The sequence below is a fragment of the Camellia sinensis genome, chromosome 9 (assembly GCF_055761805.1).
Source record: "Camellia sinensis isolate YWXY chromosome 9, ASM5576180v1, whole genome shotgun sequence".
In the NCBI taxonomy this organism is placed as follows: Eukaryota; Viridiplantae; Streptophyta; class Magnoliopsida; order Ericales; family Theaceae; genus Camellia; species Camellia sinensis.
The window spans coordinates 41,746,663-41,818,751 of NC_138969.1; the positions used below are offsets into that span (position 1 = coordinate 41,746,663).

At 36.0% G+C, this 72,089-nt stretch overlaps 4 protein-coding genes across 15 annotated transcripts in view; 3 read left to right on the forward strand and 1 right to left on the reverse strand.

Moving 5' to 3' along the window:
* Positions 1-4,203: 4,203 nt before the first annotated feature.
* Positions 4,204-4,926, reverse strand: LOC114313952 (pathogenesis-related genes transcriptional activator PTI5). Its single transcript, XM_028260380.2, has one exon. It carries the CDS (start codon positions 4,778-4,780, stop codon positions 4,301-4,303), a length of 480 nt encoding a protein of 159 aa, XP_028116181.2. The 5' UTR covers positions 4,781-4,926; the 3' UTR covers positions 4,204-4,300.
* A 12,850-nt stretch (positions 4,927-17,776) lies between these two features.
* On the forward strand, positions 17,777-19,486 carry LOC114313953 (xyloglucan endotransglucosylase protein 7-like). Its single transcript, XM_028260381.2, has one exon. It carries the CDS (start codon positions 18,092-18,094, stop codon positions 19,085-19,087), a length of 996 nt encoding a protein of 331 aa, XP_028116182.2. The 5' UTR covers positions 17,777-18,091; the 3' UTR covers positions 19,088-19,486.
* Positions 19,487-29,974: 10,488 nt separating this feature from the next.
* Positions 29,975-40,953, forward strand: LOC114261166 (ATP-dependent 6-phosphofructokinase 7-like). 12 transcript variants are annotated; one of them, XR_014339592.1, is made up of 14 exons: positions 29,975-30,366; positions 30,554-30,757; positions 31,349-31,484; positions 31,658-31,887; positions 33,965-34,052; positions 34,221-34,299; positions 35,505-36,120; positions 36,235-36,418; positions 36,490-36,545; positions 37,322-37,370; positions 37,500-37,654; positions 38,126-40,036; positions 40,434-40,514; positions 40,607-40,953. XR_014339592.1 is itself a non-coding variant. In XM_082886691.1 (12 exons), exons 8-12 carry the CDS (start codon positions 36,531-36,533, stop codon positions 40,616-40,618), a joined length of 312 nt encoding a protein of 103 aa, XP_082742817.1. In that variant the 5' UTR covers positions 29,988-30,366; positions 30,554-30,757; positions 31,349-31,484; positions 31,658-31,887; positions 33,965-34,052; positions 34,221-34,299; positions 35,505-36,120; positions 36,235-36,530; the 3' UTR covers positions 40,619-40,953. The 12 variants fall into 12 exon arrangements, 4 of the variants coding, with proteins under 4 accessions (XP_082742815.1, XP_082742814.1, XP_082742816.1 ...); XR_014339594.1 differs by having other exon boundaries at positions 36,235-36,545; positions 37,448-37,654; XR_014339596.1 differs by having other exon boundaries at positions 36,235-36,545; positions 37,448-37,654; positions 39,757-40,036.
* Positions 40,954-69,631: 28,678 nt separating this feature from the next.
* LOC145799373 (uncharacterized) overlaps positions 69,632-72,089 on the forward strand; it is a 4,006-nt gene continuing 1,548 nt past the window's right edge. The window contains exon 1 of the mRNA XM_082888935.1: positions 69,632-70,182. Coding sequence (XP_082745061.1) covers positions 69,632-70,182 — 551 coding nt within the window. The remainder of the gene's footprint in view (positions 70,183-72,089) is intronic.

Sequence of the window (72,089 nt, forward strand, 5' to 3'; positions counted from 1 at the left end):
GCTATGGCGGCGTTTTTAAAACGTCACTATATCTCAACCTAACGGCTAAATTTTTAAAATGTATAAATGTCTATGACGGCGTTTCAAAACGTCGCTAATTATCATAGTGTGACGTCAGAGACTGTTAGGGTAAGACATTTAGCGGCGTTTTTAAAACGCCTCCTATACTTATATCACGACGTTTTTAAAACGTCATAAAGCTATAGCGACGGCTGCGTCCTCGGCGTTTGGTGTTAAACGTCACAAAAAGAATTGGCGGCGTTTTTGACACTTATAGCGGCGTTTTTTAAACGCCGCTAAAAATAGATTTTCCAACAGTGCATCTATCGACGAATTCTCAGCATGTTCAAATTATTGTGTCTTGTCCGAGGTACCATGGTCCATGTAATCCATTATGTCATTGCATGTCTATTCTAATGTCAATAAATAAATAAAATAATTGGTACAAATTTTCCATTTGATGTAACTTTTCTTGGATATATAATAACTCAGGTCAAATTTGCCACTAAATCCAATTCTTACCAAATGCAATCCTTAGAGTTAACATTATTATATGTTGACACTTATTCATCGGATTTAAAAAAATGTAATTGTCTTGTCTCCTAATCTTTCTCAATCCCTTATTTGGTTGATCAAAATGAGGAGAATTAGTAGTCTAATCGAACTTGTTATCTCTCTAATCCCACTTTTGCTTTCCCTCCATTTAATTGTCGTACTTATCATCAAAACTTATTTTATTCTTTATTTTAACTTCATCGAACATAAAAAAATATTGTCATAACATATTAAAATGTACTTTGATATTTTCGAACTTGTGACATGTAATATTAATTCTATGTATATATAGTTGGGCCAACGGTATATGTATCTCCTTTTATAAGTCATCTATATATAATAAAAATTACTACAACCACGAACACATCCTAATTTTGGTATGAAAATACTATGTTGTTGTGTGTGCATATGATTTATAATTCTTATTCGGATAAATTACACTTTACCCCGTAGAGTTTTACCCATTTCTCACTTTGGCCCTTTATGTTTGTAATCTTTCTTATTTTTGCCTTTTATATTTGCAATCCTTCTCATTTTACTCCTAAACTAACTTCCATAAAAAAAAAAAGTAACATAATTTGTCACATCACTAACATATCAGCTCTATATGTGATGTAAAAATTTCACTAAAGATGCAAAAAATAAAAAATAAAAAAAAATTGGAATTTTTTTAGCCTTTAGTGAAAAAAATTTTCAAATTTATTTATAAACATTATTACATTATAGATACATCTAAATTAGATGCAGCTAAAAAAATAAAAACAAATTTAACTAAAAAAAAAAAAGATAGTAATGTTTTCATTTCAGAATTGACAATATAGGTGTTTGAGTCAGTATATTTTTATTTTTTTTGTTTTTAGTAAATTTTTTTCTTTTTTTAGTTAAATTTGTTTTTATTTTTTAGGTGTATCTAATCTAGATGCATCTATAATGTAATAATGTTTTGTGAATAAATTCGAGAAAAAAAAAGTTCACTAAAGACCAAAAAAAATTATATTTTTTTTGTTTTCTATTTCTTATTTTTTTCATCTTTAGTGAATTTTTTACATTACATATGGAGCTGATGTGTTAGTGATGTGGCAGATTCTGTTAGTTTTTGGGATGAAAGTTAGTCTAGGAATAAAGTGAGAATGATTGCAAATATGAAGGGCCAAAGTGAGATGGATTGCAAACATGAAGCACCAAAGTGAAAAAAATTAAACTTAAAGGACCAAAGTGTAAAGGATTGCAAACATAAAGGGCCAAAGTGAAAAAAATTAAACTTAAAAGGTCAAAATGGAAAATGAGTGAAACTTTAAAGGGCAAAGTATAATTTACCCTTCTTATTCATTGTTGTTTTTAATTTTCAAAATCTTACCGATTCTGATTTATAATTCTTATTTATTGTTGTTTTTAATTTTCAACAATCTCACTGATTCTGATTTATAATTCTTATTTATTCTTGTTTTTAATTTTCAAGAATCTCACCGATTCTAATTTATAATTCTTAAAGTTATTTTGGTAACATATTTTTTTAATTAAAAAATTAAAAAATTATAATAAAAAAATTAATTTTATCCTTTATTTTATTACACGTCCTTTTATAAAAATTAAATAAAATAATCCATCCTCAAAAACAACCCTTATTTATTGTTATATTTTAGATGGTTGGTTGAGTTGGGTCTTCTTCTAGAAGGATGATTAAAATTACTGTCCAAATTATCTCTCTGCGATTAGCTAAAATTGACTTGACCCAAGCTTTAGAGTCTACCATGACAATTTCCAAAGTTTAAAAAAATAATAGAAATAAAAAATAAAATATCATTTGTAAGCCGAAAAAAATAGACCAGATTTTGAGGCCAACTAACCTGGGTGATTTGACTTGTCAGCCAACTTAGGCCTATTTGGATAATTAAGAAAAAAATTAATTATTTAATTTTTTTTTGTTGACTTCTTTTAAAAAAATGTGTAAAAAAAATAAAAAATATAATATAGTTAAAATAAATTCATAAACCAATAAATTAATCTTTTTTTTTTTTTTTTCAGTTGCCAAAATAGGCCTTAATCAGCTTAAATAGCAAGTGTTTAAAATTTGATTAAAAAATTTTTGATTCCTAAGCCTCCGTTTGGGAAGTGGGTTGGCTTTTTGGCTTTTTGGCTTTTTTGGCTATTTTAGCCTGGGCTAAAAAGCTTGGTTTGGAAAGGGCTTTTTGGCTTTTTGACTTTTTGGCTTTTTTTTGTGAGAGAAGAGTGTAATGATTATGGATTGGATGTGATGTTTTGTTTGTTGTGGCTAAAATAGCCTGTTTTGTCTTTTGTGGCTATTTTAGCCCCAACCCACTTGCCAAACACCACCTAAATCTAAATCTTCTTTTCTAGTGTGTTAAATCATCTGCAATAATTAAACATATCTTGAGATTTTAATATTTTTAAATTTTTGCATAATATAAAGACTAAATAATTTGAGATTGGGGACAAATAGATTTAAGGGTGATTTGGAGTTTGCTTATTTTTCTTTTGGTAACAAGTTTAGAAGCCAATTTATTAGTTTATTTGAGTCACATCACCTCCATACTTTTTACACGTTTTTTTATACTAAGTCAAAAAGTCAACTTATAAGTAACTTTTCAAAACAATCTTAGTAACATTTTGATTTTTTACAAAAAAAATTGGTAAAAAAGTAGAGAAGTGAAGTGAAAACTTTATAGTAAAATAAGCAAAGAAGTATACTTATGGAGACAAATAATCCTTAATTTTAAAATATTTAGAGTTTATAGTTCAAAATCTATTAAAATTTAAGAGTTATGATGGAGACCCCCTCAAAACTCTCACCCCCACCACCCCCACACACACGTGGGGGTTGGGGATTGGGAGAGAAGAAAAAAAAAAGAAAATAAAAAGAAAAATGGATCAATCAAAAGTAAAAGGAGTGGGAGAAAGGAGGTCTTAAACATTTTTAAAAATTTAATGAAGCAAAAATTAAAATAGCCAAACAAAAATGACTAACAAATATTTTCCACCCGCTCGCCATGGTTGGGCTGCTACTAAACAATGGTTGGGCCGCTACTAAACAATGAAATGTTATTTTTTTCAAGTACATTTATGCAACTAATAATTGAGCTAATTCAATTAATTGCTCTCACATAATTCTATTCGAGAGGTCAGGGATTAATTTTTTTCAAAGATAAATATTAATTACTTCTTCTCTATTATAAGAATTGTATTAAATTGTTTATTTCCTTTCATTATGGGCTTTCTTATGGTGGTTGGTGAGCTTCTAACTATGTGTTATTGAACCATAATTATCTAATTTAACAAATAATCTTCTATCAATTGATCCCAAAATATATATATATATATATATATATATATATTCCATTTATGCGTCGACTGGATTGCCGTTTGCCAAGTACAACAAGTCATTTGAAAAGTTATGGATATCAAAAAATAAAAATCAAGAAAATGAATTGCATTATATAAAATTAAATTTAGTGTAAATGTGAATTACATTAAAAATAAATATAATTCACAAATTTCTTTAATAGATAATTTTCAAAGTAATTTTTTTTCTATCTAGAATTGCCTTTCTAACTCAACCTTTTATATGCACATCATAATTAAGACCAACTCACAAATGAAATAAAACAAGGTAAAAATAATATATATATATAAACAAAAAAAGGCTTACTTAAACCATACATTCATCCTATTGTAGCATGTCACAAGGTTAAAATGTCCCAACAAGTGCATGATGGACATGTAGAACTCAAAATTCTGGTTTTGACATCCCACTTGAAGCCTCACTAGAACTTCCACTACTTGAATTACAACCATGCTTATCCAATCTCTTTGAGCTCAAATTCTGATCAAACTTTTGCCCCACCATCGCACCAGGGAAATTAAGGAGAGCCCTAGCACCGCGCATCTTAAAAGCCGCCCTATCATAGGCCATGGCAGCCTCTTCAGCGGTCTCAAAGGTGCCAAGCCACACGCGTGCACCGTGTCGCGCTGAATCACGTATTTCAGCTGCAAATTTTCCCCATGGACGACACCTAACGCCCCGATAGTGCTTCTTTTTCCCTATTGCAGGGTTGGGTTGAAGGGCATTTGTAGCCCTGGTTTGGGTTTTGGGGGGCAAAAATGAGGGGCTAATAAGGGCATTGGCCTCATTTAGGACTTCACATAGGACCATGTCTTGTGAGTCATTCTCATTAAGAGGTAGCTCACTTTGGTGGGATGGAGCCATGGCCTCTTTTTTGCTAGCCTCTCTCTCACTCAGGCTTTTTAGGTGTTATGTGTGAATGAAACTTGAAGACTTAAAAGTCTATGTTATGTGGATGAACAGTTCCATTTAACTTTTGGGGACATAGAACTTTTCTTTGGAGAGGAAGGTGGGAGGAACTAGAACATACATTTATTTTTCCTTTTTTTCTATCTAGAGGTTTGGTTGGTAGCGAAGAAAGTTTGACCCCACGTTTTCCTCATATTACAATTATATTCCTTTTGTTTTTCACGCGGAATAATAAATAAATAAATGGGACACTTTTTCATAAATCTCTTTTTATCTATTTATGTTCTATTTAGTCCATATTATTTTCTTATATTTCAATAAATTCTATAAGTGACATAGTTACTAAAATACTCCTAATAATATTCACATTTACAGTGTGAATGTTCCGTGATATGAATATTCGCACTGTCAATGTGAATATTCACACCATCAATGTGAATATTAACATGTCAATTTAAATATTCACATTATATAATATGAATATTCACATCACCAAATTATTAACCGTTCAAAAAAATATTTATAAGGGTAGAAATGTCCATAAAATACTTTAAATATGAGAATTAGGATTTGATAGATCAAATGTTCAAATACAATAATGATTCATCTCCCATTTTTCCCTCATCCCCTTTGACCCCCTCTCTCTCTCATTGGTTACATTTTCTTTTTCTTTTTCTTTTTTTTCCTGCTCCTCCAATCACCACCCGCCACATGGCAAAGGGGGGTGAGGGGTGACCCCCAAAAGGGGGTCCCAAGCATTATTCGTTCAAATAATAGGACTTATTAAAATACAAAAATATCTTATTAACTAATTACGATATAAATACTTGAAAAAGGATCTTCTAATAAATCTCCCTAAATAAATAATAGTAATAATAAGAAAACTTTGTGGGTTTATTAGGTTATAATAAGTCTACTAAAAAGAATTTATAAATAAATCTCTCTAATAATAATAATAATAATAATACTACTACTACTACTACGGTGATCAAATTTGGGTTTCAAATTTTGAAAGAAAATGTTAATGAACTTTCTATAGGCGATCATTAATCTTGAGAAATGCTATGATACACGTTTTTTAAAAGATGTGTACTATATGTACCTCACATATTTTTGTGGTATATATTATGTATTTTTATTGTAAATATTATGTATTTTTCCTAGTAGAGTTACAATAATTTAAAATAAATAAGTTAAATAAATTAACTTACAACTTCTACCAAATTGGACCTAAGTGTTCTTAAATCACTTTCCTACCAAAAAAAAAAAAAAAAATCTTTTAAATAAATAAACAAATGGCAGATTATTAATGTTTGTTGATTAATGAGGGGCATTTAGGCAATTAGTGTGGATTTACAATGGCAAACTACTTGACACCCACTTTCTGGCAAGTTTGATGTTAATGTTTGTTGAATCCATCGTACACGTTGAAGGGAATTTATAAATTGACAATGATGCCTCTATTTTCTTCAATTAGGTCGGGGGTGACACATGTTTGAACTCTTTGGGACAAGGAAAATTATTCAGTGCGGTTGGAGTATCACGTGATTATGCATACCAATTATCAAATACTGTGTTTCTTGTTGTTTTTTATGGTTAGTGTCATTGGAGTATCATGTGTTTATGTTATCCATCAATCATTAAATTTTATGTTTTCAATTAATTCCCATATTCGGTGTTGTTAGAGTTGTTTCTTATGTTCGGTCTTGTTGGAGCATCATGTGTCTATACTATTCATCAATCATCAAACTTTACGTTCCCAGGCATTTCTCATCTAACTCCGGTTGGTAGCTCGAAATATCAGAGGGTCGAATGACTCGAAATCCCAAAACGACGTCGTTTTAGGCTTTTTTGTATTCTCTTACCGGTAAGAGAATATTTTCGACCTATTCGACCATTCACTTTCGAGCTACCAGCCATTTTCCTTTCTCATGTTTGGTAGTGTTAGAGCATCATATATTTATATCACCTCTCAATTATAAAACATCATGTTCTTAATTATTTTTTCATATTCTGTTTCCTTTATCAATCATAATATTTCTAAAGCACCACATATTTATGTCGCAGAAACACTGAATAATTTATCACGGAACAAATTTGAGAAGTGATGTCATCACCTTCGTAGCATTCTTTGATAGGATTACATTGGTCCAACAAAACATCAAAACTTGTCTTCATGGTAGACCTTCCAACTTATGTTGCTGAAAAAGATTAACGAAAATTCAATACGAAACAGAAATTAGCGGTCCAAATTGAAAGATTCCTTTAAAAGGAAAATATGAAGTTCACGTGGTTTGATTTGACCAAATGGAAAAAGAATGACTAGATAATCACAATATAAGGTTTGGTTTGAAAACAATATTTTTAGTAGTTTTTTTTTTTTAAATGTAAAATAAAATTATTGTTGAAAAAAATATTACATATTACATTTTATAAATGCTTTAAAAAAAGAAAAAAAGGGAGGGGGGGGGGGGGGGGGGGAACACGTTTCTGGGCTCTCTAGGCCCATTTCTCCTAGGAGGCTTGACAGGCCTTTTGCTTGGGTATAAAGGAAGAAAGTCTCGAAGACAATACATGTTAAAACAATTTTCTGTGTATAATAAATAAATTGAAATAAAATCAAAAATAATTAAATAAAATAAATAACTTACAAAATTTATTTTTATCGAACCGAATGGAAAATAAAATATCAAGTCGAGTGTGTGACACTCTGTCTTTATGACAGATTCGCCCCGCTATGTTCCATACGGTTAAGTGGCGTCTATCTCTCAGGATATAATGATCTTCACAAATTTGTAGTAGCACTCCAAAGAAATTTGTCCGGCGAACTAAACCTTGTGTTTTAAACTCTCTGAATTTTTCTCTAAAATAATATGAAGAATAAATGCAAACAGAGATAAAAATCTAGACAGCAAACTGTATTTTTCAGACTGTTTTTCAACCCCCAAAACTGCTGGAATTTATAAGCAAACAACCAGTCTCGAGCAGGTATGAAACACATACTGAACAGATGGTTTTTTGAATAAGCAGGTGCTGTTTCAAATTAGAATAGATAATTGAATCTGTCCAGAAATTGTCTAGACAGTTTTGAGACAGATAACTGCTGAACATATCTTTTGGAACTGCTGGATAGATTTAAATCTGTCTGGGCAATTATATAACTGCTGAATAGATCCGTCTAGGTGCAACAGATATAAGACCTGTTTGGACTGTATGATCTGTCCGAACAGTGCACTGTGCAGTTTCAATCTGTGTAACTGTAGCAGTTATGAGCAGTTAACCTATTGGAATTTTCGGATTGAAGGAGACCAAAATGGACAGAAAATTAATTCAATTTTTGGCACAAAATTTGAATTTAAAAATTCAAATAAATTTTGTCCAAAAAATTAATATAAGAATCGACTCGACCCACAACCTACACCCGCGCCCAGCACGACACAGCTCAGCTCCGCCGGACGGACGGCGGTAGCGATACGCGCACGCATGGTGGTTTGGGCTAAGGTTCACTTTGTCTATAACTCCTCCTTCCTACAAACTTGGGGTGCTCCTTGGGGCCCAACCCAAGGTTGTACACCTAGAACTTATATACACACATAAGTTCTCTTCAAGTTTCAATATGGGACTACCTTTACAAAGAAACCCACATTTAAAACTTTAAATGTCCAATTCCACGAACCCGAAAACGACGTCAACTCCCCATTCACTCATAAATGGTTTTGACGAATTGTCTTCACCGTGTGACTTGCCATGCGACAAGGAACACGTTACCTCTTCGGACCCACCCTAAAAGACATTTGGGGCCCACTCAATTTTGGGCTTAAAGTTGGCCCAAAATAAGCTTTATAAAACCAATTTTTCCAACAATCCCCCACATGAATGGAATTTGATGAAGAGAAAATGCAACAACATGATCTAATTACAGAGAGTACAGAAATTGGAAATATTCTACAAAGGATAGGTAGCTTTTGGCTTTGAACTTTCCCTTGTGAAACACTATCGGATTTACTAGCTAACTAGTGAACATGATGTCTTGAACTATTCAGCTGTTTGTGTAAACCAAGACAATAGAACTTACACAGTATATTACCAGACATAGTTTAGTTCTCACTATTGTGTTCATTTTGGCCCTGAACAACCTGGTATTTCATGAGTGCTCTAAAGAATTGTACCCCTTCACAAATCTCATAGAACTGGCCCAGTTCACACTCACATAGATGATTCTTATAAAGAGTATCCTGTCATACTCTACTAGGTTTACATATATATAAGAATCATTAAAAGTATTACTTAACCTAAACCGTTGCAGACATCACTATTTCATCCTAGAAATGGGTAGGAGTTGGACTCCCCAGTGATCCTTCTGAGTCATTCACAACTCGGTTGTCCTTTTGAACCTAGATCTTGGGATCTCTAATTAACTAGTTTGGGTTGCCGTTATGGTAACTCTTATTTAATAGGCTTAAGTCTCATTCCCCTCAATGAATTCTCAACTAACTCTCTTGCTAACCCATTGGTTAGTAGATCCGCTATGTTGTCTTTAGACTTCACATATTCAATGGAAATAATTTCATTAGAGAGTAGTTGTCTCACGGTGTTATATCGACGACGAATGTGTAGTAACTTACCGTTATACATATGACTCTGTGCTCCACCTATTGCTGATTGACTATCATAATGTATGCATATAGCAGGCACCGGTTTTGGCCACATTGGGATATCTTCAAAGAAGTGGCAAAGCCATTCTGCTTCTTCCCCAACTTTATCTAAAGCTATGAATTCTGATTCCATAGTAGACCTCGCAAATGCAAGTCTGTTTGGAAGATTTCCAAGATACAACCACCCCACCAAGAGTAAAGACATACCCACTGGTGGACTTTGAGTCTCTAGTATCCTATATCCAATTTGCATCACAGTATCCTTCAAGTACTGCTAGATATCTAGTATAATTAAGCCCCATATTACGAGTAAATGAGAGATATCTAAGAACCCTTATAATAGCTTTTCAGTGTTCTACTCATGTATTACTCGTATATCTACTTAATTAACTTACTGCATAAGCTATATCTAGGCGAGTGCAGTTCATCAAGTACATTAAGCTTCCAATAATTTGGGTATACTCTAATTGAGAAATACGTTCCCGTACATTCTTAGAAATAAACAAATTAACATCCACAGGTGTTCTAGCAAGATGATCACCATCTTTGCTAAATTTGTCAAGTATTTTCTCAATGTAATGAGATTGTGATAAAGCATAACCTTTTGATGTTTTGGTAATTTTCATACCAAGAATTACATCAGCAATGCTCATGTCTTTCATGTCAAAATGTTTATTCAACATTTTCTTGGTAGTTTTAATCATGTCATTATTACTACCTATGATGAGTATATCATCTACATGAAGACATACAATGACATAACCTTTGTCTGTATTTTTAATATAAACACATTTGTCACACTCATTAATTTTAAATCCATTTGACATCATTGCCTTGTCAAATTTCTCATGCCATTGCTTTGGCGCTTGTTTTAAACCATATAATGATTTAACCAATTTACACACTTTCTTTTCTTTTCCTGAAATAGAAAAACCTTCTAGTTGTTCCATGTAAATTTCTTCACCTAACTCACCATTTAAGAAAGTGGTTTTCACATCCATTTGATGAATTTCTAGATTGTATAGCAATTAACATTCTAATGGATATTATTCTAGTAACTGGTGAGTATGTGTCAAAGTAATCAAGACATTCTTTTTGTCTATACCCTTTTACCACAAGTCTTGCCTTATATTTGTCAATTGATCCATCCGCTTTCATTTTTCTTTTGACAATCCACTTGTACCCAAGAGGTTTACAACCTGGTGGCAAATCTACCAATTCACAAGTGTGATTTTGCAAGATGGACTCAACTTCACTATTGACAGCTTCTTTCCATAAAGGAGCTTCAGGATTGGACATAGCCTCTTTAAAAGTTAAAGGCTCGTTTTCTAACCAATATATTAGAAAATCTGGACCAAAAGATTTTGAGGTTCTAGCACGTTTACTACGCCTAAATTCCTCTTTCTCATTTTGATCTAACTCTTACTCTTTATCTTGATCATGTTCTTGATCATTACTAGTAATAGCATTAAAAGATCTTTTATTAGTACTAGTCTCTTGTCCAGTCTTATTTGGAAATACATGTTCAAAGAATGATGCATTCCGAGACTCAATAATAGTATTTACATGCATTTCGGTATGTTCTTATTTATAAATCAAAAACCCATATGCACTACTATTCTTGGCATAACCAATGAAAATGCAATCAATGGTCTTGGGGCCTATCTTAGTCTTTTTAGGACTACGAATAGCCACTTTAACCAAACACCCCCACACTTTTAAGTATTTGTAGGATGGTACTCCTCCATACCACAATTCATAAGGTGTTTGATTCACTTTTTTCGGGGCACTTTATTTAAAATATAATTTGCAGAAAGTATTGCTTCCCCCCAAAAGTTCTGAGGTAATCAAGAACTTATTAACATGGCATTCATCATTTCTTTTAAAGTCCTATTTTTCCTTTCAGCAATTCTATTTTGCTGAGGTGAGTAAGAAACGGTGGTTTGATGAATTATTCCATGTTCTTTACAAAACTCACCAAAAGGTGATTCATATTCACCACCTCTATCACTTCTTAGTTTTTTGATTTTCTTACCAAGTTGATTTTCAACTTCATTCTTATATTGAATGAAAGTTTCTAAAACTTCATCATTGGTTCGAATTAAATAAACATAACTACATCTAGTATAGTCATCTATAAAAGTGATAAAATACTTTTTCCCACCTCTTGTTTGAATTGATTTAAAATCACAAATGTCACTATGAATTAATTCAAGTGGTTCCGAACTTCTTTCAATTGAATGAAAAGGAGTTTTGAATAATTTTGCCTCAACGCAAATTTCACATTTATGATTTGAATCAATATCAAATTTAGGTAAACATTCCATATTAATTAATCTACGCAAAGATCCATAATTAACATGTCCAAGTCTACCATGCCATAAATTTGAAAACTCAAGCAAGTAAGAAGAAGATGTATTTTTATTAATAACTGAGGGTACAACGGTCATTACATTCATCTTGAAAAGGCCATCAAACATGTAACATTTTTCTACATACATTCCATTCTTAATAAGTACAAATTTATCACTCTCAAACACTAGCCTAAACCTATTCTTACTCAACAAAGATCCAAAAATAAGATTCTTGCGAATGTCCGGTACATACAGCACATTGTTAAGAGTGAGTTCCTTTCCAGATGTCATCTTCAGAACAATCTTCCCTTGTCCTTCAACTTTGGAAGTTGAGGAGTTGCCCATAAAAAGTTGTTCACCGTTGTCCACTGTAGAATAAGATGTGACATCTTTTTGTCAGCACAAATGTGGCGAGTAGCACTAGTGTCTATCAACCGTTCTTTAGGACTTCTGACAAGATTTGCCTCTGAAACAACTGCAGAAAGATTGATGTCATCTACACCATTAGAAATATTGTCCACATCGGTCATATGGGCTTGAGCAGGCTTCTTGCTTGTTCTTCTTTTGCTTTTGCCTTTGCTACGGTAATCTTTGGCCCGATGTCCCTCTTTGTCACAGATGTAACACTTGCCATTAAACTTGTACTTTTTAACTTTCCCTTTTTTAGAGCCTTGTGATGAACTTTCTCTAGAAAACTTATGTTTCTTTGCTTTTAGAGGATGTTCCACCACATTTGCTTTAAACTCCATAGGATGCTTGCTAGCTCACTTCTCTGAATTGCGGTTGTCCTCCTCAATCCTCAAACGCACAATTAATTCTTCTAAAGACAATTTTTTTGCGCTTCTGTTTGAGGTAGTTCTTGAAATCCTTCAAGCCTTGTGGTAATTTCTCAATTAAGGCTGCAACTTGGAAGGACTCACTAAGAGACATGCCTTCTACGTGAATGTCATGCAGAATGAGTTGGAGATCTTAAACTTGGCTGATCACAATCTTAGAATCAACCATTACAAAGTCCAAGAATTTGCCAACCACAAATTTCTTTGAGTCGGCATCTTCCGTTTTGTACTTTTTCTCCAAAGACTCCCAAAGTTCATTTGCTGTCTTGATAGGACTGTAGACGTTGTATAATGTGTTGTCAAGTCCGTTCAAGATCTAGTTCCGGCAAAGGAAATCAACTTATTTCCAGGCATCGACCACAGTAATTACTTGCCGATCAGTTTCATCATCTTTCAAAACAGGAGCATCCTCACAGAGAAAGCGTGCCATGTTAAGAGTAATAAGATAGAACAACATTTTCCGTTGCCATCTTTTAAAATCAGTTCCAGAGAACTTCTCTGGCTTCTCACCGTGATTTTACCGATACTATCACAACATGAGAGGGGTTGGTGCAATTGCAGCCACCACACTAGTACTTGTTTGGGAATTAGTTTCAGTAGCCATGAATTCTAAATTATAAAACAAAATGATTATTAGAATTTATACTATACAGAAAATTAATCCAAATTCTCAGAATTAAATTCTGTAAAAATAAAAGAAACAAGAATGTAACTTTTATTTTTCAATTAACTTGGAAATAAAATAAAATTTTATTTAACCATATTAATTCTACACAGAAAATTAAATTTCTGTAACACTTCAATAATTTAAAAAAAAAAACTAAAACATAATTTTTTTAATTAATGAACACCTAGAAATAAATTAAGAAAACTAAAATTAATTTCTGACAAATTTCACAAATAAATATTCTGAATTGTTAATAACACCAGTATATTACTACTAGTTGTCAAAAAAAATAGACAGTATATTACTACTATTTGTTTTCCAACCAGAATATTATTTTGTAAAATCACAGAAAATAATTTTTGTAAAAAGAAGAAAGAAAAAAGGAAATAAACGAAAAATTCTGTAAACAGAATAATTCAGATCTGTCTTAAGATTGTTGGAACAATCTTTTGTGTACAATAAATAAATCGAAACAAAATAAAAAAAAATAAATAAATAAATAAAATAAATAACTTACAGAATTTATTTTTATCGAACCGAATGGAGAATAAAATATCAAGTCGAGTGTGTGACACTCTATCCTTAAGATAGATTCGTCCCGCTACGGTGCTTACGGTTAAGTGGCGTCTATCTCTCAAGATACAATGATCTTCATAAATTTGTAGTAGCACTCTAAACAAATTTGTCCGACGAACTAAACCATGTGTTCTAAACCCTCTGAATTTTCCCCTAAAATAATATAAAGAATAAATGCAAACAGAGATAAAAGTCTAGACAGCAAAATTGTATTTTTCAGACTGTTTTTTAACCCCTAAAACTGGTGGAAAATGCTGGAATTTATAGGCAAACAACTAGTCTCGAACAGGTATGAAACACAAATTGAACAGGTGGTTTTTTGAATGAGCAGGTGCTGTTTCAAATTAGAATAGATAATTAAATCTGTCCAAAAACTGTCTGGACAGTTTTGAGACAGATAACTACTGAACATATCTGTTGAAACTGCTGGACAGATTTAAATCTGTCTGGGCAGTTATATAACTACTGAACAGATCTGTCTTGGTGCAACAGATATAAGACCTGTTTGGACTGTATGATCTGTCCGAACAGTGCATTGTGCAGTTTCAATCTGTGTAACTGTAGCAGTTATGAGCAATTAATCTGTTCGAATTTTCGGATTGAAGGAGACCAAAATGGACAGAAAATTAATTCAATTTTTGGCACAAAATTTGAATTTAAAAATTTAAATAAATTTTGTTCAAAAAATTAATATAAGAACCGACCCGACCCATAACTCATACCCGCGCTCGGACGGCAGTGCGCGTGCGTGTATGTGGTGGTATGTGGTGGTTTGGGCTAAGGTTCATTTTGTCCATAACTTCTCCATTTTACAAACTTGGGGTGCCCTTTGGGGCTCAATCCAAGGTTGTACACCTAGAACTTATATACACACATAAGTTCTCTTCAAGTTTCAATGTGGGACTAGCTTTACAAAAAAACCCACATTTAAAACATTAATGTCCAATTCCACAAACTCGAAAACGATGTCAACTTCACATTCACTCATAAATGGTTTTTACGAACCGTCTTTACTGTGTGACGGTAAGGAACATGTCACTTCTTCAGACCCACCTCAAAAGACATTTGGGGCCCACTCAATTTTGGACTTAAAGTTGGCCCAAAATAAGCCTTATAAAACCAATTTTTCCAACAATACACAATATAAGAGACTTAAATTTCTTTTATTCTTCTAGAAAATAATATAGAAATCTTTTTTTTTTTATTTTTTTATTTTTATAGGACTGAGTTTCTTTCCGGTCCATAATCAGACTAGAGAGGTGATGTTCGGCCAAATGGGTTCGTTTTGGACTCCGTTTCGATAATCCAAACTATTCATATTTTAAGGTTCATCGAGTATATCATACTTGCAAAAAAAAAAAGTCGATCAGATAACAGAAACCACATATTCTGATCAATTTTGTGTGGAAGAAAATAAATAATGAAAAATAAATCGTTCATATAAAACTGATTTGAACACATAATTTTTGTTATTTGATCAATTTGATTTTTTGTAGGTATGATGTACTCGACGAACCCTAAATTATAAATGGATCGGATCATCGAAATAAGACCCAAAAATAAGCCCATTGGACCGAACAACATCTCTCCAGTTTGATTATAAACTCGATGTCTAGTCCTTTTGTATACCCACTTTCTAAACCCAGTGATATAAAAAAAGATAATTAATTAATGATTAGAAAAGATATAATAAAGAGGGTTATTTTGGATATTCTAGTAGACTGTCATATAACTAGATTTCAAATCTGAATATGGATATATATAAAATAAAATAAAATGCAAATCGTGTTTTGTAATAATTATACTGACATCCTTGAAACTTAGAAAATTTATAATAATATCACAATTTTGACATAATTATAAGGGTCAAAACTAATATAAATAGTGTAAAAATATAAGAATAAATAAGATAAAATATATATTTCAACATGAAAAATATGACAATTTCATTTATTCATCCATATAACTTGTAAATAATCATTTCAGGTAGTACTAGCAAGGATAAATGTCTCATATAATTTGCAAACTATTCATAGGAGAAAATTTTGGGAATTGTCATCTATTATTAACTACTTTTAGAATATTAAAACAATATCACATAACATTTCAAAATGATTAAAACAATATTACATAATATTTCAAAATGATTAAATAATTACTCATCCTTCAGTGCCTCCACATTCACTTGATTAAGCTGATCTACAACCATTGAAAAAAAAGAGAAAAAGTGAACAGGAGTTATGGCCCGTTTGTTTTCAGAGATAGAAGGGAAGAGATTGATAGAGAGGGAATTAATAGTGAGGAGATTAGTAGTGAGAAATTGTTAAATTATTTTTATATAAAATAATAAAACGAATAAAAAAATATAAAAATTAAACATTAATATTTTAAAAAAAATTCCCAATATATAAAAAATAAAAAATAAATAAAAATTTTCTAATTCCCTCACTATTTTTCTAATACTATCTCTACTTCTTCACTATGAATCCCTCTTCCAAGGGTATTAGTAATACCAAAGTATTAGTAGTCCCAAGGCCATCTCTCAAAACAAACAAAGTATTAGTAATACCAAAGTATTAATAGTCTCAATCCCCTTCCTATAACCCCAAACAAACGGGATGTGTTTCATATTACAGGATTTCAATGTTATAAAAAGTACTTCAAACTAAAAGCATCAGATACTCTCCATACTGTGATAATAAGATAACAAAATTTCTAAAATTATCAATAAATCTATTATAAAATGCACAGAGAGAGCGGTAAAAAAATAAATAAATAAATAAAATACAGAGAGAGAATTATCAAATATCTAAACCATGGCATTTAAATTCGGTGGAAGTTGACAAAGTAAAAAATTTAGGCCTTATTTGATTTGATTTTGGGAGATAAGTTTTCAAAAAATATTTTAGGAAGAGAGTTTAGAAATTTTTGTAATTTGTTTGGTTGTATATTTTGAAAATAATTTTGAAGTTTGAGAGTTTGAGATGATTTGGTATTTTGTTGTAATTGAGTAGATGTATGTGAGTGAAAAAGTTATTGAAAAAGAGAGAGGAGAGAAAAAGTAATTTTGAAAAAAATTTGAGAAAAATTACAAACTAAACAAAATTTTCAAAAATTTTCTCCAAAATCTTTTTTTGCAAAACCAAACCAAACAAGGCCTAATGTCCTAGTGATACCTTGTGTTGTGTCAGTAGGCAAAGTAGTCGAGTTTTGGGTGTTAATGCTTGGCTTTGAGCTCAAGCTTAAACTGAACTCAAGTTGAATTTAAAAATTGAGCTCGCGTTTGGGCACGGTTCGTCCAATATTTAAAAAATCGAGTTGAATTTAAAAATTGAGCTCAAGTTCGGACACGATTCGTTCAATATTTAAAAAATTAATAATACTTGATAGTTTGAATTTTCATGATCCGAATAGTTCGAATGTATCAAATTCGAGCTATCAAATACTTTTCTTAAAAAATTTAAGTTCGGCTCAATTAAATAAATTAACCAATCTTGAGCTTGAAACAAATCAAATTTAAATCAAGATGCATGTTAGGGGGAAAAAAAAATAGAAAAAATTATGAACAAAATCAAAAAGAATACTTATATTATTAATAAAAAAATAATACATTTGCACAAACACCAAACATAAAGATACAAATAAAATAAATTAATAAAAATATATTTGATTTGTAAAAAAGTAAATAAATATTAATTTATATATCTCTGCGTTCCTGAATATATTCGAATTGAGGGTAGTTTGACTCCAATTCAGTTTGTTCTCATAATTTCAAAAATCAGTCTTAAACAAATTAAACTTGAATTGTTCATGAAGACACATATACTATTTACATTTTACATTCAAATTGAGATAATTTATTTATCAAAAATATTTTTATATGTTGTACACATTTTCACACTTTTTGTATAGATGCATAAAAGGAACTCCCAATAGCCACTTAATAGAGAAGAAGATAGACCACAAACATAATTTACAGAAAATCCAAGACGCATGGACAATCATTCGAGCGAGGAAGAGTCGGAATAGGCACAACTCACAGCCCTCCACATGTTTGATGAAATGCCAACACCAACAAAAAGTGAGAGAAAGAGAGACATTTAGACAAAATTAGACTCAATCAAGACTCAAAACATGATAGGCAAGTCAATGTTGCACATCACAAACTCAAGCCTACAATGGGTATGCAATCAAGGAACACAAACCCTTCTAAGTCCTCCTCCTTCCTCCCTCCTCGTTGCATCCCTCTCCTCGTTTTCTTCTCCATCTTTGCCTTCCTCTTCTTCTTCAACCTCGACACCTTCCTATCTCGTACCAAAGCCATTGCACGCCATAGTTTCAATGAACAAACTCGTTTGTTCATGAACGCGGAGGGTGGCAATCTTGAAAGAGAGTTTAACATCACGTGGGGCAATGGGCGTGCTAAGGTACACAACAATGGCGGGCTTTTGACTCTATCGCTAGACAAAAATTCAGGCTCGGGCTTTCAATCCAAAAAAGAGTATCTTTTTGGAAAGATTGAGATGCAAATCAAGCTCATAGCTGGGAACTCAGCTGGCACGGTCACCACCTACTATTTATCATCGGAAGGGCCAACCCATGATGAGATAGATTTTGAGTTTTTAGGAAATTCAAGTGGTGATCCTTATACTCTTCACACTAATGTGTATTGTCAAGGCAAGGGTAATAGAGAACAACAATTCTTTTTGTGGTTTGACCCAACTACGGATTTTCATACCTATTCCATACTTTGGAACCCCCATAGGATTGTTTTCTCTGTGGATGGAACACCCATTAGGGAGTTCAAGAACATGGAATCAAAGGGTATTCCATTCCCAAAGGACCAACCCATGAAGGTATACTCTAGTTTATGGAACGCTGATGATTGGGCTACAAAGGGTGGGCTTGTCAAGACTGACTGGAAAAAAGCTCCTTTCACTGCATCGTATAGAAACTACAAAGCCGATGCTTGCATTTGGTCTGAAGGGGCATCGTCTTGCAACTCGAAGTCCCCAACTTCTAACTCGATTGATTATTTGTGGATGTCGGAAAAGCTGAATTCTACAAGCCTAGAGAGAATGAAATGGGTGCAAAAGAATCATATGGTGTACAATTACTGCATCGACAAGATGCGATTTCCAGAGGGACTTGCTCCAGAATGCAAGTTCTCTTAGAAAAAGTAAAAACAAACCTCCCTCTATTATATCAGGGTTTTTTGTTGTTGCCTTGGCCATTCATGTTGGTCTATTTTTGTCTTTTTGTTTTTGTATGTAAACCTTGCACATTCAGTCTTTAGTCTCTCTCATTGTAGTTCACTAAAATGAATGCAACGGATCATTCTATGCGGAAAGAAAAAAAAAAAAAAATTTCACTAATATTTTCTGGCCAAGTTTATTGAACTTTTAAATAGGCTAACATAGCCTGAGTTATGACTAATAAATCACACATAATAAAACAATGACATTATTAAATTAAGCTATTTGAACATCAAAGAGTTGGCTTGATAGATGAGTTCTTCCCTTACTAGACATGATGAGTCTTATCGTTACGAGTATAGTTTCTCTTTTACTCCATTATTCCCTCCTATCCATTATAAAATAAAATAAAATAAAATAGTGGAGCTATTTGAATCACCATATTGTGTTTCAACGATATCTAGTTTTTTGTTGAATACATTGTTCTTATTATTTAAATTGTATCCTTGTAGTATCCTAATTTTTTTTTTTTTTTTTTTTTAAACTTGATTTGAGAACTATCTTTATTGTTTATTTCACTTCTTATTTGAGCTAACTAGCCCTGATTTTCTAAAACCAAATACATAATCATTTTGAAATCTAAATGAAATCCTGAATCATATGCCAAGAGAGATTTAATGACTTCATGAATTTAAAATCACATCAATTGGAGTCCTTAGATAATTCATAACAAAAGATGATTATGAAATCAGCATAACCAACAAAATAGAAATAAGTCAAGCAATCATTACATGGAATGCTGTTGTTCTTCTCATAACTATAGCTTGTTTGGTAATGTTTACGTTTTCAGTTTATATTTACAAAAATTTTATAAACTGATTTTTGTTTATTTTTTGAAAAACATAAACTACAAACGCGTTTGGTTTAAACAAAATGTTTAAAAAATTTTAAAAATATAAAAAAGAGTGAGAAATGGTAAGTGGTGGCAGGTGGTTGGTGGAGACGAGTGGTGGCGGCGGAAGACGGTGGTGGAAAATGATGGCGGGTGGTGGTGACGGAAGATGATGGTGAAAAATGGTGGCAGGTGGTGGGTGATGGTGGCAGAAGACGGTGGTGGAAAGTGGTGGCAAGTGGCGGGTGGGTGGGTGTTGGTGGCAGAAGACGGTAATGGAAAGTGGCGGGTGGTGGCGGCGGCGGAAGACGGTGGTGGAAAGTGGTGACGGGTGGGTGGAACGTGGTGACGGGTGGGTGGATGGTGGTGACGGGTGGGTGGATGGTGGTGGCAGGTGGGTGGTGGATGGCGGATGGCGGGTGGTGGTGGTGGTGGGTGGGTGACGGTGGCGGGTGATGGGTGGTAACGAGTGAGTGGTGGTGGCAGTGGTGGCGGTTGGTGGGTGGTGGGTGATGATGGTTGTGGTGGGTGGTGGATGGTGGTGGCAGGTGGGTGACAGGTGACAGGTGGCTGGTGGTGACTGGTAATGGCGGGTGGTGGATGGTAGTGGCAGGTAGGTGGTGAGTGGTGGTGGCGGGTGGTGGTGGCGGACAGTGAATGGTTGTGGCAGGTGGTGGGTGGGTGGCAGATGGGTGGTGGGTGGTGGTGGTGGTAGTAGTGGCGAGGGGTGGGTGGTGGTGGCGAGTGGGTGGCAGGTGCGTGATGGATGGCAGGTGGGTGGTGGTAGCGGGTAATGGGTGGTGGCAGGTGGGTGGTGAGTGGTGGTGGCAGGTGGTGGTGGGGGGTGGGTGGTGGTGGTGGTGGCGGAAGACGGTGGTGAAAAATGGTGGTGGGTGGTGGCTAGTGTTGGGTGGTAAAAAAAAAACTCAAAACTCAAACCGTAAACTCATTTTTTGAGTTTACATTTTTTGGCCAAATTTATAAACTGAGACCATTGATTTATAAATCAAAAATTTATCAAATAAGTTTTTATTTGAGTTTTTTTAATTTTTGTAAATATAAACTGAAAACTTAAAACGTAAGTGTTACCAAACGACATTCCTCCAATTTGCAAGGTTTTCTTCTTTCTCTCTTCTCTGTAAAAGAGAAGGGTATTGCTTTTCTCGTCCAACCCTAACTCTCTGTGCTCTTCCTAAAATAGCACCATGATTACTCGGCATAGCACCGCCTCTCGGATAAATGGTGTCAAAACATCTTCCATGCCTTCCATTGCTTTGTCTTTGTTGTTCTTGTAAATTAGGGTTAGAGTTAACACCTTGAACATCTCTTCCTTGAATTACCCTATTTTGTCCTTCTCTCTCATGTCCTTTTATTGTAAGAGACTAGTAAAACTAATTAAAGGCAATGATGATGATTCTAACCCCTATTATCCATTGTCATGGATAAAATTCATAGTTTCTTCTTAAATACACAGCCGTGACCATTGTACTAAAGGTTGCATTGTGTTTGGGTTGTTTCTTTGATCTTCAAACAAATTGAATTGTTCTTCTATCTTTTCGTAGAACCTTAAAGGTCCGCGAACAGGGTCTTTTTTCCACATCATAGCTTCCCATACGAACTACTTGATTGCCTCTTCTCGCTGCGAAAAATCAAGGTCTTTTATCATCTTTGTCACGTTGGTTATGCCGAAAACTCTATGAATTGCTAGGAATTCTTCCATTCAGGTTGCTAGAAAGTGCGGTGCCATGGCGCATTCATTGCACCTTTTTCTTTGATGCTTGCATGAGGCGCATGCTGGTCTATAGCTCGGTTCTTCATCATTGCCGATGGACATTCTTACTCAACCCAAAAAAAGAAGGAGAAAAACAAAATTTTCAAACAAAGCTTTCATTGAAGATGAAGAAAGAGTCGTGTTGTGGTGCTGTGGACATAATGAGAAGAAGCAGGAGGCACAAAAGAATAAGGTTTTTGGCTAGGAGTGGAGTCCTTATAGATTTAGTCTTTTAGATTTAGAAGTTGTATGCAATTTTACTATACATATATCTCACTGGGAGTATATAAGCCAATCCAACAATAAATAAATAAATAAATAAAAATATTTGGCTATTTGAGGACTGAAAGAATTGTTTTCTTGGTAGTGAAGGGTAGGTTTTAAATAAGTTGGGTCGTCTCCTCTCCTACAAATGTTCAATTTTGGGCTTAGAGACCCACTATGAGTCTAGTTTCAATAATTCAAATTAAAAAAAAAATTATGAATCGATGCCATTAACTAAACTTATTTGATTATAAGTCTTGTTCTTTTTTCACTTATCAATATTCTCAAAATATTGAGTCAAAAAATTAATTTAGACTTATTGATAAATTAATATATATATACACAAAACTTATAAATGGTTAAATCCATCATATAGGACTAACCGTAACTTACCCTTCAAAGTATTCATGTATTGATCAAGAGCAGTGCGACTGGTTCAGTGGTGGTAACGATCCAGTGAATAGTGTGCTAGATCTCTTGCTCTTGTTTTCAGATCTAAAGGTTCTCTCATAGATTTGGGGATATTTGATTCACAAGAAGAATGGTGAGAGGTTGTCAACAAGGACATTGCGGATGGCAACCAGTGATCCGTATACATGGAGGCCGGGAGGTGTGGAGCAGAAGGGAGGACGCCTCTATTCACTCTGTCTTTGTGGATAATATACCATAATCCATGGGCGCCAGAGGGTTGCACAAACTATTCTCTAACTATGGAGTAGTGACGGATACGTTTATCCCAAATAAGAGAAGGAAGATGACTCGGTCTCATTTTGGTTTCTTAAGATACAACTGCTTTGTAGCAAAGGATATGGTAGTTCAAAAAGCCAATGGGCTCTGGTGTGAGGACTGTGCTTTGAGAGTTAAAATGGCAGAGTTTGGCAAAGATGGTGATGCAAAACACAAAATGGTCTATGTACCACAGACCAGGAAGAAAATGAAAACAAATGACACATACAATGCTGGATATAGGGGAATCAAGACATTTGCTGAGGTCGTGAGAGGTAGGGGTGTTGAACTATCGGCAAACAAAACCATTAAGGTATATGAGGAAAGTAATGGCTGGCTTTATGAAAGTGCAGTATTGCGACTCAAAGCCTCAGCTTCTGTGGATGATTTTAGGGAGGAACTGGTTAGGCGAGGGTGTGGGGATATAATAGTGCGACTGGGAGGTGGGAGAGATATTGTTCTATCTTTTCAATCAGCAGCAGTTATAAAGGAACAACTTGTGTTAATGAATGAGTGGTTGTATGGCTGGTGCGAATCAGTAATAGAATGAAGACAAGGGTTAGCCATTGAACAGGAAAGATACGTTTAGCTTAGTTGTTATGGAGTCCCATTGAATTTGTGGAGTAACACTACATTCAGTAGCATGGGAAAGGTTTGGGGTGAAGTGGTAGGCATGGATAAAGAGACTAGTAGACAGATTTTTTTCCAGTGTGGGAAAGTGAATGTAGCAACAAGTTGTATGGAGTCCATTAATCAAACCATCCAGCTAGAGTGTAAAGATATAACTTACCCTATTAGGGTATGTGAAGAGCAAATCATCGTATCAAATGCTGTGAAGGAGCAGTGTGACTGCAAATCAAATGACCGAAAGACTAGTGACAATTATCTTTCAGAGAGGGTTGACAAGAATCAGTGTATAGACACAGGCAGTAAATATAGCAAGGAGGGAGAGGATAAGTTGAGGGATGTCTCTGTGGTGGCTGAAACAGATATGATGAAGGTAGTGTCAGAAGTTTAAGTGGCACAATAAAGAATAGGCTTGGGATTCAAATTGAAGTAGATCTTGATAAGGCCCATCTTAATCGTGATGAATCGAATCAAAGAGTAGTAGGGCTAGCCCACGTGGGTAGTTGTAGACGTCCCCGAACGCCCCGAGAGGATGAGTCCCGTTCTGTTCATATTGGGTTCACTACAGTTCAGGACTCTCAAATTGTCACGGTTTTTAATCTGAACCAAAGAGTCCAAATCCGGCAAATCGTTTTGAGAAAAACAGATTTTTAGAAAAGAAGTGCCAAACATGGACTGCTTTGCCAGATACAGAGTCGCCACCTAAATATTTTATTTTGAGAAATTTAGAAAACCCTGACTCGGTGCCAAAGGCCACGTGTCCGTCATCACCAAAGTTGTCTCGGCTCGGGAACTTGGGTACGATTGGGGAAGGTCAGCTATGAGCACCCCCTCTCGCCCGATCAAAGATCGGTCTCTACTAACCGTGATATCTTGTTTTGAAAGCATTATGTGTTCCTATTCCGATTATTAGCCTAGAATTACTATGTTATGCGCACAGCAAACAAGTATAGACCAAATCGCCTAAATTGGAACAAAACATTGCATGTTTGTTTTGAAAATGGTTTGCTACTCGCAAGTAGGCTAAAATGCAAGTTTTGCCACCCTCAAGTGGGCTTTAGAAAAGATGGTTTTGCCACTATCTAGTGGGCTTAAAACTCACAGTTTTAATGCATTATTCCAATTTAGGTAATTCAACCTCCACCCACAGGCATTCAAGCAGTTATATCACATAAGCAAGTAGCCTCATGGTAAGCATGCTGTCATGGCAACACTCACACGCATGCGAGGATGCTAAAACATAAATGCTTACCGAGTACTCCAAACCAAAACAGAAACTAGTTAGTAATCATATGCATGATCCTAGTTCATGTTAAGATGGCTAATGCAACACATGCAAGATGCAGCTACAATAGGCTCAGCTAATCTATGGATGGCATATGATGATGCTACAATTAACACGTATTCAACTTGGAATTGAAATACAATGCAGTTAGTATGATACGCCGAGCCTGGTGCATGCAAGACAAATGTATGGATGCACGCATGCATAGCATAAGGTATACTAATTTAAATATGACCTAATACTAACCATCAAAAGCAGGTAAGTAAAAGGGAGAAAGAAGTGGGGGTTGGAAGACATGTACACACGCACCCACACTTATTACAAATTCGCCCTTGCTCGGGGAACCAAAAGAATAATACAAACCGAATAAGTAATTAACTACTCTAGCTAATTAAATATTACAAACCCTTAATTAATTAAACAAATTAACTAAGCTACTAAAGTAGTAAAACAGCCTCAGGAAGAGGGATGAATGCATGCTCGGATTGGCTTCGCTTGGAAATCCATTGCCATGACACATGTTGCCTCTGTTTTCACCGTTTGGCACCTCTGAAGACTACACAAGTCCCAAGGTATGCTCTCTGCACACTGTGGAGTGCCACCGGCCAAGGTAATGATCACCGACTAAGGGGATGTGGTCATCGGCCACTGGTGTGACTCTCGGCCAGCAATACATGGTCGGTCGACACTGTATGTAGTCGACCGGCCAATTCTTCATGCAGAACCTGTTTTGACAACAGCAGAGGGCAAAACAAGGCATGGCAATACATTTCAAGCAAATGTGTGCACCAGCACACCCCTTATCATGTTTATGACTCAAAGGGGTATGGTACTCGATTCTCGGACCACCAATCGCGCATTTCAATGCGTGATGGCCCAAGAAACCAAGTTGTGCATTTTAATGTCAAATATAATGCACACAAACACACAATGAACTCAATCTCTATCATACTCAATTCAAGAGGCAAAGCATGCATGCCAATGTAATGCAACCTAGGCATGTGAGCTAAGTGTGCAACATGATCATGCAAACAACAAAACCATGTGCAATAGGTACATGAACTAAACAAGTAAGCATGCAAGGCATATAACATCAATGCTAATGACGCACATGCAACAACATGAAAGGCACAACACGTGTAAATATGCAAAGCGACTTAACACAGGAAGCATGCCAAATGCAATGACACTTAAATATGCAACATGTTAATAGGCTAAGTACCTAAAAATACAAACATGTATAGCATGCAACAACATGCCAAAGGGATGGTTTTAAACTAATTTGGACAGCCCTCTACTAGGTCCAAAACAGTGGCCAACATGCTCAAGAATGGAAACCAAAACACATACAAATAGGCATGCATGCAAGGTCCAACACTTGGGCACATAGAGACAACTTTTAAGCACACTTAAAAGAGGAACAACATGGGCATATGGCATGCAATGTAAGCTCTGAAAATCATGTTAATGATGGTGCCAAAACAAGCAAACAGGACAAGCATAGCATACAACAAATGATCTAAAGCCTAAGGCTCACCAAAGAAGCATTGAACTACACTTAGTGCAACCACACATGGCATGAATTAAATGATTGAAAACAGAGATGTGACATGCTAAAATGAGCCTCAAAACCCACCTAAATGGCATCTAAATGGCTTAAGTATGGAAGCATGCACAAGGGCTCAAACAAGGAGCATAAGACAACAACCTTTTAACACATTAAAGGGATATCAAATGCAAGAATATAGGCATGCCACAAGGACTGAAATAACATGACAAGTGGTTCCAAACCACTGAAATGATGCAAGGATGGCATGCTAGAGGGGTCAATGCTCAAGGCATACAAGAGAGTTTGCATGGTAGCTATACAAAGCAAAGCATGGATGACTCAAATTACCAAAAACAGTCCCTTAGCATACTAAAACAAGCATAAAAGCTTCACAAAGCTAGGCCAAAACACATGAGCATGGTAGTCTAAATGCTAGGCACATGTTAAAGAAAATCATGGCATTACATGACATGTATACAAGCTAAGCATGGTGTGTCTAAACCAAGTAAAAACAGAGGTAATATATGGCAAAATATTACCAAATAACACTTAAGACATGGCCAACATGCACTTAGAAATGATGCTCACTCATGAGGCTATAATGGCCATTATTGAAGACAACAAGGAGAGGGGACGACCCTTTCCTTCTTAGGACCTCAAGGTACCATCCTCACCACTGAAATCCCTCAAGATTCCAGTGGTGAGGAGGCCCAAACAAAGTGGTCCCGGAGCTCACCAAAAACACACAAAAATGGGGCCAAACAAGGCCTAAAAGGGGGTAAACAACCTCAAACACAAAAGTGACCTTAATGAAGTAACTTAAACACAAAAAAAATAAAACTTTTTTATGTTATACACAAAGCTCAAATCAGCAAGAAAGACAGGCTAAAAGCATCTGCAAAAACGGGAATAAAGAGGGAAAAGGAGTTACCTTTGTAGCCAAAAGGGGACAGCAGCCTCTTGGTCCAAAAAACAGTCCCTTAGCCTCTGAAAATGGCCTCCAAGCTCCTTAGGTTGATGATGGAGGTGTTGTTCTAGGAGGTGTAGTTCAAATGGCCAAGAACTAGACCCTTTTGCACACTCTAACCCACACAAATGTAGAGAGAGAGGGAGATATAGAGAGAGAGTGATATATATATGATGTATATCAGATTTTTCTAACCCTTGAAATGGGAGGAGAGGCCCTCTATTTATAGAGCAAGGCAAAAGGCCTAAGCTTCTTGGAGAAGCTAAGGCAAAAGGGTCAAAGGGGGCAAGCTTCTAAGGGAAGCTAAGGTAAAGGGGCCAAGCTTCTTGGAGAAGCTAGACAAGGGTTCAAGCTTCTCTTAGAAGTTTGGAGCAAAGGGTTCAAGCTTCTTGGAGAGGCTAGAACAAAGGTTCAAGAGGTTCAAGCTTCCCCAAGAAGCTAGAACCAAGGGTTCAAAAGGTTCAAGCTTCCTCAAGAAGCTAAAACCAAGGGTACAAAAGGTTCAAGCTTCCTCAAGAAGCTAGAACCAAGGGTTCAAAAGGTTCAAACCCCCTTAAGAAAAGGTCTCGGCCAGAAAAAATGGCTAATCGGCCAACAAAGTTGGTCGACCGACCACAAAAGGTGCTGACCGACCATCACCAATGGCCGGTGGAAAGAAAACAGGGCCGGTGGCCTCAAGCCATGGCCGGTGGGTTTAGGGAATGGCAAACAAGCCATTCTCTACCGTCCAAAGCAAAAACCAACAAATGTTTGGTCCAACCAAGCACAAAACAGTCGAGTTGAGAGATCCTGAGGCAAAGCGCGTAGCCGAGACCTCCGAGAACTCAGGACGAACACAAACATAGGTAATCATCGAGTGTTCAAACGATGACGTCCAAATCTCGAGGACGGTCAAAAATGGGGTGTCTACAGTAGTAGTGGGTCATTTTTGTCTAGGGCAATTTCAGGCCAAGTAGTTGGCCTTCTCAACCATAAGGACCGAAAAGGGGGGCAAGGTACAAGTCCAGGCCCAGCAAGAAAAGTTATTGTGCAGAAGAGAGGTCAGACAAGCAGAAGAAAACAAATAAAGAAGAAAAAGGAAAACTGTGTGACTACTAAGAAATTGGGGGCATCATCACTGAATTTGAGAAAGGAAGCTGTTTTTAGGTCAGTTGTAGCTTCTATTTCCCTATCAATGGCTAGTGAAACCAGCAGAGGCAATAGAGTGCTATCAGAGACTGAAGCTTCACTTCAAATTGGCAAAGCTCTTGGCTTTGATTGTGAAGGGAAGGAGGAAGAGGTAATCAGCAAATTGAAGGCACTTAAAGACAAGGAAAAAGAGAAAGTAAGGCGTAACGAGGGTGCTGCTATCTAGACTAGCACTTTAAGGTGAGTTAGAGTGTTATAATGTGTTAATGAAGATACAATCATGGAATTTGAGGGGACTCGGTAAACCAGAAAAAAGAAGACAGTTAAAGAAAAGCCTTGCTGCTAGAAAGTAAACTCCTTCAAGAAACTAAGCTCTCTGCAATCAGTTCTAAATTGGTAAAATCTATGTGGCCTGGGGACTAAATGGAGTTTATGGCAGCAAATGCGGTTGGTAAAGCTGGAGGTTTGCTGACTATTTGGAACCCTGTGGTGTTCCAGTTGCAAGACTGTTGTTGTAATCATAATTTCATCTTGCTGTCAGGTGCTTTGTTCTATAGCTTTGATTGCGTTATTATTAATGTCTATGAGCCTAGTAAGGTGGTGAATAGGAAAAAGTTGTGGAATCTTTTAGTAAGTTTAAAGTCTAATTTTCTGGGGCCATGGTGTTTGGGGGGTGATTTTAATGAAATTAAGACTATATCAAAATGAATTGGGTGTTCGAAAAGGGATAGAGAGATGAAAGATTTCAATGATATAATTAAACATCTTGAGCTGATAGATATGCCTATGCTTGGGAGGAAGTTTACTTGGTGTAACTCTCAAGATAAGGCGAAATGGAGTAGACTGGACGGGTTTCTACTCAACCATGAGTGGGTTCAGAATTTTAATTTCAAACTTTGGGGTCTCCCTAGAATATTATCTGACCATAACTCTATCATATTAATGAAGCATGATAGGGATTGGGGGCCTAAGCCCTTTATGTTCCTAAATGCTTGGTTACTCCACAAGAATTTCCTACCTTTTGTGAAGCAAAGTTGGTTTGGGTTTGTAGTAGAGGGTTGGACAGGATATAAGTGCCTCATGAAATTTAAAGCCCTGAAACAAGCACTACAAGAATTTACACATTTTGCGACCACTTTTGCCGACTAAAAAAATTTTGGTCGCAAAAAAATGACGTTTGGCGACTAAATATTAATTAGTCGCGAATGATCATTAATTTTGGCGACCAAATATTATTGGTCGCAGAAAGTTATATTTTGGCGACCAAAAAATGAGTTGGTCGCAGAAAGTGGTATGCTTTTGCCGACCAACTACAAATTTGGTCGCGAAATGTCACATATTTTTTGGCGACCAAAAATTTAGTCGCCAAAAACTTATTTTCAGCAACTAAAAAAAATTAGTCGCCAAATATTTCACATTTAGCGACTAATATTTTAGTTGCCGTTGATTGAGATTTAGCAACTAAAAAAGTTTGTCGGCGAAGATACATTTTCTGCGACTAATATGGTCTTTGGTTGCCAAAAGTTTGGGAGGGAAATTTGAAACGTGGTGGTGGAATTGAAAGCCCTTGCTCCCAAGATCAACAAATAAAAAAAATCAAAGCCCTGACTCTCAAGATCAATCTATAGCCAATGGTTCTAATTATAAAGGAAGAACAAAGAACGCCATTAGTGGCATGGGTTAGTGAGAGAAGCTCTTCCATTCTCTGGAATTCCTAAAATTCTACGGTTTCAATAGCTCATTGATGTCGATGGAGTCTCCACAGTTTACCAAAGGGATTTCGTCTAGGGCTAAGCATGTAGTTAGGGATTCGAAATCACCAGCGTTATTTGGTTTGGGGCAAACTGAATCGGGGTTTGAGCTTAGAGCAAGGGGAATCGAAAATATCCTCTGAGGAGGTTCCTTCGATTAGTGTTAACAGATTGATGATGGGGGTTGAAGGGAGTCTTAGCCCTAGTTCGAGGTCGTTCGCTGCTTTTATGGAGGGCCTTCGATCAGAAATTGTTGCGATGGATGCTCTTGGTCCTGATGAGCGAGGTTCAACTAGAGGTAGGGTTTTAAATCGGGGTTCGGATGTGGTAATTTCTCAGTCTCAGGCTATTGAGGACCTGCGGGCTAGGCTCAACACCATTTGTTTGGAAATATGTTGGGGCTAGGCTCAACACCATTTGATTGTCAATTTGTCTTCTAGGGTTTGTGTTCATTTTTTTTAATCAGATGATTTTGATTGTCGTAGGCTTTTATTTGAGTTGCCCAAGCTTCATCAGCCTCATCTAATGCGGCTATTGAGGGAATATCCATTGGGGTCAGCGTCACAGGTTCTAACCAAGAGTGGGGACCAAAGTGCTTTCATAGTAAAGTCGTAGTCAGTGTAGAGCCAACGTCTGAATTTTGTATCTTGCACTTCAGAAACATCTACTGGATAGGCTGCCTGAAAAAGGTACAGATGAAAAGATTAGCAGCTAATATGAATACTTTTTGATCCATACAACACACCTTAACTATATTTTTAAATCTACTATCAGCTATTCATTATGGGACTTGTGAGCTCTAGAAATGTTCAAATAAAAGCAGGGGATTTTGTTGGGTTCTCAAGATGTACCTTAATCTTCTTATCAGTTGTTACGGCATGACTTATTTTCAATTTGTTTTGTTTTTCCTCAAATTTTCATTTTGTTTTTTTGATTTTCCTCAGCAACCAAACAGAGGTTTATATTGTCTTAAGGTTCTTGGGAAATTCTTGATTTATCAATTGTTTATGTTGTTTTATTTTATTATTGTTGCTGGTGAACAACTTCTTTCACTTCGTGAATTGTTTAGAAACAGTAGGTAGAGTGTTGTTTCTGTATTTAATGGACAAATTCATGATATGATTTGAAAATTTTAAAAAGAAATTTGCAGCATGATAGATTGAAAACATATATTGATTTATATTGAGAAAGACAATCAGAATTTAAAATGTTAGATGAATCAGATATGAAGTAATTTACATTCTAACATGTGTTTGTGCTATCTCTCTTGTTTGTGTCAGGTTTGGTTTATGGGAAGTTGTTTGGCATTACAAAACATACAACAAAGAGTGATATTATCAGTTTGCTAGAAGGGTGTAGCGTGAATTTGGATGATATGAAAGTTGACTACAATAGAACCTATATGCCAACTGGAATGTAAATGTTCTTATCATTTGGTTGACCTTTGTTGAATTATTGAAATATATTAGTTTCATTTGTTACTTGATTGTATATTTGAATTGGTATTTTTTGTCTGCACATAAGTGGATTGAGGAGGGTATTGTTTAAATGATTAATTTGCTGATATTTTATTTGGTTGTTGTGAACAGGATGATTCAGTTTCCTTCTCGGTATGCCTATGATGCTGCTATCAGGGCAATTAATCGGAAGGCTCGCTTATATAAACTGGAGAGGGTAATATCGATATAAATGCATTTTCCACTACAAGGTTGTTCATCTTGTAGTCTGCAAAAGTTCCATGCTTTGGTAGCCATGGTTTCATTGGTTTCAGGCTGATTGGTCCCAGTGGGATTTTATTACACCCTATGGTGGAAAATCTGTAAGTAGAAGTTTTTATATTGACACTTTAACTTACTAGCTATTCTTATTAATGATCGTCAGATTGAATTACTTAGCAATATAAATCACTTGCTTAGATATTGCAGTTCAATAGGACTAAGCCACTGGATAAAGTATTTTGCGCATTATACATGGGCAAAGTTAAGCAAACAATATTTGAAAAATGGCATCTTAATTGTGCTCAATGTGGTATTTGTTGAAACAAGGATTAGAATAAGCCATATTTGGTGTTCCTGTTAATATATATGGTCGTTGGTTTTGTGTCAGTTTATATGCCAAATTGTTTGTATTACAACCTTTCGCTTCTGAGTCCTGACCTGATGACATCCTTTTATATGCATGAACTATTAAGAGAGGATCTTTTTCCATGAAAGCAAATATCTCCAAAATAAATTATCAATTTTAAAAAATGTTAATTTTCAAATGCACAGCAAAATATTTGTATTTGCTATAGTGAATGAAGAGCATTTCATAAATCCTGAATATTTTTTCCTTGAATTTTTTTGGGGTTTAGAATAGGGTTTTGTGAATTGTTCCTTGTTTTTGGAATCAATGTTGCTGCTGCTGAGTTATGTATTGAAACTTGGATATAGAAAATTTTATAATATTTGCTAATCTGTAAAGAGTAATAATTGATTTACATGGGTTTAATAAAAAAATTCAATTTTGAAGTCGAGGGTTTTGTGGATCTTGGACTGCTGGGGTTACTGACATGCATGGGAGGGAAATAAATACTTATCTATGGACAAGAAAGAAAGCCCGAATTGTTTTATCTTATTTTATTTTCTGTGATCCAAGTGATGGTCACTTGGGGGTGAGGTGTCGTGAGTATTGATTTTTTTTTTTTTTTCTTCCCCTTTCCCGTCATTTTAATGCTTTTTGATTTTATAGTAAAGGGTGTAGATTATGAATTTAACATTTGTGGGCAGACTACTTGAGAGGTCATGATTGTTGGAAACTGCAAAACGTGTGGATCTTTGTGCTAGTTTGTAATTTCAATTGCAATGAAATGCTGATTATTAGACTATCACACAGCCTACTTAATGGAATTATAAGGAGCATTTCGACGAGATGTCAGATATTTTTGACCTTTACACAATTAGAAGAAACATCGCCATGACTTGAAGGTTATCCTTGATATTTTTAGCGCAAAAGGCAATAATTAACTTCAACTTTCAGATAGACAACTTGTTGGACTTCGTTTGAACTAAGTCGTTGTCTGAATCCTTAAGATCTTTTCTTATAAGGCGAATATATTACTCGGATTGTTGTGTGCTTCTCATGGAATTTAATGATTGTTATTTGTTGCTGCAAATTAAGCCGTAGGAATAGGCCTGCTTTGATTCATTCATGAATTTTGAGTGATCTGGGTGCCATTTTGAACTCTGTCTTGTCCATATATCTAAGTGCTAATTGTTGAAAAAGTTTATATGTGGAATGTTGGCGTTGAAGAGATGAATGATTTTGATTGCACATTTCTTTTGGGTACATGTTGCTGGTAAATCGGCCTCACATTGTTTTTGTCACCCAGTAAGATGACATTGTAGTTGTTTGATCTTCAACTTGATCCTTAAGAGTGCTTGCTTAAACATTTTGTATTTGATTTTCAATCCTCGATATTTGTACTCATTTATCTGCTATATTGCTTCAGCAGCCTGATAGCAGCATGCTCTTGGAGCTCACCTTTCTCTATCCTATAAATTGCCACTTTATACTGAGTTTGATATCTGTAAACTGATAAAGACCCTAGTAATTGATTGACCTTGTCTGATGAGTATAATGGAAGAATTATTGGTGCATGTTGAGATTTTGGTGTTTTTAGCATTGAGTTAGGTCAACCAAGCCTATTTATTTTGGAATCTGAAATGTTAATTGCATGCATAATATTGATTCTATTTTGTAGCATTCACGGTTGTCTAGTTGATGGTTTGGTAACGTGGCCTTCTCTTGCATATCTCTTGTTGTGTATGTTGATGGTTTGGTAACGTGGCCTTCTTTCTGTAAGAGTTTACTGTAATTGCACATGGGATAAGGAAAAATAGTGGTTTGTGCAATAGGTACCAGGATGATTGGCTCAAGACGTCAGCAAGCTCTCTGCAACTCTGGGAAAAGGCTCCTCTTGAACCATATACTCTGCAAAAACCTGTAAGTTATATAAAACCAGTTGTTAGTCGCAATTTTTTAACACATTTTCATTATGATTTCTTTATATTCACCACTCAAGAGATCCTACTAAGTGGTGTTGAACATTTTTTATTTCCCAAGTGATTCTACAATGTTTTATTTTTTCTAATTCTTCATTAAATGTTGCAGATGACTTACTATGTTGTATGTCCAGACATTGATCCCCTTACTACCGCTGCTGCGGAATTTTTTCAGCAACTTGGCACTGGTTAGTGTGATAAAAGAGTTACATTTGTTCATTGGTTAGTGTGATAAAAGAGTTACTCTTTAAGTTTTGTGATTTTAAGTATCTTGTGTATATGTTCATTGGATAATCTTCACTATGATTAATAAGCACAGACAAGACATATACTTTTGTTGGAGTATTGTTTTTTTGGAGTATTTTGTTGGAATAATTGGTGTAAGAGGTACATATACTTTTGTTGGAGTATTTTTTTTTTTTTTTTTCTACCCTTAGCTTTTCTGAAGGAGTCTTTCCATTAGAAAATCTCGTACAAATGCCAAAGTCAATGAATGGCACTTTGTTATTTGACTTTCTTATTTCTGTGGGATGTTAATGTGGAATATTTGTAAAAAATGCATTATCATTAATGTTAATGTTGCATTGAGGATTATTTATAGTTTTGGATTTTCTAATTTGATCAAAAGTTGAGATGTCACTGGTATTTGCAGTATATTGAAGTGATAATAAATTACTTGGTGTCTTATTGAGCCAAAAAGAAATCACCATAAAGCAAAACTAGTAATAAGGTCAATGAACATTAAAACAAAAAAGAAACTGAGTGAAAAATACAGAAATTCAATCAACCCCAATGCATGAATTGCGACATTAAATATATACATTAACATGTTTCTTGAGACAATATATCAATATATATAGGCATCTTATAAACAGATAGAGAAAAATTGGAACTTGCATCGAAAAAGATTAGAAGATTTAGAGCTTGTGTGTGAGAGACGTGAAGATTGAAAGTGTTGGGTTGCATGGACAAAAAAAGTTCTTGGCAACAGGGTTGATGCCATTTACTCAAGGGTAGCATTTGTTTAAATATCTTGTGAAAGCTGTGTTATGGAGTAACATTTGTATTACAGTGCTCAGATAGTTGGAAACAAGTTCTGTGGGAAACACAATCCGTTTCCCATTTCATGGTGAGCAAAATAGGACAATTGTGCCCAGATAATGGGACATTTCCTGTTTCACGGTGCTCATTTCACCTTATTGAAAACATGCTTGGTTAATCAATGATTCGTTTTCCTGTTCCCAGAATGCTGCAATGACACATGCTTGGTTAATCAATGATGACATTTTTTCACTGACATTGTATATTTACCTAACGTATTGTTACAATGTGTTTGATATCAATTGTGGTTAACCACATTTAGAATTAATAACATCTATTCTGTTTACTGCAGGTAGCTACAACTTCTGATCTAATGCTTGGATATGTGGATTTTTTCCTCGGTGGAGATGAAAAAAGAGCTGACCTTCCTCCTCGCCTTCAGCAAAGATTTCCAATGTCTTTGTTGTTTGGAGGAGATGGAAGTTACATGGCTCCTTTCTCTCTTCACAGTGACAATATCCTCACTAGCCTCATGAGTCAAGTCTGCTATTTGTTATTGATAAATATAATGGAGTGTTCAAGATTATTTTTTTTCATATGAATTATTTTACCAGCATAACATCTCATTCCAATCTCTTCTAGTAAAGTGATGTTGACTGTTATTTTTGCATATTGCAATCTGTCCCTCCTACTATCTGGTATCGATTAGTGGCTGGTCTAAATGCTCAGTTACGTTTAGTTCGTCGTGGACATTTAAGAACAAGTTTTTGTTTAATAATGAACTGGCTTGAAACACATGCAAATCCTACTTTAAGTCCCTATGGTGTACATGTTGATCTGGCTTGCTTTCAGCCCATTGCTTGTGGTTATCGCCAGTTTGGACTCACTGTACATGCTGTTGAAGATGAAAGTACACAATCATCAGTTGAAGAGCCAAATGTAACTTCATTAGATGAGCAACAGTCATGGTAATTTGCATGTGATTTTCTCATTTATTTGTCCATTTGGTTAAATAGTTCCTCTAGAACCAATTAGATGGAATGGCATAATAGATTGATTTTATTTTCCTATCTGATACGCAGTTTAATTAATAATGATTGGAGGAAAGCAGTGGATGATTCAAGCGCCTGTGAACATCTATTGACACATAAAAGTATAGGTGGAGGAATTTTACAAATTAAGATCTTGCAAACACTTGAAGAGAAGAAGACTCTATGTTATCCTCTCTCTTTTATACTTCATAATACTAAACCTATTAGTCATCAGGTAATTTTGATGTTTTTATGATGTTAATCTATCAGAGAATAGCTGCTCAATCTATTGCCCTGTGCTAGAAGGATCTTAGCTGCTCAATGTGGGGGTGGGGGAGCAAGGGCACATGGAAGAGTCTAAGGTTGGGGATGCATCTAGGGGAGTATTTACGTATTTTATATATAAATTTATTGTAAGGAATATATATACGTATATTTTATTGAGTTGTATTGAACATGATAAATGTCTTTGGTACACTACCAGTTAAATCTTAACATAAGCATAGTATATTTATGTTTCTTTTCAGTCCCTCGAAACTTTAGATTGCTTGAGGAACTTGAACGTGGAGAAAAGGGTATTGGAGATGGTACTGCGAGTTATGGAATGGATGATGGAGATGACATTTACATGCGTTCATGGACAGGCACCATTATTGGGCCGCATAATTTAAGCAACTTTTTTAAGTTCATTACGTATTCTTTTGGAACTGTCTTCTTTTATGCAGAGGCTATTTGGAAGTATATTAATGCATTATCTTTTTCTAGACTCCAGTTTCTTCTTCTAGACTAGTGATGCTACTTGTTGATCTTTAATTTTCCTAGTTTTAATCCTTTGACTGAGAATCTTTCTAGTCAAAAAGAGGGGGGAAAAAGCTATTCCCCTGTTTTATTTTTCCTAAACTTCGCATCTTACTATAATTTATACCTCTCAATTTACGTTCTCAGTTTGTAAACATGCAGATGTTCTTCATGACCACAAGTGTAAAATTACATGGCTATCTAATGGAAATGGATAATTCATTGATGAATTTAGTTTTATGATATTTTGTGATGTCTTTGTTTTCTATAAGATGAGCATTCCCAAGTGATAATATAACAGGTTCGTGTTGTCGCTTACTGGTTCTTTCCTGTTTTGTAGGAACATTTTGCAAAACGAAATAAGATGGTTCTTACTCTTAAATATATAGGTCAGTAACCTCTCACTTCCCGTTCTTGTTTGTCTTATGTTTCTTCTTGAACTGAACTTGGAGAAATTATCAAACAGAGTGCTGCGAAGGGAAATAACAAGATTTGGACCTGATCAATTTTTCTGACAGATCCTACATACATGATCTGGGCTATTCGAAGCAATGCAGCTGACAATGTGTATTGTACACTCATTGCTCAGAGTGCTGTTCATGGAGCTATGGCCGGGTACACAGGCTACACAAGTGGGCTTGTTAATGGCAGACAAACTTATATTCCTTTCTATGTAAGTTCTTCCAGATCCTATAGTTAGTTCTATGATTGCACTCTGTTAATAATAAGGGGTATTGTCTGTGAAGCTCTTGTAGTTACTCGGAGAAGAATAGGAAAGAAGTAAAGGGTATGGTATGGAATCCAACTCCAATCATAATTGTAATCCCAGATTAATGCTGTTTGTTACGAAGTAATAATGCCCAATCAAAAATGGATAGCTAATTATTATTATTATTATTTTTTTTTATTTTATCAAATCTTAATTGCCAAAAGACGACAGCTAAAATTTTATTGATGTCAATTTGTGAACTTCCTGTGAGCCAATTTGTTTTGATTTATGAAACATTGAGCCCACTTGAAAGGATCAGATGCTTTCTGGTTATTTGAATCTGTTGCAGCCTCCCTTCCTTAATAGTCACAAGAATGTGCTTAGACCTCTATCAGCACCTTTTTCTTCTTATTCTTCTTCTTATGTCTATGACAGTTGGTATTATATATTATCTATGAAGTGGAGCATTCTGTAAGGAGGATCTTGATGCAACTGAATAAAAGAATAACTGGTATTTATTGTTGCACAAGCTACTCACAGAAATGGGAAAACTTGATGCCCTGATTATATAAAGCAGATACCTTCATTTATACTTTGATTCATTTGGTATTATTTCTTCTAAGTCAATTATAAACCTTGTTTTGATGATTTCTAAATGATCAATACAAGATCGATAATTAACATTTGACTATCCCCCTTTTTACTAATATTTAATCCCAATATTCATGCATTACTTGTTATATTTTATCCATTGCTATATAGTTAGATTTCTTTGGTAGAAGTGATGAGTCATGCTAATTAAAGTTCTACGAGTTTCTTTTTGCTCATAGTTGTCCAATACTATCAACTATAAAATTGCTGGTAACATTAATTTGCTATATTCATGTAAAATTAAAATTGCTGGAATCATTTTTTAATCAGAACCGGCTTGTTTGTTTATGATGGAGTTTGCGCATAAATGAGTGGTGCCAAATTTATTTATTTTGGAATATTTGTTTTAATATATGTATCTTGTGAAATTTGGAAATATCTTATTTCAAAATGAAAACTAGTTAATATTGAAGTTCACTACATTTGTGATCTTGAAAGGGCAAGTTTTTGATACGTATTTATGTTTTTTGAAGATGCAAACTACATGTACTGATTTTTGACTTCAGATTGTGACATTTATCTCGTTAAACTTTCAGATGAGTCCATTCACTAGCTCGCCTTGTGCTATTCTTGATCGATCAAGATACTTGAAGAAAATGTGTCATAATTGTGTTGATCAGGAAGTTTTTCCCATTGCATCAATAGTTGTTATAACCTTAGAGTTTATGCATTTATTCTTGTTACATTTATTCATTTATTCTGATTAGATTAAGGTAATGATATGATTAGATTAGAAGGCCTTAACTAGATTAAGGTAAAAAGCAGATATGATTAGATTAAGGTAAAGAGATATGATTAGATATTAATCTAGTCAAGGTCTTCAGCAGATATGAAGACCTTGACTAGGTCAAGGTCTAGATTAGATTAAGGTAAAGATAAAAAAGGTAAAGAGATATGATTAGATGTTTTTTGTTATAATTGAAAAAACAAAAAAGGGTAAGCTGGAAAAGGTTTATGAAGTAATGTTCTTTGTAGTTCAAAACCAGAAGTAACGGATTGAATAAATTTTGCACCTTAGAGGAAGTCTGCGATCTGATCAAAACCAGAATTGCTTTGTGGATTAAATATAATTCTAGGTTGTTGCATTATTCAGTCCATGATATGGTTGAGAATCTGGATCAGGTTCATAGGTGTGTGGGGGGTAGGTGATTGTGTCCTTGCTTGCTGGGTGGAATTTCATTATGGACAGGGATTGAATTGGGTTAATTTAGTAGTCATTTTGTTTGATAGTTAAGCTACCTTAATTTATGTTTCAATTTTTTATTTTCTGAATTGGTGATGATCTGAGTTGCTGCTGTGAAGTTTTTGTTGTTGCTTGTGATATTGCTGTTGTAGCTATGGTTTCTGTGCTGATGTGTAGTTCAGTAGTAGAATTGGGTTTTTGATATTTATGCTGCTGCTGGATCTGTTGATAGTGATTGTGTCCTTGCTTGCTGGGTGGAACTTCATTATGGTCAGGGTTTGAATTGGTTTAACTTAGAAGTCAATTTGTTAGATAGTTAAGCAACCTTAACTATCTAAATTGGTGATGATCTGAGTTGCTGCTGTGAAGTTGTGGTTTCTGCTCTGATGTGTAGTTCAGGAGTAGAATTGGGCTTTTAAGTCCTCTGGGCTGTGCTGCTATCCTGTGGAACACTAAATGATTTGGTGACTGCCAGTCAGTACTACTGTGAAGACTAGAGGAGATTCATGGAGGTTTGTTCACTTCTGTAGAGTTGATTAATTACTTTAGAGTTTAGGGCACCAAACCAAACAACTTGTTTGTTAAGAAGAACATAAATACATGTTTACATTAGATTTGGCTGTTGAGAGACTACAGTAATTGACTCTGTTCTATGGGTCAGGAAAAGAATTCACTTGTTGCACATTTTTAATATAAGACATTGTTCTAAATAATCTTTCAGTACAAGACAGTAATTAACTCAGTTCTAAACAGTTGAGACAATGCTTTGTGAGTTGAATGTGCTTTTCCAAACATACTAAACATGTAAAACCATTAGACTGTAAGTGGTCTCTTTTGTGTTTTTCTTTAGCTGCTATCATGTGTGAACTATTGAAGACATTTTCCATAAATTGGCCAAATCTTTTGCAGGCTGAAGGTGATGATGATGATGCCGAGGCTGATGATGATGAAACTGACAAAGATGCTGATATTACAGAAGAGAGTGCACATGTAGGATTTCTTTGTACTTTTAATTGTTTAAAAATATCAATTCCACAAAGGATCCACTTTGATATATCTTGTTTGTTGCTTTGTATTTGCAGGATGAGTTGTAGGGAGGGAGAGCACCGTTGTGGTTTTCTGCTGACAATTCACTCTCTCGAGATCTCTGAATTTTTTTCTTGCTTAGTTTATTTGTAGCTTTTAGTTTTGTTTGTGTTTTAGGAAAAGAAACATTGGTGGCTGCATAGCAAGCAAGAACTGTGGCTAATTGTTTTAATCTCATTTGACTCGCCTGAGGAATTGAATCAGTAGTTGTTGGGTTTACCACTGTATGGAACGTCACTTGTGCCATTCCTTGAATTTATGTGCTATGTTATTGCCTATTGGGAAATTAGAAAGTAAGAAAATATTTAATGATTCAGTTAATTTGAATGATGCTTTGAAATTATGTATTGTGTCGAATGTTAATGATTTAGTTAATTTGAATGATACTTTAAAATTATAGGTTTATTATGGATTGAATGAATTATTAGGAATTATAGGTGTATTGTTTTCCTGCTTTGGCGATCAATTTATTAGTCGCGACAAATATATAATTTTTTTTCACAAAAAATGACAATTGCCGACCAATAGCTTTGGTCGCAAAAAATACATCTATTGCCGACCAAACAGCTCTTGGTTGTGGAATCTCACTTTTGCCGACCAAAAGTTTTGGTCGCGAATTCGTAACAAATGGCGACCAAATTTTTTGGTCGTGGAATGTCACAATTGGCGACCAAACTTTTTGGTCGTTGAATGTAATAATTGGCGACCAAACTTTTTGGTCGCGAAATGTGTCAATTGGCGACTAAGATATTTGGTCGGGAAAATATCACTTTTCGCGACCAAAGTGTTTTAGCGACAAAATGAATTAGTCGCGGTAATTGAATATTTAGCGACCAAAAATTTAGTCGGCAAATCTAACTTTTGCCGACCAACCAAAATTTTGGTCGCGAATTACTTTTGCCGACCCTCAATTGGCGACCAAAGTAGCGACCAAAAAAATTGGTCGCGGATAACTTTTGCCGACCAAAAATAGACTTTTAGCGACCACTTTTTTTGTTGCCAAAAGTGTTAATTCTTGTAGTGAAGCTTTAAAACAATGGAATGTGGAGGACTTTGGAAAGGTAGACAATTAGCTTAAAAGTGTTGAAGAAGAAGCTCATGCTATTGATTTGCTTGCTGAGACCAGAGCTTTGCTTCCTTCAGAATTGAGTAGAAGAAAGGAAGCGAGGGGAGAAGTTTGGAGGCTAAGTAAAATGTTGGAGTGGATCTGGTTGCAGAAATCCAGAGTGAATTGGGCACTTAAAGGGGATAAAAATACAAGATATTTTCATGTTATGGCTTGTAGCAGAAATAGTAGGAATTCTTTGTGCTCCATTGTCATGAATGGCTTAATGATTGAGGACCTTATGGAAATTAAAGCTGAGGTGAAGCCTTATTTTCTAAAGCATTTCTCCGACGATTGGAAGGTTAGACCTAAATTATCTGGTCATTTTAAGAACATAGGAGGACCGCAAGTTGTTGAACAATTAGAGGCAGAGTTTACTGAAGAGGAAATTAGTACTGTAATCAAACAATGTGAAGGGAATAAGGCACCTGGACCTGATGGATTCAACATGGCTTTTTTCAAGAAATGTTGGAACATTGTGAAATATGATGTGTTACAATTTATGAGGAAATTTCATCAGAATGCAAGCTTGGTGGGTGGGATTACTAGCTCATTCATTGCTCTAATTCCTAAAACTGATAGCCCCACTTGTTTGGATAAATATAGGCCTATCAGTTTGATTGGTTCCATGTATAAAATTCTAGCAAAAGTGTTATCAAATAGGATGAAGCAGGTGATTCCTAGGATTATTAGTGAGGTCCAGTCAGCTTTTTTGGGTGGTAGGAATTGTAGACGCGCCCGCGGAGGGGGGCCTTATGCTACTACAGTTCGGACTCGCGATTTTTGTTGTCGCGGTTCTTAATCTGAACCAAAGAGTCCAAATCTGGCAAATCGTTTTGAGAAACAGATTTTTGAAAAAGTAGTGCCAAACATGGACTGCTTTGCCAGATACAGAGTCGCCACCTAAATATTTTTAAAATGGGGAAATTTAGGAAACCCTGACTCGGTGCCGAAGGCCACATGTCCGTCATCACCGGAGTTGTCTCGGCTCGGGAGCTTGGGTACGATCGGGGAAGGTCAGCTATGAGCACCCCCTTTCGCCCGGTCCGAAGACCGGCCTCTACTAATCATGATATCCGATTTTGAAAACATTACGTGTTCTTATTCCATTTATTAGCCTAGAATTACTATGTTATGCGCGCAGCAAACAAGTATAGACTAGATTGTCTAATTTGGAAATAAGCATTGCATATCCGTTTGTTTTGAAAAGTGCTTTGGAATTTGCTACTCGCAAGTAGGCTAAAATACGGATTTCAACGAGTTTTTCCAACTCAAACAATCCAACCTCCACCCACAGGCATTCAAACAATTTTAACACATAAGCACTTAGCCGCATGGCAGGCATACTGTCATGGCAACACTCACACGCATGCGGGATGCTAAAGCATAAATACTTATATCGTACTCCGTGCCAAAACAGTAAACTAGTTAGCAAACATGCATGTCCTAGTTCATGTTGAAAATGGCTAATGCATCACATGCAAAAATGCAATCTAGGCAGGCTCGGCTAACCCTAAACATGGCATATGAAATGCGATCAATCACCACATATTCAATTTGTGAATTGAAGTACAGATGCAGTTAGCGTGATGTACCGAGCCTAATGCATGCAATACAAATGCATGAATGCACGCATGCATAGCATAAGGTATGCTAAACTAAAGATGCCCTAATCTACCATCATAAGCAGGTAAATAAAAGGGAAGAAAGAAGTGGGGATTGGAAGACATACACACCACCCACACACACTTATTACAGATTTGCCCTCACTCAGAGGGACCAAATAAATATTACAAATTAATTAACTACGCAAGCTAATTAATATTACAAATTGCCTAATCGACTAAGCAACTAACTAAGGCTAGAAAAAAAACAGTAAACCGCCTCGGGAGGAGGGCTCAATGCAATGCATGCCCGGTCCCGCTCGGAAATGCACCGCCATGCATAGGCTGCCTCTGTTTTCCTTCTTTTACTCCTCTGGAGGCTGCCAAAACTTCAGGACTACTTCCTTGGGTTCTGGGAGACATCACCGGCTGAATGGAATTTCCACCGGCAGTGTGGTGGTGGCCACCGGCACAAAATGAAGCTATCGGCAGATAAAGTATTGCCGGTCGGCACTTTACCATGCCGGTCGGCAAATAAAGCCTGCAGAACCTGCAACTCACAGCAACAGAGGGCAAGGCAAAGCATGGCAGCACAATTCAAAGCATGTATGCACCACTCATGCCCCTTATCATGTTTGTGACTCAAACGGACATGTGCCTCGATTCTCGGAGCACCAATCACGCATTTCCATGCATGATGGCCCAAGGAATCAAGTATGCAATTTTCATGTCAAATGCATGCAAACTAATCAACCAAACAAGGCCCAATTCCTATCATTAAGTCAAGGAACAAGGCATGCATGCAAAATGCAATGCAACCTAGGCATGCAAGCTGAGGATGCAACATGGCATGGCGATACACTTATGCAAGCATACAAGCAAAAATGAGGTAATGCTAACCAATGAAAGTGTGGTCTTAAGCATGGTTTAGGCAGCTCTAATAAGGCCTAAAACAAGGGCCAAAGTGCTACAATGAGGGACCAAATACACATGCACACATACATATGTTGAAAGGCCAACACTTAGGCACAAATTGAACAACTCTCAAGCACACTTGCAAGGGGGAATCATGGACAATTAACATGCATAGTAAGCATTGAAAATCATGTCATAAAATGATGCCAAATCATGTTAAACAAGACAAGCAAATGCATGCAAGCATGGTCCAAGTACTTGAGGCAAGTTATGAAGCTTGGAAGCACATTTATCACAACAATCATGGCATGCATTAAACCACTAAAAACAGGTTTTTAGCATGTTAAAACAAGGCTAAAGGACTACTTAGATGGCATCTAAGTGGCTCAAATTTAGAGGCATGCACAAGTGCCAAAACAAGGAGCATTGCTACACAAGCTTATGAGGCATTAAAGATGCATTCAAGGCAAACACATAGGCATGAAAATGGGACTGAAATAACATGTAGGGTGACCCCAAATCACCAAATCAATGCAAAGATGTCATACTATACATGCACATACTTAAGGCCAACAAGCCAAAATGCAAAGAGGCTATATGATGCATGCCAAGATCAAACCAAACGACTATGGACAGACCTAAAACATGTCAAAATAGGCACAAATGCTTCACAAGACTAAGCCTAAAACATGCTTGAACAAAGGCTAACAACCTAAGGCACATTAAGGCATAAACATGGCATTACATGGCAACTATGCTAAGCATGCATGGAGTACCAAAACCAATCTAAAATCATGTTATATTATGGAAAAATAAGCATGAAAAACAGCTTATACATGCTTAACACACACTCAAACATAATGCTCTCTCAAGAGGCCAAAACATGCCCTTTTCAAGGACAACAAGGAGAGGGGGTGACCTTCTCCTTCTAGAGACTTCAAGGCACCATCTCCACCACTGAAATCCCTCAAGATTTCAGTGGTGAAGAGGCCCAAACACCAAAGTCCCGAAACTAGCACAAAATAGCACAAAATAAGGCCTTTCAAGGCCTAAGAGGGGTCAAACACCCTCAAATCACAAAACACCCTTAATAAACAATCAAGAGGGTCTAAAAACATAACTTTTTTGTATTATACACCAAGCTCAAAAATGAATTTAAGACAGGTAGAAATAAGGTGCAAAAATGGGGAATAAAGATGTTAGTTTCTTACCCTTGATGACCCCTTTACAAATGGTGCTCCAATGACCCTCCTTGGCTTGAATCCAACACCAAAACTTCAAAATCAGTCCTTTAGAACCTCAGTTCTAAGAGGAAGGTGAAACACTAGGTGCTTGTGTGCAATAGTATGGACTAAAACACACACAAGAGCACAAAAGAGAGGGAAAGAGAGATAGGATGTGTATCTAACCCTAACCCTAGAACTCAAACCCTAACAATGGCTGTCTAAGCTCTCAAAATATCTCAAGTCTCTAACCCCTTAAGCCAAGAGACCCACCCCTCCCTTTATGGCACTTCTTGTCTTGTAAAGCTTACAAGACAAGCTTCATAAGAGGGAGATCCCTCCATACACGTGTATGGAGGGGAGCAAAAGCAAGACAGTTGTCTTAAAATATCTGCAAAAGCAGATGCACAGTAGTCGGCCGGCCAAAAATGCCATCTTGGCCAAGAAGAGTGCCGACCGGCACTAAATAGTGCTGACCGGCAACAAATAGTGCCGGCATAATACATTGTCGGTGGCAGCAAAAACCAGCCGGTGGCCTCTAGCCACTGCCGGTGGTGGGTGGGGATGGTCTACAAGCCCTACCCTGCCTCTCAAAGGCAAGATGTCAGTGTTTGGTGCAAAACCAGACACTAAACGGTCGGGTTCGGAGACCCTGAGGCAAGGCGCGCGAGCCGAGGCCTCCGGGAACTCCAAACGAACACAAACATGGATAATCACCGAGTGTTCAAACGGTGACGTCTAAGTCTTGAGGACGGTCCAAAATGGGGTGTCTACAGGAATATTCTGGATAGAATTCTTATAGCTAATGAAATTGTTGATGGATGAAAAAAATCCAACAAGAAAGGTTTGGTACTTAAATTGGATTTTGAAAAGGCATATGACTCAATAAATTAGGAGTTTCTCTTTAATATGCTATCAAACTTTGGTTTTGGCTCTAGATGGGTTAGTTGGATAAAAGCTTGTGTAACCTCTACTAAGATATCTATTTTGGTTAATGGGTCGCCAACATCTGAATTTAGACCACAAAGGGGACTTAGACAAGTTGACCCATTGTCACTGTTTTTATTCAACATTGTAGCAGAAGGACTTAATATGTTACTGAGCAAGGCGAATGAGTTAAACTTAATCAAAGGGGCGGAAGTGGGATCCAATGGCGTAAGAGTAACTCATTTGCAGTTTACGGATGACACGATTTTGTTTTGTGAAGCTAAGAAGGAAGAAGTCAGTAATATTAAAAGAATTTTAAGATGCTATGAGATGGCATCGGGGCTGAAAATAATTATCATAAGAGTGTTATTTGTGGAGTTGGGGTTGGTGATGGAATATTGCAAGAGTTGGCCTCTAATCTAAATTGTCTTCATCAGAAGCTGTCTATAATGTATTTGAGGCTGCCATTAGGGGTCAACCCAGGTAAGAGAAGTACTTGGAAACCGGTTCTAGTGAAATTTAAGCAGAAATTAGCTAACTGGAAGAGAAGGCTACTTTCTTTTGCCGGGAGATTAACCTTAATCAAGGCTGTGATGTCCAATCTGCCTGTATACTATTTATCATTGTTCAAAATTCCGATAGGGATGGCTAAGGAGATTAAGAAAATGCAATTTGCTTTTCTGTGGAGTGGATCTGACCTCAAAAGAAAAATGTATTTGGTCCGTTGAGAGGAGATAGCCAAGAATAAGAATTTAGGTGGTTTGGGATTGAAAAGGATTAGAACGTTTAATGAATGTCTGTTGCTAAAATAGTGGTGGAGCTTTGGTGCTGAACATCAAACTTTCTGGAAAGAAGAGATCTGCTCAAAATATAATGTTCAGAATAGGAAATGGTTTCTAACTTTGGAAGGTAGAGGATCTAAAATCTGGAAAGATATTCTTAATGCAGTTTTGTTGAATCCAGACTTACATAATTTCTATCTTCATAATTCTCAAATTGTTTTGGAGGATGGGAATAGAGCTCAATTTTGGTTGGATAAGTGGATTGCAATGTATGTTTGAAGGAAGAATTTCCTAGACTCTTCTGTCTATCTAATGATAAACATGGGCTGGTCAGGGTGTTTTTTGAGGAAAGGAATGCAGATGCTGTATGGACCCTTTAGTTTAGAAGAAATCTGTTGGTCTGAGAGGATGAGGTGGTCCATAGATTAGCCGGTTTGCTTAGATGTGCACCAGCTCTTTGCATTGATAAACCAGATGAATTGAAGTGGGTAACAAATTTATCTGTATTGTTTAGTGTAGCATCAGCTTATAAATGGAGTGAATCCCTTTTTGGTCCTGTTCAGCCAATGGCAAGCTCTATTTGGAATAATTTTGCTCCTTCCAAGGTGCAACTTTTTGGGTGGCTGGCATGACTTGGTAAAGTGAAAACTTCCTACTTTCTTCATCGAATTGGTATACTTGATAGGAGTGTTAATCTAGAATGTGTTTTCTGTCATGAGGATATTGAAACTGTGGAGCATATTCTACTCTTCTGTCCTTTTGTTTGGAGGTTGTGGTCAAACATTATAAGATGGTGGGGCTTCCAGTGGGTATTGCCATGTTCGGTAGATGGGCTATTGCAGTGGTGGTATGGATGCAAAATGTCAAAATTGGAGAAGAAGATCTGGATGGTCATCCCTTTTGCAACTTTATGGTCTACATGGAGGCATAGAAATGAATGTGTTTTCAATGGATCTTAACCAGACTTTGAAGTTTTATGTGATATTGTGAAATTGAGAGTAGCTTTGTGGGTAAAGGCTTCACCATTACTTGTGGTAGCCTCTGTGCATGATCTGGTTTACAATGTGCAACAGGTTAAGTTCTGTCTCAGGCATGGTGGTTGAGTGTGTAAAGCCTGGTTCTGCAGTAGCAATGATGATTGAGTCTGTGCAAGATTTGGTTTCTGACCTGGTATTACTGATGGAGCCTGGTATTGCTGGCATTTCAGTATCTGTTTTTGGTAGCTGATGTTCTGCAGTGATACTTGCTTCTGGTATCTTAATTGTTGAATTGATGCACTATGATGTAGTGATGTTGTAGTATATGTTTTTTGGTGGCTATTGTTCTGCAGTGTTACATGCTTCTGGTTTTTGATGTTCTGGTATTTGGTTTGGAGGATGAATCTATACAGCTAGACAAATGTTGAGTCTATTTTCGTGTTGAATCTGTGTTGGTGGTTGAGTCTACACTGTTACACTAATGCTACTGCACTAGTGTCTGGTATCTGAATTGATGCAATGGGTGTTGAGTCTACACTGCTTGTATGTGATGTTCTGGTATCTGGTTTGGAGGATGAATCTACACTGATGCACTAATGTTGAGTCTATTTTGCTGTTGAGTCTGTGTTGGTAGTTGAGCCTGCATTGCTGCATATATGAGTCTGTCTGGTGCTCTAGTTTGGTGTTGATTTGTAGGTGGTTGTGCAGTTTTTTTTATTGTTCTTGTTGTTGTTTCCTTGGTTCGTTGCTCACTAACTCTGGGGGTGCTAGCAAATGATATGATGTGTTTTTTGGTGCCAACATAGTTGGGATGATTTAGCTCATTGTGATGTTTTGCACTTACCTTTCTTTATTGATGTTTTTTGCTTTATACTTTGTATTATGCTCTACATCAATGAAGTTTATTTTTTTGCCGATAAAAAAGAAAAAGTGGAACCAAGTTCATATTCAAATTATCAAGTAATGGTCAGTATTTATTCCTTGAATTCAAGTTATTTGAATTTTTTGATTGGCTCTTTTGAAAATTATCACATAGGGATAATACATGTCACGACCCAAACCTACCCCTATGGGTTTAGCACCGTAACCGACCAGTAATCCGTGATTACCAAAGGCCTGCTTAACAATAATGATAGTAATACAGAGTAAAGGGGCTGGCGGAAGCCAAAACAGTAAATAAAAGATCCCTAATGAGGTAGGACAGTCTGAATGCAAAAAGACTTTATGCATAAGTCACGTTGATAAACAAAACATATATACATGCGACATATCCACAAACATCTATGTCAGGGATCAAATCCCTAACTATAACTGTACAGTCAAGTCTTGTTCAACTATTACAAAATAGAAACAAAATGGTGAATCTGAACACCCTAAAACAGCCGTGGCTTGGACGAACTTGGAACCTCGAGGCGAGGCACATAGGTTGTCTTGACAAAACAAGAGCTAACCCGATGCTCCTAGCTCCGGTCCGGTGCCTGGACACCTACATATATATATATATATATAAACGGTGAGCTAAAACCCAGTAAATAACAGTTATGTAAAAGGGTTAAGAATGAATGCCCTTTTAGTAATTAAACAGTCATATCAGTTACTTAGAAACCATAGCAGTCATATGTGGTGCATCCCATAGCAAATAGTACAGTAGGTCTTAACAGACCGAACAGTCAGTTGATGGCCATCATAACGGTAAACAGCAGTAGTTCCAACATGGGAACTAACAGAGATCTCTGTAACAGCAGCCGTAACAGTAACAGTAGGTTGCTATGGATGCCACGAGTATAGTTTACAAATAGGACAACCATTCATTCATTGAACAATAGCATTTCAGTAAGCAGTATAGTTGATCATTCAAAAAATAATCATAATTGAACATATCTTTACAACATTATTACTCAGAGAGCACTAGGTTAAGGATAGGCTAATGAGCGTCCTCAAATGCCAACCTTACAGTTGCAGAACGAACACACACTCGGGATTAATAACTTAGCCCCTAATTATACATGGTGTGGTTCTATGACATTATCCTCATTAATATGCCTTAAACTTGGCCTAGGAATGCCGAGGATGGAATGAGGATGCAAAAATGCACTTTAAAACACTTTTCAAATTTTTGCTGAAACAGGGGTCTCGCTCGAGCGTGGCTTTCTACGCTCGAGCAGACATGCAAACAAAGGAGCTCCACTCGAGCGTGACTTCCCTTGCTCGAGCGGGCTGTAAACTCATGAAAAAGTACTGGATGCACGATTTTCACGCTCGACGGACGCTCGACCTCCGCTCGAGCGTGAGACTCAGATCCTCGCTCGAGCGTGAATTCTCTCGCTCGAGCGGACTGCAAAACATAAGAACTTCTGGGCATATGCATTTCACGCTCGAGCGTGACTTTCTACACTCATGCATGTACTCAGAGTGTACGCTCGAGCGTGAAGTCCTCTGCTCGAGCGTGGATCCAAAATCTGGAATTTTCAGATTGATCCTCAAGCACAAAATTCAACTTCTAAAGCTTCAAACTCGATTCTTTTGGGCTAATTTTCTAGAAAACACTTGAAGACTCATAGTACAACGTGTTTTGAAGATCAATTTTGTAAAATCAAGCCCAAAGGTGAGACAATTGAACACAATTTCAAAGGAACTTTCATGAACAATACAATAACTTAACATACATGAGTTCTAATGAATTCCAATGCTCCAAAACATAACCAAATGCAAGATTGAGCTCAAAACTATGGTGAATTCATGGACTACAACCAAAATGTGGACATGCATGTGGAAATTCATGAAGAACAACCTCAAAATTCAAGAATATGTACATGCATGCATGAATTCACTCTCAACTCTATACTTTAAACCAATTCTTGACTTTAACTCCAAATTTCCATGAAACATGCAAGAGATAACTTAAATTCACAATTAAGAAGATGATTTTCCTACCTTAGGCCTTGGATTTAAAGTATGGAAGCTAAATTTTGCAAACCCCCTTCAATTATTCTAAGTTTCAAGCCAATCTAGATGAACTCAATTTTTCTTCCAACACTCTTACTCTCTCACGTTTTTGGTCTAGAAAATGGCTGAAGAGGTGATATGTCAAATGTGTATGAAGTGGGGAGGAGTTAGCCTAGGATTATCCACTCAATGGCAATTTGGTAGTAATTGCAAACTAATGGAATTTAACATTATTTAATTTAATTTAATCATTCCAAATCAAATTTTAATTAAACTTACCATAAAATCGCATAAATTCTAATTAGTATAAAACACTAATCAATTTCTGGTTCGATCGCCAATAAGATCTTCAATTCGCAGTTCAAAGTTAAAACATGAACAGATTCATTCAGAAATCAAACAGATAGAAATGCATTCAAAACAATACACTCATACAATCAGTTCAGAATTTTATTCTTATCAGTTATTTATCATGCTTAATCATAGATTAGCACTAATCAGAGGTGAGGGTTGTCACAATACATCTCCAGGGCTTTACCTTGATAACAAAATAAATTTTGAGTTTCTAATTTTTTAATTTATTTTTAATCTACATCATTTGTCTATTATTGTTAAGTAAAATTGATGAAAAAAATCGCATTTTACTTATTAAACTCAACGAAAAATTGTATTTTATATATTTTATGTATACTTACATTGAATTTAATGATTACAATATTCTTTTTCTATTAGTTTTATTTAACAGAAATAAGTTGATGGCTTGAATTGAAAACAAATTAAAAGATAATGATTTAAATTGTCAAAATCAAAAATTTAGGATTTATTTTGTTGCAAGGGAAAAAGTTGGAGTTTATTTGTAAATTTTCTTAATAAATTTTTAAAAAAAAAACATTAAGCACAAAGCTATATATTATTGGAGAAATTACTTAGTGGTGACACTAACAAAAATTTATTACAGAATGATGAAAAAATTTATAATTTTAATTATTAATATGTATAAAATTTATCATTTATCTGTAATTTTTTTCAAAAACACACATTGCACTGAAATTTTTCCTATATATTCAATTCTATCACTCTAATTGTAACAACTCAGATTTTTAATTATTCTGTAGAATTTATACTAATATTATTTAATCACAGTTAAGAAAATATAAAATTTATAATATTTTATTATGTGTAATTTTGTAAAATAATATAATTATTAAAAGTTTAGGGGTTAAAATAATAATAATAATTATTATTATTATTATTATTATTATTATTATTATTATTATTATTATTATTATTATAATGAGTGTAGTAGTAAAATAATTAATTAATTTTCTGTTAGTATACGATAAAGTGTAATTTAATTAGGAATTAGTTTACTTATATAATTATATTAAAATATTGGGTTAAAGGGTAATTATCTTAAATATCTATTAAAGGTAAGAATGAATTTATATAATTATGAATCAAATCTTTGGGAAAGTGTTGCCTGGCCACGTGTTGGCCCACGGATGGCCTCACCTCCCTATAAATTGGGAGGCGTTCACCTGGAGAAGGATAGAAAGAAGAAAGAAAATAGGGAAAGAAAGGAAGGGAGAAAGAAAGAAAAGAAATAAAGGAAAAATAGTGGAAGCTAAGAGGGTCTTTAGTAGTAGAAAGAAAAAGTAAGATATTAAAGTTAAGGTGAGTTATATTATACCTTAAGTTACCATTATATGTTTTACGTATGTTTTAACTTATCATATTTATTTTATACAAGTTATGTTTTATAAATTATTATAAACTATATTAATATTTCAGTTACATGGTTTAATTTGTGAACCCTATTTGTTTAAAATGAAACCCATGGATACGTTTGTTTATATTTTAAAGAATATTTGACTATAACCTTATAAATAATTATATTTTGTAAGTACCACACAAGAGTCCCACGCCTTGGGAGACTTAAATAACCGTTGGCCTTTGTTTGACCATTTTGTGGCCTTTTGTTTGTCATGGATTCATTGGCTTCTATTCTATACGGAGCAAAGTGTTGTACGGAACTAAGTGCTATACTATTGTGGGAGCCACCTCTATAGTTCGTACGAGTCACCTCTTGAATCCGTACCTATGTATTGTTATGAATTCATTGACCTCTGTTCTGTGCGGAGCAAAGTGTTGTGCAGAGCTAAGTGCTACACTATTGTGGGAGCCACCTCTAGAATTCGTACGAGCCATCTCTTGAATCCGTACCTCTGTTCTGACTGTCACTTCAGTGACCTCTGTTCTGTTATGTTCTGTACCGTGGTTATGGTCATTTACTTACATAATTTCTGTATTTCAGTTTCTGCCACTGATTTGTTTACCAAATTACCGTGGTTATGGTTATTTATTTACATAATCTCAGTTTTGCTACTTAAAGGATTATTTGTTCCGACTAAGTTATCTTAAATGTTTTGACCTAACTAACTATCAATGGTTATTTTGTGTCCCTTATACTCTTAGTATAATATTTTTCACTCTGCCATGTGCTTATAGTTGTTTACCAATTTTCAGGAAATAATGTAATTCAGAAATAACTTTTGGAAAGTCTTAGATGCGGGGCTGCAGAATAGACACACACGCAGCACTTTTATTGATATTTTTTATATGTAAATATCGACTTTTTTTGTCAATAAATTTTGTAATAAAAATTGAAGCTCCGATGATTATTTTGGTACCCTCATTTAAATATTACTTCCGCTCGCGTTTATTAATTTGTTCAAGAATTGGCCGGAGGTAACCTCAGTTACTGGCCATCACGATACTTAACCCTTGGGTACGGGGAACGGGTCGTGACAAGTGATATCAGAGCAATAGTTTAAAAAAAAAAAAAAAAATAGAAGAAGACATCATTGGAGCATAGGACACACGCACATTAAGAAGTAGGATAGCGGATAATTAGTACCTAAATATTATATTTTGTTCGGCAATTTAATTATATTATAATTTTATATGATTTTATATATATATATATATATTAAATTTTTTTGTGTGCATAATTTGTGAAGGATAAAAGATATAATTTATATTTGTTATAGTAAAAGAAAGAAAAGAAACAGAGGATGTCGGGCTCAAGCACTCACCAAATTATAATATAATTAAATACATATAATTTCAGTTCAGTATTCAAAAAAAAAAAATTATTTCGACTTTTTAAAAGTGGATTCAAATTATAAAGATACTAATTTTGAAACTATTTCCCATCAATGAAAAGTTCATCTCAAATTTTTTCAACTCCTGCATATGATTCTGTCATTGTGCTCTCATTTTATTTTATTTTTATTTATTTTTATCGTAAACAAAACGAGTGAAAAGTTTTTAAAGTCGCTCCTTATTTCTTATTTTGGCCCAAAATAATTTTTGACAACTAGACAATGAGTTATTTTTAGTAACGTTTTTTTTGAGGTAATATTTTCTATCAGATTAATCATCTCATATATATTTATTAGAGTGCGCAGCGGATAACTTACACATATGACAAATTTGGAGGACGAAATTTTAAAAAGAGGAAAGATTGTAACAACCCAGATTTTTAATTATTCTGTAGAATTTATACTAATATTATTTAATCACAGTTAAGAGAATATAAAATTTATAATATATTATTATGTGTAATTTTGTAAAATAATATAATTATTAAAAGTTTAGGGGTCAAAATATAAATAATAATAATAATAAATAATAATAATAATAATAAAATATTATTATTTTATTAATAATAATTATTATTATAATAATAATAATAATAATTATTATTATTATTATTATTATTATTATTATTATTATTATAATGAGTGTGGTAGTAAAATAAATAATTAATTTTCTGTTAGTATACGATAAAGTATAATTTACTTAGAAATTAATTTACTTATATAATTATATTAAAATATTGAGTCAAAGGATAATTATCTTAAATATCTATTAAGGATAAGAATAAATTTATATAATTACGAATCAAATCTTTGAAAAAGTGACGTCTGGCCACGTGTTGGCCCACGGATGGCCTCACCTCCCTGTAAATAGGGAGGCGTTCACCTGGAGAAGAAAAGAAAGAAGAAAGAAAAGAGGGAAAGAAGGAAGGGAGAAAGAAAGAAAAGAAATGAAGGAAAAATAGTAGAAGTTAAGAGGGTTTTTGGTAGTGGAAAGAAAGAGTAAGGTATTAAAGTTAAAGTGAGTTATATTATATCTTGAGTTATTATTATATATTTTACGCATGTTTTAACTTACAATATTTATTTTGTACAAGTTATGTTTTATAAATTATTATAAACTATATTAATATTTCAGTTTCATGGTTTAATTTCTGAACCCTATTTGTTTAAATGAAACACATGGATACGTTTGTTTATATTTTAAAGAATATTTGACTATAACCTCATAAACAATTATGTTTTGTAAGTACAACCACGGGAGTCCCACGCATTGGGGGACTTAAATAACCATTGACCTCTATTTGACCATTTTGTGACCCTCTGTTTGTCATGAATTCATTAACCTCTGTTCTGTGCGGAGCAAAGTGTTGTATGGAGCTAAGTGCTACACTATTGTGGGAGTCACCTCTAGAGTTCGTACGAGCCACCTCTTGAATCCGTACCTATGTATTGTTATGAATCTATTGACCTCTGTTCTGTGCGGAGCAAAGTGCTGTGCGGAGCTAAGTGCTACACTATTGTGGGAGCCACCTCTAGAATTCGTACGAACCACCTCTTGAATCCGTATCTCTGTCCTAACTGTCACTTCAGTGATCTCTGTTTTGTTATGTTCTGTACCGTGGTTATGGTTATTTACTTACATAATTTCTGTATTTTAGTTTCTGACACTTAAATGATTTGTTTACCAAATTACCGTGGTTATGGTTATTTATTTACATAATCTCAGTTTTGCTACTTAAAGGATTATTTGTTCCGACTAAGTTATCTTAAATGTTTTTACCTAACTAACTATCCATGGTTATTTCGTGTCCGTTATACTCTTGGTATAATATTTCTTACTCTGTCATGTGCTTATAGTTGTTTATCAATTTTCAAGAAATAATGCAATTCAGAAATAACTTTTGGAAAGTTTTAGATGCGGGGTTGCGGAATAGACACACGCGCAGCACTTTTATTGATATTTTTTATATGTAAATATCGGCCTTTTCTGTCAATAAATTTTGTAATAAAAATAGAAGTTCCGATGATTATTTTGGTACTCTCATTTAATATTACTTCCGCTCGCGTTTATTAATTTATTCAAGCATTGGCCGGAGGTGACCTCAGTTACTGGCCATCACGATACTTAATCCTTGAGTACGGGGAGCGGGTCGTGACACTAATGCTATGTTTGAATCTAGAATTGAGTGAAAGAAAGGAAAATAAAATAAAATTACTTTTTCATTTTGTTATAAGTAATCAAAAAAACAAAAACAAAAAAACAAATATTTTGAGAAATAACTTTTCATTTTCTTCACATTTTTTTAGCCCAACCGAAGAAAAAAAAATGTTATAGCTTCTCAACTTTATTTTCTTTACCTTTTCCCCCTCATTTGTACCCGAAAAATCTTACAACAAAGCGTAAAGTAATTCTAATTTAAAATGGGCCGGGTCAAAGCTCAAACTTTTTGTTGCCATATTGTTAGATTTGAGGTTCGGAAATTATTTGGTATCAAAATAATACATAATTTGGGAGGTATTTGAAAAAAAATAAAAAAATATATTAATAGTTTAATAAAATAACACACGAATTAACTAAAAAGCAATAAATATGAAAACTTAAAGCATAAGTTGTTATTCTATAATTATGTTAAATTATTCAAGAAATTCATAAAATATGAGACTTATTCATAATAGGACCAATTACACTAACGATTTATATAGTTTGGAGATTGTATCGCTTTAGTCTCTGACGTTTCAATTGTGACACATTTGACTCTAAATTTTGAATCATATTTCAAATAAGGAGAATAAAAATATATCATTGCTTCATTTCAAGGCCAAATCATCAATTTGATAAAATATAAACTAATTTGAACAATAAAAGTTAAAAAAAATATTTTTGAATTTTTAAAAATTATTCTACCCACTAAAGATAAATTATATAAAATTGATAAATCTTTTAGACATTTTTTTTTTACCAAATTAATTTTTATTATATGTTTGAATGATGATCATGTAATGAGTGATTGTTTTTATCTTCATTAAATTAATTTCTATTTTTTTAAAAGTCAAATATAGCGACAATTTTGATATCGTTATTAAACCAATCCATTAAATCAAAAAATTTAGGGGAACTTACCAATAAGTCCCATATACAAAGTTCAAGACCCATCTAATCCTCAAACAAAACACTTGCACCAATTAGTCCTATACATTTTTAATTGTTACCAAAAAATCTTATTTTTTTTTTTAATTTACAGACACTGTTACATCTTACTACTGTCGGACTTCCGTCAAACGGTCACCAGAGCCTCGTCGGAATGTTCAGCATCACCGGGAAGTTGCCGGAGTATCGGCGGGAAGTCGTCGGAGTATCGCCGAAAGTTCACTAGAGTGTTAAAAACGTTAATAGAAGCTGTCGGAATGTTCAGAACGTTCACTGCACGTTAAGAATATCACTGGAGACTTACCGAAATGTCTAGAATATTACCGAAAAAAAAAAGAAGAATAAATGAAAAAATTAGAGCGAAAAAATATAACAAAATGTACTAAATATTGATAAACTAAAAGAAAAAAAAATGAAACGACAAAAAACAACAACAATGGAAAAAACATATGCTATTTTTTAATTTTTGTAAGGTTTAAGCAAATAATCTCCAATATTGATCAAATTAAAAAGTAAGTTTTGAAACTGTAAAATGTTACAGTTTCAAAGAAAAAATCTATTAAGCATTTATCCTTATTAATCAAACTAAAAAATATGTTATGAAACTGTAAAATTTTACAGTTCTAAAGAATGTTATGAAACTGCAAAATGTTACAGTTTTAAACCATGATTCATTTCAGCACCAAAAAAATTTGAAACTATAAAATTTTATAGTTTTCATTGCCTGTAACTAAAACTCGAAAACAACTTGTTCAGAACTTAATAATTTTCTCCATTAGAACAAAAAATGTAAAAAAAATAAGAGATCGAAGGAGAAAGGCGGATATAGAGAGAGGATTGCATTCCGGCAACTATTTTTTGTTTAGATCTAGCCAAATCTGATGTAGATCTACATCAGATCTAAGTAGATCTACTCATCTTCTTCGTCAGAAACATATCTTCTTTACCGTCGGTGAGGGTGAAGTAAGGAGTCGGCGATCGGTGGTTGCCGGTGAATCCCAATCGATGCTAGTTGTCAGTCGCCGGTGACTATATATCGTAAAGAGAAAGAGAAGAAGCAAGATATGATTACCTGCCAACGATTGCTGGAAATCACAAAGAGCAAAAGAGGTAGAGAAGAAGAGAGGCAAAGAAGAAGAATAACGTTATAGGACTTTTAGGTATCAACAAAAGGTTATGGGACTAAATAAACTACGCATTTTTCAAAAAAGACTTCTTGGTAATTTCTCCAAAAATTTAAAACTAAAAACATTTCATATATTAAATATACTGATTATAGGTTAAAATCTTAACAATCGCCCATTACATGTTCATCATCTAAACACATAATAAAAATTAATTTTGTAAAATAAATAAATAAATGTCTAAAATATTTATCAATTTTATATAATTTTATCATTGGTGGGTATAAATAATTTTTAAAAATTCAAAAATATTTTTTTCACATTTATTTTTGTCAAGTTAGTTTATATTTTATCAAATTGACGATTTTTCTTTTGAAATTAGGCAATGGTACATACAATTGTCCTTATTTTGAACAAAATTCAAAATTTAAGGTCAAATGTGTCACAATTAAAAATTCAAAAATCAAAGTAACATGAGTTCCAAACTACGAGAATTCTTAGTGTACTTCACCCTTCATAATATTAGAAAAATTCAGAAAAAAGTTTTGAATCAGGAATTTACTATTTTGTGATAATTCTAAGAAATTATTACATATTCATGAAAAAAATTATAATTATAATTATTAATATTTATAAAATTTACTACTTACCTATAATTCTTTTTCCAAATACCACTGAACTAAAATGTCCCCAATAAAAATCAAAGAGTTTTGTTACTATTCTAGGTGACACCATATGCTTGACAAGAACGTGATAAGAATATTAAGCCCAATATCCAATGCTTGGGCTTCCTCATGCTAAAAATAAACAAATCAATAAAAAAAAAATTAAAAAAAATGAGTGAAAGAAAAGAATTAGAAAGACAAATATATTATTTTGTAAGTATTTAATTAAGATGAAAATTTTCTAGAAAAGATAGAGAAATTTTTGAAATTTTAATTATAGGTAGCCCGCCTTGTATGGACATATTTAAATTTTCTCGGGGTTTTCTGTGTTTTTTTGCAAGAAATTAAAAACTTAATTACAAAGCTAATGTGTTGTTCAATAAAATTAACTTTCTTGTATTTTTCATAACTTTAATGCTAAATAGGCCCCATTTGTTTTTTATTCCCCTCTTTTTTTCACTTTATATCACTTTCATCCCAAATGATCTCAACCAGGCAACCTATTGTAAGGAGAATCCTAAACCCAAAATTTTGCCTTGGATCACATCGGTAAGGAAGGTCTTCTCCACCAAACTAACTATCACTACCACGTCATACCCTTTTCCCGGACAACCACTAGCCATTTACCCATTGCTACAATTAGGAATGGCAATGGGGCGGGGCGAGGCCGGGGATCACACTCCCCGTCCCCGATCCCTGATGGTGAACATTGCCTCGTCCCCGGCCCCGATCCCTGACGAGGAACCTATTACTCTCTCCGTCCCCGCCCCCGATCGGGGATTGGGTTTCCCCGACCCCAAAAACACCCCGGCCTAAATTTGTTTCAACATCATCAATAACAGCATTACACATACATTTTCAACAACAAAAACACTGATCTAAGACTGAGACACGCACAAAACCATCAATATCATCAAATAGATCAACAACAACATAGATCATTAACACAGATCTCTTTAACAGATTAACAACAAATCATTAACATTTTCAACATCAACAACAACAAATCATTAACAGATTAACTACACAAAAAAAAAGACGGAGGAGGGAGAGAGAGAGAGAGAGAGAGAGAGAAAAACTAGATCTGTAATCTATTGATCATGCAGCAGCGAAGATCTTGAGTAAATCTGCACCATGCTCGATCGATCTGTAATCCCTAGAGTTAATCTGCAACGGCGAAGATCTAGTGAGGGACGAGTTCCACTGGCCAGGGGTAATATGGTGATAGTGGCGTCGAAGGAGGTAGGGGCGTCGGAAGAGGCAACGGCGTCGGAAGAGAGAGTAGCGGGAAGAGAGAGAGAGAGAAATGGGTTTGTAAGGGAGAAGAGAGAGAGAGTCGTAGGGAGGGGAGAGAGAGAGAGAAAAAAAGAGGAAGAAGGGGCTTGTATCAGTGAAATGGAGTGAGAGAGCAGGCTATTTTCTATTTATATATATATATATATATATAGGGTTAAAATGGTAATTTAACATCGGGGATAAGCCGGGCCGAGGATCGGGGACGGGGCCGGGCCGGGTACGGGGCTGGGACACTTATTCCCGTCCCCGGCCCGAATCTGTTCGGGGATTGATTTTTAAATACCATCTCCGTCTCGTCGGGGGTATTTTTCGGGAAAAACCAGCTCAATTCAGAGTCGGGGAGTCGGGTTCCCATCGGGCCGATTTCAAATTGCTATCCCTAACTACAATCACCCCTTGCTACAATCACCCCACAGAAGTTCATAGAAAGTCTTGATAATAATTCATTTTAATTTGGATAAATGATAGCAGTGATCTGGTGTAATTAAGTTTATAGTTATGATTAATCTTAAGTTGAAAGAACGACGGAAATAATGTCACATGCGAGGCAAAAAAAAAAAATGATGGATAAGAAAAATATGTGAACGAAGGGTTGGGATTGATATGTAATTGAATTTAGGGGCTAATTTGAAAAAATTAAGAACTTGAAATTTAATGTATTGTATATAAAGACCAAACTCAGCTATTTTCTCTTCCTTTTTTTTTTTTACCCCCATAAATTTCCAAAAAAAAAAATGTTTAAGCCACATCAAGTAGTTTTACTGCAACGCATAATATGATTCAAAGGAATTTAGGCCATTTCCTTAGCTCACAACCCACAATTTCTCACGAGGATGTATCCAGACTGACTCTATCTCTAAAAAAAAATAAAAAATAAAGAGGGGGGGGAATCCGGATCACCCGTCGCCTTCCCCTGTCGCCCCCAAAACGACGTCGTTTTGGGGGCGAATTTTCAAAAAAAAAAAACGCAGAGAAGAGACGCAGAGAAGAGGGAGGAAGGAGAGGAAGAGGGAGAGGGAGGAAGAGGGAGAGGGAGGAAGGAGGGAGGAGGGAGGAGGAGGCTGCCGCCGTCGTCCCTCATCGCCGTCGCAGCCGCCGTCGCAGCAGCTCCACCTCGTCGCAGCACCTGCGACCGCCGTCGAGCTCCGCCTCCGACCCGTCTCCACCTCCTCCTCCTCCTCCCCTATATTTATGGCCCCCTCCAGTCCGGCCGGCCCTCCTCCTCCTCCTCCCTCCTCCCTCCTCCCTCCCTCTTCCTCTCCTTCCTCCCTCTTCTGCGTTTTTTTTTTTTGAAAATTCGCCCCCAAAACGACGTCGTTTTGGGGGCGACAGGGGAAGGCGACCGAAGATCCGGATTCGGGGGGGGGGGGGTCTGACTCTAAAATTTCATTCTAATACCAAATGTGTTTCAATAAACCCATATATTAAATAAAAAAAATCAGTAACATTGTAATTAAGTTGCCATTTTAGATACATATTTAAATTATATATAATTTATAAATTTATAAATTTATAAATATTTATATAATAAAGTAGGACGGTTTTTGAATGTTCAACATATTTTTGTCTTACTAGAATATTTGAATGGCTCAGATCCGTTCAAATTATAAAACAATGGTTAAAATATATATTTTTTTAAATATCCTATATATACGTTTTCTATTTTCTCGCTTCTCTCTCGTACTTTTTCCTTTTCTTACCAATCTTTTTATGATCCCATAATCTCACATTCCTTCCTATTTTCTTTATTATTTTATTCTCTTCTGTTTTTATTTTTCTCTCTATTTGTTTATTTTTTTATTTTTTCCTTTTTATTTATTTATTTTTATTCACATTGTACCTTTAAGTACGGACATATACTAGTGTATATGTATATATATATTAATGAATGAACTAGGCCGGACTAGGCTAGGCTTAAAAGTAGTTTAATCTGGCTCTATTTGCTTAAGGGTAAATTACAAATACATTTCCTAAAGTTTGCTTAAAATACAAATTATTTCTTGTGGTTTGAAAAATTACAAATATCTTCCTGTCAGAATTTTTTATTTAACAGAATTAATTGAAAAAGTGAAATTTCTAATTGTTCACCTATACAATAATAAAAGGGTAAATTACATTGACACCCCCTGAGGTTTCTGTTTATTATAGTTTCCTCCCTCAACTTTTAGAAATTACATTCCCCTCTCTGAGATTTAAAGTTTCATTACAGATTGTTTCCTCCAGCAATTTAATTTTTTTAAATACCAATTTTTCCCTCACTGGGTAAATTACATTGACACCCCTCACATTTTAGAAATTACAATCCCCTCCCTAAGGTTTAAAGTAGCATTACCAATTTACCCCTCAGTTAGTATTAGTTGAAAAAAAATTCATTGAAAAAAAAATTAATTGAAAAAAAATTTTGTTAGTCAAAATTTTAAATTTCTGTTTAAAAACCAACGTAAATTAATTTTTTTAATGTACGTTTTTTTCTTCAAATTTACAAATTGAGACAACCATTTATAAACCAAAAAAATTATCAAACAAGTTTTTATGACAATTTTTAAAATTTTTGTAAATATAAATTGAAAACTGAAAACGAAATGGTTACCAAACAGGCCTCAAATGGTAAAAATGTCATAAAATTAACAAATAATTAAATAAATTACCAATGTAAGAAATGACTTATCTAAAGATTCTTAGGCTATGTATAGTTTGATTTTTAGAATTTTTTTTTAAAAAATTAAAAATTAATTTGGTTAAGAAATAAAAAATGAAAAATAATTATCATTTTTATATAATTTTTATCTTTTGGGTGTAATAAACATAAACCTCAAGGGGTGTTAGTGTAATTTTTATCTTATGTTGGTTTTTAAACAGAAATTTAAAAATTTGACTAACAAAATTTTGTTTCTATTAATTTTTTTTTTCAAATAATTTTTTTTCCAATTAATTTTTTTTCCAATGAATTCTTTTTTTCAACTAATACTAACCGAATGGGCAATTGGTAATGCTACTTTAAACCTTGGGGAGGGAATTGTGATTTCTAAAATGTGAGGGGTGTTGATGTAATTTACTCAGTAAGGGCAAAATTGGTATTTAAAAAAATTAAATTGCTGGATGGAGCAATTTGTAATGAAACTTTAAACATCAAGGAGGGGGATATAATTTTCAAAAGGTGATTGGGGAAACTGTAATAAATATAAATCTCAAGGGGTGTCAATGTAATTTACCCATAATAAAATTATCTGCACTATTAATTGAAATAAAATTTTAAATTTTTATTAAAAACTGTTAATTAATTTAATAATTTATTAATAAAATGATCTACTTATTATGAAATTAGAAAACATAAAGAATATGATGTAATTTCTAAAAGCAGGGCACGTTTACTCTTTGCTTAATTATCAATCCCAATCCTAAAAGTAGTTGTTGCCCACCCCTAGGTGTAAGCGATTCGGCTTAATCAGGGTTGAAGGAAAATTTAGGGCCTTGCTTCCCTCCCGTCTTAGATTGGATTGAAGGGTGTTGTTAGGCTTGTAAAGGCCCCCCATAAGACCCGTTTCGATAATTCGAACCGAATAATATGTAAAATTTGTCGAATTCTATATGCCTATAAAAAATCACGTTAATCGGATATTGATAGTTACATAATCAAAATAGTTTTGCATAAAAAAAAATGGACGGGAAAAAACAAACGATTGACAGAAAACTGAAGCGATGAGATAGCTATCGATATTCGATTAACGTGATTTTTTTACAAGTATACAGTACTCGACGAGTTCTACATATTAATAGTTCGAATTATCGAAACGGGACCCGTGGTGGACCCCTACGAGTCCAATAGCATCCTCCAATCTAATTTGATATGAGACTGAAGGGAAGCCAGTACCAAAATTTTAACACTAAACCTAATCTTTGATTTTGTTAGTTAAGAATTTACAACCGACCATATGATTCAATTTTTATTTTATTTTTTATTTAATTTAAATGATGGATTCAAGAGAGGTTTGAGGGTTCGTTTGGGAAATGAGTTATCTTTTTTATTTTTTTGACTATTTTAACTTGGAGCTAAAAAGTCTCGTTTGGGAAGGACTTTTGCCTTTTTTAATTTTTTTGTGAGAGAAATAATGTAATAATTATGATTGAATGTGATGTTTTGTCTTATTAAATTAAAAAAATTATTTTATTTTTTGTAACTATTTTAACAAAAAAAAAGGTCCAAATCCTCCCTTCTCAAACGAGCACTAAGAAATTTTATTAGAACTTTTAAAATTCCACATGGCGAATAAATGAAGAGAAATTGGAAAGGTTGCCCTGCAAATGCTTCCTTCACCAACTTTTTATTGCAAAACGTGTAGCATTGGTCACTAATATTTTATTGATGAAGAATTATAATATAAAAAGAATTTAAATATAATATTTTGATTAGTGGCGATGTAAAAAATTTCAAAATCAAAAGAGATCATTCGTTATGAAAGAACAATTGAAAATTAGAATTTTCAGTCAATTTTCAATGTTCGATTCCATAATTTTTTTACAGTAAAATACACCATTATCATCTTGATCTCATTGTCATACCTTTTTCATTTGGAAAACGTTTTCCAAATTTTCCTTATGATAACAAAAATCACTAGAATTATATGATAAGGACAATTCAATTGTCACAGTATGAGTTTAAAAAAATTGTAAAATTTATTACTTTCTATACTATAAGAAAGTTTCAATAAAAACATGGAGTTTAAAAATCAAAATATGAAAACAGGTACGAGTTTCATACTTTTACTATTTTTGCTTCCAAAATATGAAGAACAAACATGAATATAAAAAATATTTTTTTAAAAAAATGATACCGAACAGACTATCATCTATGAATAATATATATATTATTAGTTTTTTTTTTTTTTAATGAACTTCCTGAGTTCCTAGTTTGTCATTTCTTGACCAGATATAGTTCTTCATAATTTCTTTAAATAAACTCTACAAATCCATCAAGCAATTAAAATCTTGTCCAGAAAAATATTTTTATATTTCAGATTACATCTAGAGTGTTCACGGATTAGATTGACCCGGTTTTAGAGTAAACTGGTTCTTATGGTTTCAAAAAAGTTAAAATTGTAACCGAACCGCTAAACCTATAAAATTGGACCAGAACCAAACTATAAAAATCAGTTTTATTCAACGGTTCTAAATTTTTTTTATAACAGTAAATATGGTATACATTTTTTATGTTAGTGAGAGGGAGATTTATGAGCTGGAATAGGCCATGGTAAAGGCCGAGCAAATTGAGGGCCGAGCGCGTTTGGGCCGTGATAGCTTGGGCCTGTCCGAAGATGGTTCTGCTCGGTTGAGACCCAGGGGCCATGTTGGGACCAAGCTACTTGGGCTTGTCCATGTGGGGACCGAGCTACTTGAGCTACTCGGCCGGGATTCCACGGTTCGTGCATTTAGCTCGGCGGGAAGGGCTTCGGTTTACCAGCTCGACCTGTCTTGAGCTCGATTATGCCGAAATGTAATCGAGCACGGTCGTTATGGAGCTCGACGAGTGGAGCACTCGGACTCGTTATGCAGCACGGTTGTGTGAGGCCGAGGCGATGCAGTCAGACTGCCGAGCTCCCACTAATGTAGTCTGCCGGTTTGGTTAGGTGGTGATTGCTGGATTTGTGCTGACAGATTGGAGAGCAGCTCCACGTGTCAAGAGGCTAATGGGAGCAGATTTGAGCGCAGAAAGTATATAAGCATGACGGCACCCCCCATGCTGGAGATGGAACATCATTTGGTGAGAAAAACCTAAACACTCAACTCTCCTCTCTCTCTCTCTCTCTATCTCTGAGTATGTGCTAACTTGACCGTCGGAGGGGTTTTCCGGCCACACACCGCCGGGTAGCTCACCGCCGTTGTGTTCGCAGGTCGATCGGACAGACAAGGAGCTTGGTAGAAAGGAGTACGGGCTCTGCGGAATATTTGTTCCCCGTACAATTGGCGCTGTCTGTGGGAACTCCCTCCGGCACGCGTGATGGAAAAATCCCGTGTTTGAGCCAGTCAGCTGGGGGCTAATGTGCGGAGAAATCTCACATCGGTTTGTGAGGGACTACTTTTCCACCTTATAAGCTGATTGCCTCCTCTACCTAGCATAAGGCCTTTTCCCCAGTTGGGGAGGAACAAAACCGTGAGGCGGGTTTACGCCAAAGCGGACAATATTGTGCTAGGCAAGGGGTGGGGGCTTCATTTCGCGCCGTCTGTAGGAAAGGGCTTCAATCCAGAAAGGGCTTCATTTGGCGCCGTCTAAGTTAGACGATGCGCAAAAGGGCTTCAATCCGCGGTACCATTGTACATACCACCGGGAGCGAGGACACCGGACAGAGGACTGTTTGCCTCTGAAGCAACACTTGGAGGAGTTAGTCGCAGCCAGACACTAGGATCTTTACATTGATGAGGCTGTTAAGGCCGCACATCCCGCCCTGGTTGATCCGCATGGACCGAATGACTTGGAGGCGCCCCCTCAAGGAGTGGTTAATGTAATCCACCGCATAGTGGAGCCGGCGCGTGTATGCGAGCTTCGAGGAATGATCAAAAAGGCTGAACACATGAGGGAAGTTTTGTCAGTCCAGTTCACGATCAAAAGGGGGAAGACCAAGAAAAAAGACGTGATTAGTTTCTCCACCAAGGACCTAGAGCGCATTCAAATGCCACACAGCGGCGCCCTAGTGGTCACCCTTTGCGTCAAAGAGTTCAATGTCAAGCGCATCTTAATTGACCAGGGAAGTTCGGTTGAGATTATGTACTACGATGCGTTCAAGCAACTCAAACTCCGTGATGGTTGGTAGGTTTCAACTCGCAACCGGAATGGCCTTTGGAAAAAATAATTTTACCGGTCAAAGCCGGAACCGTGGTCAAGCAAGTAGAGTTCTGGGTACTGCAGGTACCGTCTACGTACAATCTGATCCTCGGCAAGGGATGGCTTCACGCCATGCAAGCTGTAGCGTCGACTTACCACTAGGTTATGAGATTTCCCTCGGCTATGGGGGAAATTGAGGAAATTTGGGGCGATCAAGTCATGTAGAAGCAATGCTTCGTGGCAGTGAACGGGAGCCGGGCTGCCAAAGGCTTCGTCCAAATGATCGAAGGACCGGAGGACCAGTGATTCCTTGAAGATGTGGGCGCCAAGGCTGAGGACAAAGCTGTTGAAGAGTTGGTAGAAGTGCGGATTGACACGGAAAGTTCGAACAAGTTCTTTTTGCTCAGATCAAGCCTTACCGCCAAGAAATGACCGAGATGGTAGAGTTCTTGATGGAAAATATCGAAGACTTCGCATGGTCGCCCTACAACATGCCCGGCATCGATCCAAGCTTTATTTGTCATCACCTCAATGTTTTCCCTGGTGCACGGCCGGTCATTCAAAGAACGAGAAGATCGGTGTTGCACCACGCCGAGGTAGTCGCGGAGGAGGTAAGGAACTTGCTTGAGGCACGGGCTATTCAGGAAGTGCACTACCCTCGGTGGATTTCAAACACGGTCGTAGTGCCCAAGAAGAATGGGAAGTGGCGAGTTTGCGTCAACTACAAGACCGTCAACCGAGCTTGCCCTAATGACAACTTTCCCCTGCCCCGAATAGACCAGCTGGTGGATCTAATGGCCGGACATAACAGGCTCAGTTTCTTGGATGCCTACCGCAGTTATCATCAGATTGCCATGCATGGCCCCGACCGTGAAATCACCTCATTCACTACTCCAAGGGGCTCTTCTGCTACTGGGTCATGCCTTTTGGTTTAAAGAACGCCGGGGCAACTTTCCAAAGGATGGTCACCAAAATGTTCACTCCTTTGCTAGGCCGGACGATGGAGACTTATATCGATGACATGGTGGTCAAAAGTCGGCATCAAGCAGACCACTTATCCAACCTAGCCGAGATGTTTGCCATTCTCAAATAGCACAAGCTACGCCTGAATGCGCCTAAGTGTGCCTTTGGTGTGGGATCCGGAAAATTCTTAGGCTTCCTAGTCACAAATCGAGGCATCGAGGCAGATCCCACACAAATCAGAGCCATACAAGAGTTAAAGTAGCCAAACTCGACGAAGGACGTGCAGCATCTAGCCGGTATGGCAGCCACGCTTAACAGATTCATAAACCGGTCATCAGATCACTGCCGCCCTTTCTTCGGAGCCTTAAAATCCAAGTTTTCATGGGACGAGGAATGCGACAAGGCTTTGGCCGAGCTAAAGGCGTATCTGTCTTCTACTCCATTATTGGTGACACCAAAGTCCGGCGAAGAACTCTACCTTTATTTGGTCGTCTCTCAGCATGCAGTTAGCGTGGTGCTTGTTCAGTTAAAAAGCATCCAACATTTCCCTATTTTTTACGTCAGCAAAACCTTACTACCGGCAGAGTCGAGATACTTGCGCTGGAAAAACTTGCCTTGGCGTTGATGATGGCCTCAAGGAAATTGGCACACTATTTTCATGTTCACACAATCATCATTTTGACCGAGTTCCCCCTCAAAGCCTTGTTCGAGCGGGCGGATTTCTCCGGTCAAATCCTCAAGTGGGCGGTCGAGTTGGGACAATTTAACGTCAAGTTCCAACCACAAACTGCCATAAAAGCATAGACCTTGGCTGATTTCGTTGCTGAATTCTCACCTGGCATTCATCCGGTATACCCGGTGGATCTTGCCACGGCAGTTGAGAAGGTAAATGCAGGCTCAATCGAAATTACACAGTAGGGAGATGTTGGCGACACGGAACTTGCGCGCCCCGTCGTAGAACCTCCAGCCGGTATGATACTGCAGCCCGGCGATGTGGCGACGGACTTAGGCATAACAAACCAACCTGTTCGGTCCGGTACCGCATCGCCGAGTGGGAAGGAAGTGGAACCGATCAGCGTTGAACCTGAAGCCGAACAGCCGAGCAACCGCAATCCCATTAACCTTCAAGCCTCCCAGGACCCCTTAGAGTGTTGGAAGCTCTTTGTCGGCGAAATGTAAAAACTCTTTGTAGATGGAGCCTCGAACCATCACGGTGTCGGGCTGGTCATAATTCTGATTTCACCAGATGGTCTGACCATCGAACACTCTATCACCCTCGGGTTCCCCGCATCAAACAACGAGGTTGAGTACGAGGCCCTGTTGGCCGGGCTCAAGAGCGCCCTTCAGGTGCACGCATCCGAGCTAATGGTTTACAACGATTCCCAACTTATTGTCAACCAAGTGTCTGGGGTTTACGAAGCTAAAGATGAAAAAATGGCAAAGTACCAAGCTCTAGTGAAAGAACACATCAAGCGATTCCAGGCAATCAGGGTCCAACAAATTGGCCGGGAAGACAACGGTCGTGCAGATGAGTTAGCCGGTTTAGCTTCCATGGTCGATAAAACATCTCCCAGCCCTCTATTGATTGAGTTTCTTTCTCGGCCTAGCATCGAGGAAACCGAGCAGATAGAGGTCTTTTGCACCAAGCTAGGTCTTTCTTGGATGGACCCTATTATCTTCTTCCTCAAGGAGCGAACCCTTCCGGCCGATAAAAAAGAAGCGCATAAAGTCCGGGTGAAGTCAGAGCGATTTTGGCTTTCTCCATTTGGCGCTTTGTACAAGAAGTCATTCACCGGTCCTTATCTCAAGTGTGTACACCCAAACAGCATGGAAGCTTTCCTATACGAAATTCAGGAAGACATATGCGACAGTCACATCGGGGGCAGATCTTTGGCTTACCGAGCTATCTCACAAGGGTATTGGTGGTCGTGCATGCAAGCGGATGCTCAGAAATATGTTCTCAAATGTGAGAAGTGCCAGAAGTTCGCCAACCAAATTCACCAGCCGGCCAGAGAACTTCTTCCCCTCACAAGCCCTTCGCCTTTTGCGATGTGGGGGCTGGACATAGTAGGACCACTTCCAACGGCACCAGGCAACCGGAAGTTCTTCATCGTAGCTACGGACTACTTCACCAAATGGGTTGAAGCTGAGCCCTTAGCAACTATCAAGGAAAAAGACGTCAAACGGTTTGTCTAGCAGAATGTGGTAACGCGGTTTAGCATCCCTAAAATTCTGATCTCTGACAATGGCACCCAATTTGACGGCACCTATTCAGAGGATTTTGTGAAGAATTGAAGATCGAATTCTACAACTCCACCGTGGCTTACCCGCAGTTCAATGGCCAAGCCGAAGCATCAAACAAGACCATTCTTGATGGGTTGAAGAAAAGACTTGAAAAAATCAAAGGAAAATGGGCCGAGGAACTCCCAAGCGTCCTTTGGGCATACCGGACGACCCCGCGACGATCTATCAGGGAAACTCCTTTTGCTATGGAGGTGGTCATCCTGTTGGAAATCGGCATGCCCATCATCCGTAGTGAAAATTTTGAGCCAGAGCTGAACTTTGAAGCAGTAGCCCTAGAATTGGACCTTGTTAAAGAGTGCCGAGAAAAAGCTTTGATTCACGTGGCTGCGTACCAACAAGAATTGTCCAGGAAATACAACAAAACTGTGCACCCCAAATCATTTAAAGTAGGCGACTGGGTTTTAAGGAAGGTTATGGGTAACACCCTGGTGCCAGGCGAAGGCAAGGTAGGGGCAAACTAGGAAGGACCCTACAGGACAACCGGTCTGGCGGGCAAGGGGGCATATATAATAACCCTCACCACTGTTTACCGATAAACTACTGATTACTGCTAAACTGAGACTGATTATGATAAGTAATTGAATTGATTGGAGTACTGAACTGACTGACTGAAATCTGGAACTGAATTGACTGAGTATGTCTGTTTAATTGTACATTTATCTGTTCGACTGTTTAATTATCTATTTGTGTATTTATGTTTAAATTGCGAATTGAAGGCCTTATCAGCGGCCGAATCTGAAATTGATTGATGATTTGTGTTCATTGGAATTATTATGATTTTATGGTGTATTTATCTAAAATGTGATTTGGTATGATTAAATTAGATTAAAATAAGCTTAATGTCAAGAGTTGGCGTAATTACCATTTTGCCGCATGAGTGGCCCACTGCCTAGACTGTATTTGAGTCTCACAACACTTTAACAAAACATTTCATCAGTCCATATCTTGTTCTTGCCGACTTGAGAGAGTGAGAGGTAGAGAAAGCTTGAGTTCTTCACAATTTGGCTTAGAGTCTTGTAGAGATTGAAGGATTCTTGCATATTGAGCCTCTAGACTTGTAATTGAGGAACCTAGGTATGAATTTCATCTTTCTTATTGTGTATTTAAGTTCCTTCTAGCATGAATCATGGTAGTTTAAAGAGTTAAGTCAAGAATTGGTTCAATAGTGTTGAATTAGAGCTCAATTGTTGCATGCATGTATATGTATTGAAGTTTTGAGGTTGTAGTCCATAATTCCTCACATGCATGTCCATGTTTTGATCATAAACCATGTTTTCACCTTGTCTTTGAAATAATTGGCTCATTAGAGCATGAAATTGAAGCTTTGAAATGGTTTAAATTCATGCATGTTATGTTTGAATTATGTTCATGAAAATTGGTTTCAAATTGAGTTGAATTGATCTTCCTTTTGGGCCTTGACTTTACAAATTGAGCCTTGAATCATGTTATTCTATGTATTTACAAATGTTTTCCAGGAAAAGGGCCCAAAGGAATTGGTTTTAATGCATTTGAACTTGGT

Coding starts and splice junctions, on each gene's coding strand:
- LOC114261166 (XM_082886689.1), top strand. CDS start 35,930: ATGAACTGGCTTGAAACACATGCAAATCCTACTTTAAGTCCCTATGGT. Junction 36,121..36,234: donor TTAGATGAGCAACAGTCATG/GTAATTTGCATG, acceptor TCTGATACGCAG/TTTAATTAATAATGATTGGA. Junction 36,419..36,710: donor CTAAACCTATTAGTCATCAG/GTAATTTTGATG, acceptor GTTTCTTTTCAG/TCCCTCGAAACTTTAGATTG.
- LOC114313952 (XM_028260380.2), bottom strand. CDS start 4,780: ATGGCTCCATCCCACCAAAGTGAGCTACCTCTTAATGAGAATGACTCA.
- LOC114313953 (XM_028260381.2), top strand. CDS start 18,092: ATGGGTATGCAATCAAGGAACACAAACCCTTCTAAGTCCTCCTCCTTC.